A 70,183-nucleotide genomic window follows, 5' to 3' on the forward strand; every position below is an offset into this window, starting at 1 on the left:
AGTCCCCATTGTGGAGCTGTCTGTGGTCCCCATTGGGTCAGGGTGGGGTGGCAATAGGGCCTCCCGAATAAAAACACGTGCTGCAAACAGGAAGTGGGCCTGTGAGGATAAAACAAGACTGCGTGGCAGGGTGTTTATATTGTATTTATTTATATGGCTCATATTTCCTCAACTTTTCCCCATCAAATTGCTTTCTTTCTCTTACTCTGATTCATCTTGATAGAGTGATCCAGTTTGCTTGGGTTTTACTTTGGAACAAGGTCCACACATGTCCAACCAGCAAAAGAACGAGCCGTCCTGCAGATGTAATGTGCTGATTTACAAAATCGCATTCTCTTAAATCAAGTTCTAGACACTAGTATCTAGTGCCTGCCACTGTGATGAGATCATTTTAGTACTTTCCGAGGTAGTGACATGTTTCCAGAGAACAAGGGAAACTGCACGTGGAACAAGAGGATTTATCTCTAGCTTGCATTTTCAGCAGCTAAAAGGTTAAACACAATAAGAAAGAAAAGATTTTAAAGCAGGATGTTCAGGATAGAAGTCCACTATATCTGTTTACAGTATGTGTACACTTGCATGTGTGTTTACAGTAATACAGTATGCTGAAAGTGCATGAAAGGATGCTGAATGTGTGTGAGAACACACCGTGAACCCAGGTGCTCTGCTTTCAAGTATTCCCTTCCTGTTTGCCCCGCAGCTGTTTCATCCCAGCCAGTGCCCACTTCACAGCTCCGCTGTTTTCTTTCTGGGTGGACCTGTCAGCTGTGATCAAATCAGACTTTTGTTAAGAGTAAATTTCCTCTCCAGACATAGCTGATTACTCCACCCAATTCTACCAGAGTTGATATGCTTGAATTTAGTCATTAGCTCTTGGACACTTTTGTGTATTTTTGTTACAGGAATAGTGAAGCAGTTTCTCGGTTCCCATGAGGGGCAGTGTTTGTAAAGGATTAAGTCACAGAAAATCTAACAGCTTGAAAGGGTTATCTTTGGGCAGCCTAGTAATGTTAGTGGAACTTTTTAAAATAAATTCCTAGTATTCCACTGGCCTGTAAGTGTCTAAAAACCAAGAACCCAGAGTGCTTGCGTAACCAGTTCGGTCACATCAGGTCCTCCCACAAAATAACTCACGTATCAGAGCAGGTGGGAGGAAAATGCTACCTATAATACGGCATCTACTGTGTTATCGACGCAGAGGAAACATCAAATTTGAGCCACTTTCTCAGCAACAAATATTCTGCAGTGTCATGCATTAGCATCAAGAAGGAGGCAGGAAACGGAGGACAGCTTAGTATGTGATGAAGTTTTATTGATTCACAGTAATGATGAATGAATGGATTGTGATTTGCTCTTTCAACCGAAACTTGCCTCTGACTCAGCAAGTGTATCCACAGTTATCCTAACTTTCCTCAATGAAAAACCTAACAAAGCCTACCATCTTCATACCGTAAAATTTTACCAGCAAAATAAACGTGGGTACACATTTAAAAAAAAAAACATTTAAAAAGAAACCCAGCTCTTGATCAGTTGGTGTCATCGTGTATGCATCACATCTAAAGGCAACCTAAATCACATCACATGAAACATTATTTTTACTCTTTAGATGAGGTCAAAGTCCCTGAGAGCACAGCTTTCTGAGAATATAACTGTTGATAAGAACCACGTAGCGCACACTCTCAGTGTTTTTAAGACAAAATAAAGGTGTAACTGGCCATAGAGAACAATATCCCAGTGCTAAGCCCATAGCATGGGTGCAAATACAGTAATATGATGACAGTGGTGAATATGAACCAACTTAAGCTATGTAATGTCATATAATTTTAAATAACACATAGAATAGACCATGGTAATATGTCACAAGGAACTGTACACAAACACAAAACAAAAAAGTATATCAGCAAACACTCATTTTAGACTTCTAAACACTTCTATCAACAGTTTTTAGTAATAGGGCTGACTGTTTTTGGCCAGGTGTGCCTGATTATAAAAGATTATCCTAAAAAGATACAACTCAAAATCATGTTGATGAGTCAAATCATGAAGGCCATTGAGGAGAAAGACAATCTGTCTAGGAAATGAATTAAGTCTAAAAAGAGTCTTTATGAGTGACGTGTCCTGTCCACAATGTGTTCTGGAAAATGTCCCTTAGGCACCATCTGAACAGGTTTAACCGCGAAGACAATAAGCCGAACACATCAAACACGTTAATGATGTAAAACAACATGATCAACACAAGTTCCATGTTGTAAAGAAAATGGACCTGGATCATGGTTTGGTGTGGTGCTAAGAGGTTCCTTATCCCACAAAGAAAGTGTAGAGAGATACAGTTTAGCAGGCCAAGCTTTTAGTAAAAATAAGGCCACTGTTTACTGTGTTGAAGCGTGAATCGAGGAGTTTATTTTTTTCTCCCAGACAAACATGTTGTTCTCGTTTGGGGAGCTGAAAATGCCGGCTTGTGGTCGCTGTATGGATGCCTACAAAAAGGCAACTCTGGTAGTGAAAACGGTATGTCTGCATAAGTCTTTCTCCAAACTTCATCCCTTCCTACCTTTCTTTCTTACTTTCTCATTCTTTCTTTTAGTCACCATCTCCTTCACTAAATCTCTCAGAAACTCAGAATCTTTCTTGTAGTTTGTGTTAAAATGGAAATCCAGATTCTCACTTTCCATAATCCCATAAGTAACAATTCCAGTGTTTCTTTACAAAGCACGTGCTATAGCCCTAACCTTAACCGTAACCTTAAATCTAATCCAAACAGACGTAATTAAAAGGCTTTTTATATGCTCTCAAAACCCAGCCTGCCTGCCTACCACAATACTGTGGTTTTGTCAGCATGGTTTTCCCTCCCATCAGAGAAGGTGGAAGAGAAAGACTGTACCGTTAGTTTTTTTTAATAACTCAACTAAGCTAAAATAAAATAAATCTGTAATTACTCATCTTTGTGATGTTCACTTGGGAGTCTAAAACTGAGCATCATGGGAATGTTCTAATACTATGACCTGTAACTACTCTATGAAATCATTCTTTTTCCCCTAGTTAATTATGTCAAAAAAAATAATATTCAGTATTGTTAATGAAATGATAGCTAACAAACTCTTTACTGAGCATGCTGTGTAAGTGTGAGTTCCATGAATAAATAAAGGTACAACATAAATAGCACATTGAATATGAAAACTAAACACAAACCTTATATTTCACTTTCTGAAATGTAAAACAATAAAGTATTTTTTAGATAAACACCCAAAAAAGTCAATTTGGTGGCTAATTAAAAAAAGTGTGGGGGCAAAACTAGAATACTGATGTTTAAAAGATAAAGTGCTTTGTTCCATAAAAATCATTTGACCTCTTCTTACCTTTTCTAGATGAGAAGCAAAACTTTGTAGCACAACTACACTTTTATAAAACAATGATTTTGTTAAAACCAAAGCAATAATAAAATACCAAATTAACTGTAAAAGAGAGCTACTAAAAATGCATTGTACAACACTGTTCACCTGAAACGTAGTGAGGTTAATATAACAACATACAGTATTGTTAAAAAGCACCAATACTGAAGTAATGTAAAAGCGCAACAGTGAACAAATGATCCAATGAGTAAAGAATTTGGGTAAAATAATGCCCACTGAGCCAGTTATAGTATTTTTCTTGCTACAAGTGCACTAATTAGCCTTTTACAAATGATAGTATACAAACTCACAATATTATTAATTTTTCTCAGATTGTCCTATCATCTAGTGTGGGATCGAGATTTCCAAACAGTGCCGACTTCCCAATTGTGTTTGTGACATGTTAGTTGTAGTGACCGTAAGGTCTCTTCATGCGAATACAGTTTGAATTACTAACTTTAAGTTACTAGTAGTCTGCATTCACAAAAATCAGTATAGTATGAAACAATATCCAATATCTTCGTACATAACTAGAGTAAAAAACATGTTGAGCCATATGGCACCGGTTCCACTCTTGTTGTCAATGGCTGTTCGAGTTGAGAATGGAGTCTCTGCAGTGGTCGCTGCTGCGATATGATGCTCTTATGAATATTTAATCCACATCTGCCAGGGAGATGAACAGGAACCATTTTGCGTGTTCTCTGTTATTGCGGGTGCTAAGGTTCCAAGGGCCTAGGGCCATCTACCTCAGCCCACACCGAGTAGTCTCTGGGCCCCAATGGAAGGCCTTCGTACTGGGCCCTGGGATGGGCTACACAAAGTTGTTGGTGATTTGCCTCTGGTGCTCAAACAGGTCTTCAATCTCTGCACTGTATGCATCACCTATGAGGGGAAAAAAAGAGCATAACTGTCAATTACAAAGGAGGGGAGAAATTTAGACGGAGCGAGAAAGAGAGACAGGGTTTTCTATCCTCACCTGCATGACATCCATACATGTAAGCTCTGTGGCCATCATATTTGCACCGACATCTCATGACATTGTTCATAAAGTCAGACTCAGCCATGTCCATTGAGGGGTTGACTTCCACCTGCAAAACAACACAATCACACACAACCTCTGTTGACAATAAGCCTGATTCTGTATCACAACAGGAGATGTTTCTGACCTTATGACTTGCAGTTTTGTATTTTGTCACTGCGACAAAAATTTATTAGGGACGGGGAGAATCACTTTTTCATTTTTCACTTACATTTAATACTGTATCTCCTGCTGGCCAGGCTCATGGACAAACAAGGAATAAGTCTCCTCTCTCTACACACTGAGAAAACCATTTGAAATAAAGAGCGGCTGGATGTAAAATTGTTAGAGGGCCTGTTATTAAAAAGCGCTTATGGCTGGTACTGTGTTTATAGTCAATCCCTTTCTCATCTATAAAAAGCTGGATGATTTTTCCAAACAGTATTCCTAATTGTAAAAAGAAAATACATTATACAGTACTCTCTCAGGAACTTAACATTGGAATGGTGTTCACTTGCAAGTCTACAACTGAGCACATGGACTGAATAACATGTGGTGGTATAACATTTTTACCATGTGTTATGCAATGCATGGAAGATACTGGTAGATAGTTAAGGAAATCCCATTGTAAAATATTTTATACCTTGAATGAAAACATTTAACAAAGCCAGTTTTGCCCACAGAAAACATGATAACTGGCTGCGTAAGAAGTTATGCAACTTTACATGTGGGATTCACGGAATGTGGTTATACCACAGTGTAGCCTCCAGCTCCTGCAGAGAGGAAATCTGCTCTGCTCCTCACACCATCATAAGTATGCAATAATAAGGACTGAATTAGCCTGAAATTAAAGTGTGTTGCAATAGAGTAGTTATGCATAAGCATGTTTATATGTCTGAAATCGGTCTTATTTTGAGTGCTGCCATACACGGTACTAATAGTCTGTCATTTGAAGAGCAGCTCTATAACTGCTGATACAACCATTCTCTTAGTCTGGTCTGGTGATAATACTGAGAAGTAATTTACTCTAATAGCCGCTCTGTTAACTGCTACACCCACTTTAAGTACAGGTTTCAAACAGCTACAGGGAGAAAGGATGCAAACTAGATAAAAAAAAAAGGGAGGAAAACTTTTAAAAAAAAACTAAGTGAAAGCACAAAAACTGTCTCTTAATTTTTCAGGGTAAATTACAGTGTTGGACCAGAGTGTATGAGGCCTTTGCAGGGGGCTGGTTCAGTGGCAGAATGTGTTGCTCAGTGAGAAAGTGGCAATAAAAATAAAAACAGGGTAGGAGGAATTCCATGCTGGCAAATTAGCCGTTCCTAATGGAAGGGGGGGGGGGGGTTGCTTGACTAAAGAGAGGCAATAGTTAATTTGGGTAATTGGTGTTTTTCATTAGCAATGGGTGGTTCAAGGGTAGGCCTGCTGAATCTATGTGTAAAGCCCAGGATCAGAAATGTCCGGCATCATCTGCACTTTACCAGATAAATGAAAGAACACAGCAGAGAGAAGGAGAGCTGTCGCAAAAGATGTCTGGATTTTTCAAATTCTGCAGCCTAGGTAAATATCTAACTTACTTTGTGCTTTCTCTTTTCCTTTCTTGTTATCCTCTGGGAAATTTGGTAATGTCCCTTTATTGCAGGTCTCCTTAAAATGACCCTGACCTTTCCACCTTCAGCAGTTCTTCCAATTTCTTTCTCTCATTTATCTCAACTCCATTTCTGTCCTCCTCCTATCATTCATTCCGTCTTTCTGTCTCGACACTGTACTGTAGCAATGTACCACTTTGTAATTACACCCAGCTCAACATGCTTAAAATACATCCTGTCGGCACATGTGTTTATATATATGTGTGTGTGTGTCACGTCTATTATGAGTAAATTAAATAAATCCATCTTCAATACAGAGTAGAGAAGTGTAATTACACAGACTGAGTGTGACCTCTCAGACAAAGTGGGTAACAGCAGTAGTATCAGACAGTGAGTTATACTGTAACCACTCTTCCACAGCTGGGATGTAATTGGCAGCATGCTAAGATCTGAGGGCTGCTGCATACCATGGTGGGATCAGTAGTCTGAACTGGAAAGGGAGGATAATAGGAGATGGAGTCCTTGATGTGTTTAAGTCTAGTAGCCACAATGATTCGACTGATTGACCCAGGTCAAAGTAATAACAGAGAGAAGAATGGCTGAGGTGATGACTGGGATGAGGGAGGTCGGAAGGTTTTACTAAAATAGATGGAAACCCCAACCAGTCCCGAGGAAGTCCAATGTGAGAGCCTGTGAACCTGTTTCTTATTAACTAAACCTTTGGCCTTTAAAGGAATAGTTCAACATTTTGGAAAATATGCTATTTGATTTCTTTCTTGAGAGTTAGATGAGAAGATTGACACCATTCTCATTCCTGTACACTAAATATAAAGCTACAGCCAGCAGCCAGTTAGCTCAGCTTCGCAGAAACACTGGAAACAGGGGGAAACAGCTAGTCTGACTCTCTCCAAAGGTAACAAAAGGTAACAAAACCACCAGCTCCTCTCTTAAAATTTGATTTGCATACATATATGATTGCTTAACCTGTAAAAAAAAAAAAGTGTGTAAAACATCATGTTGTTGTAGTCAGGGGGGGGGTGTGTATGTCCTTTTTTTTTTACTGGCTGACTGGAGTGTTACCTTGAGGTTGTTACGCACTCAGTGGATACTCCAGAAGACAAGTCTCCAGGAAGTTACTGCACGCTGCCAAGCAGTTGTTTACAGTTTGTGCTAAGCTACGCTTACTGGCTTCTGTCAGTATTTTCATATATGCCGTTCAGGACATGAGAGTGCTAGGCATAGATTCTCTCATCTAACTCTTGGTAAGAAAGCAAAATAAGAAATAAAATTTCCTAAAATATGAAACTATTCCTTTAAGCCCACAGTTTACGGTATTTGGTTTTTGTGAAGCACGATAATGAAAAATGTACACAAACTGCAAAAGGGGAGAAGTGAGTGACATGTAATGACTTCTGACCTGAAAGATGTAGTCTCCTGGCCGCACATCTGTCACGTCAATCCACTGACAGTCGATATCGTGGCGATAGGTATCCCAGCAGCCCACAGAAATGCCCTGGTCACCCATGTTATAGCAAGAGAACCGCTTCTGGAGTCCTAACACACATACACACATAACAACATTATCAATCAAGCAATATCTAAGCTCATTTAATACTTGGTACTCCTCGTTATTTATAAGAGCTTCCTGAATTGTGTTAGACTACATGTGAACGCTGCTTCTTCATATGAGCTATTTCATCCATTATATAACAATAAATGTAGAGTGAACAAACAAGTACAGCAGCAATCTAACACATTAACCACAAAGTAAAAATCTTAATCGCTGTAGCTGAAATACTGATATTACTTTCCTGTCGCTAATGGGAAAGAGTATTTTACTGGCACTCCTGAATAGTGTAGAACATTACCCTCAGGGCAATACGTGTCCTCCAGACAGAAACTGGCCTTGTGTCCCTCGGCAATCCTCGTGCCATTCAGAGTCAGTAGGTCGTAATGTGTGAACACCTCGATGCTGTGGTAGTGCCTGGGATGACAGAGGGTAAAGTCCTGGTGAGAGTTTGTGGGTGTGTGTCTGTACGTCTATGGGTTTGTGCATTTACGTTAACTGAACACTGGCTCCCTATGGCTTGTAGCCTAATGACCTCACTGCTTGAACATGAGCGTGGGTGTCACCGTAACACCTCTCACAGAACCTTGTTTTAGCGTCAGCTTGGTTGCGCTGTGTACTCGTTCTGAGTGAATGGAGGGCTTTGAAACACACATCACTAGCTCTGATGTGTTGTTGTAACAAACTAAGGCACACCTGACTGTGCGTGGGCTACCCTGTCCTTTGTATTACACCCAACCTGCGGTAACTGGATTGGTTCAACCGTCATTTCCACAGACACGTGCTGCAGGGCGGCTAATGAATCTGGAGAGATGACAACACTGTTTCAGGCCACCCATAACTTAGTGAGCCACAGCTCACACAGCCAATACTGTGGGCTCCTTCTTCTCTCATGATGGCAGACCGAAAATGCTCTCGTCACCTGACAAGAAATTAACTTACTGAGGGGAGCAAACTGAGAGGTAGAGTGGAATGTGGAATAAGTGGAATAAGAGTAGACCTGGACAATATTTCATCTATTTACAACTAGTGGACAAAATGCCGCTGAGGCCCAAGTGACAGACAAAGGCTCTTATGTCTAATGCCCCTGTTGCATGCTACGTGTAGACCCCTCGTCAAATCATATGAGCGCTGGCACAGAGATCGCACTTCAGCATGTTTTCTTTCCTGGTAGCAATTGAATGCAATTAAAATAAATATAACTCAAATTACTCAACATGGAAGGAGCTATGTCATTAATGCAAGTACAAGCAATTTTGAACCAAGAACAGGTGTTTGTCAGAATATTTTTGACAGTCTCTAAAAACCACAGCTCACCTGTATCCAGGACGCTCTAAACCACAGTTTTCTCAAAAACACTTAGAATGACCATGAGGGCAACTGCACCATCCCACATATAGCAAGTATTTAAATAGTTATTTTCATTGCTGCAGCCTCCACACCCAAGCAACGAAACACCTCCATAAACTCCTCAGGGAGGCTATACCTGTGACACTGGTGCCATGTCCAGCTCTCTCTTGTAGCTTTGGGTCTGAAATCGGATCGACCCAAGTTCATGATGCGGGAGGAGAAGCGCAGCAGACGACGGTGGCCATAGGGCCAGTTCATCCTGGCAGCAGATGAGGACAGACAGTTCTCCTCGTTGGCACAAGTCAGCAGGTGGAGGGGTCGGTCTTCGAGGTAGGCTGTCTCCTGAACCAGGTGGGCATCCAGAACGAGGTCAGGTGCCGCTGAAGCAAGTCACACATGAGAGGTTATGCTAGGATTCAAACAGAACCAGAGAAGAGAGGATGGGGAGCTACAGGAAGATGGCTCAACTTACTGTCTGAACAGCTGACCCCGGCAGCCTTAGTTCCACCTCCGCGAGGACAATGGACATGGTTGTTGCGACGACATTGTTGAATTGACAGCTCTGTGCCCACACAGTGAGTTCCACTGAGAATAACCTCAGCTGCATTTGGGTCACCGGTCCAGTACCAGGTCTCCTGTCAAAGGAAGGGTGTGGGGTCACAAGACACAGTGAGCTTGCCAGGTTTTCTATCATTAACCAGTATCATAGCTCATTGTCCACCACAGTGAATACAGGGGCTGTGACTATGGATTGGCCTCCATGTGTTGATTTGTTTAAACATCTGTTTGTTTGTGCTTTCATCAATAACACAGACACTGCTGAAGGGATTTTAGCAAATCTTGGAGGATTGATGTATCTAACCACTCTAGTCTGACATTTTCAAAATTACAAGAATTGGTGTAGAGGTGGGAGTGCTCCATTGTTTCCTCATTCAGGACATCATGCCCGTCCTTTTAGACACTGATGATAAGACATTGCTAAAAATTGCTGTTGTGTGTAGTGGCATTTTCAAAATTACCCAGGTTAAAGGGTGGCACAACCATCAGAGATCAAAATGATATGCTTGCTGCAACATTGTCAGTTACGGATGTTGTGTTGGTCTGGGGGGGGTTGTTACCTGATGAGCACTGGCAGCAAAGCCCAGTCCGAGCTGTCTGCATACCACCATGGCCTCGTTGATTCCCCAGTTCTCACTACAGACAGAGCCCCAGCGCTTACGACCCCCAACCTCCATCAACACCTCCAAACGGCCTTCTGATGGGACTCTACCCCCAGTGAGCCGCACCTAGTAATTCATTATATTAAAGGGATTAAATAAGTGATGTGTTGTCAGTGAAACCTGATAAGTGTATGTCTGGTGATGGTGTAGCTTTCATACCATGTTCTCTGTGCCAGTTTTAGGGACATTACAGCGTACTGAGGCATCCTGGCTGTGTTTGAATGTCCATGGTTGGACTTCCTGGAAGTAGCAGTCTAGGATGGAGCGCTCTGACCCCATACACTGAACACTGTTCATATGGATCGGTCCTGTACCTGAAGGAGGAGGAGGAGATGTGGTAGATTTAAAGGCTATGTTGACAAAAATAAGATAGGAAAACCAGAGGAGCATGGGCATAACTTAAGGGCAACATTTTTGTGCACTGTTTGGGCCCACCCACTGTCAAAACAATGGCATTAGCAGACTTTATCACGCAAAGAATCACACACTCACATACAAGTGAGGCTCTGCATTCCCTTCACGTGAATGAGCTTTCTCTATGTTAGCGTCAATCCAACAATGAAAAGTTCCTATCTGTCATGACGAAATGGTCCTGCAAGCCAAGCAGCAGCACCACCACCAACATCTACTTTGGGCATCTGTCACACCTCATTACCACCATTCTATTGCTTTTGGCACAACAACAACAGCAACAACACTGTGTGTAGTCCACCACCCTGGGGGAGCAAATAAGGCTAAATCTGTGTCAACAAAACAAAAGACTTTCACTGGTAGTCATTTGTTGTTTCAAACCAGAACATCTCTAAACAACATAGGAGATGCTGGTAAAAAAGATTAAGATTTTCTGAAAGCAAACAGCTGCCGCCATAATGATGGCAGTATATGAAAACACAGAACAAACTATGGCCACAGTGTTTTCCTAAAACAAAAGGCACAAACAGCGAACTTGGAAATTGGGTAGTATTGAAATAAACACAACCAAAACCCCAAATACCGGAGGGAAAGACAGAAAAATCAAAAAAGAGGAATGACAAGGAAGATGACTGAAATGTTAGAGACCAAACTGCGGCCTAACCCAATCTGTCTCTTTGTTGGTTTTGGTTGCTTGTAGGCCTTCTCACATACTGGTCACCATGCGTGGGTTCATACATATAAAAAGGCACATCTAAACCACTTCCGCCTCTATCTGCATGCTAAAGGCCACAAACTAGACCCAAACTCCCAATGTTTAAGTTATCGAGGCAAACATTAAATCCATTTGAGGGATGCTCAAAATGAACAGTGACATGCTGTATTTAAACCTTAGTTTGGGTAATCCACGAAAGCCCAAGATAAATTCCAGGAAACTGGCCACACATACTTTACATGCACACAAACACAGAGTCACTCAGGGTGTTTTTGTCCCTTATGTATGTATACTGTACTATATGTATAATGTACTTCACAGGCAAAATTACACAGTTAAATAACAATGTTGGTCAAGAAAGGAAATAGAAACATTTCCCCTGTAATTTAACAGACTACTACTACTTGAATATTTTCTTCACTCTCATTCTTCCTGACATCGATTTCCCAAATGCTCAAGGCTTAAACGTCAGCATAAATGTCAGCAGTGAGACATCAGTGAGACAATAAATGAGGCATAATATAAATGTGGTATCTTAAATTTAGCATTTACAAGAAAAAGGTGGAGCTTGATTACCATATAATTTGAAATGGCAGATGCCACAGATCATTTTGACCGATTAGAAAATTCACTTTAGGGGATGGAAACAGCGTAACATTGGTCACATTCTTGTTGAGAATAGCACAAATAGTTGGTTAGTGGTTACAAGGGAATCCCTGTTCTTTTCCTCAGTGAAATTACACTCTGTTTTAGGCACATTAATGTAGTGTATGTTTAGTGTTTTTCTTTCCATGGAACGTCTCTTTCTATGCCTCTAACAAAAAAAGTTCTGTCATCAGATCTGCTTTTGAGCCAAGTGCTAAATCATGCAAGTTTGTAAATAGATGTGCCTGCCTGTGGATTTTAGATGGTAGAAGCCACAACGGGATTTCAAAGCTGTTTAGCAAGTTGTAAGCTGGCACAGGACAAGCGTTTATGTGCAACAAGTCCAATGATTGAGACCACATTCAAAGCCAGAATCTCTGACCGGCAGACTGTCTACCACCCTCTACAGCAAAACAGCCAGTCACCCAAAACCTTTATCACATTATCGCATTTGCTCATCCTAAATAATTCAGCGCTCTGCAGTGGGGTCCTGTTGCTAAAGACTGCTGGCTGAAAAATTTGACAGTTATCATGAGGAGTTTTTTTTTTTTATAGTGTACCTGAGTTCAATGCCTTCTGATGTGAGGACTGTATCACCATCTATCCATAAATATTGATGTGTTTTGAGATATAATGGTTTTAAAGAGAAATTAACTGTATGCACAAATTAAACATTTGTATAAAGCAACATTTTAAACAATTCACCCTTTCACCTCTTTCTCAGTGAGGGTTTGTTCCATCAAAGGGTCTAATTTAGGCCTTTTCCAGCGACATATAGGCCTGTGTTTATGTGGCCTTCGGGCACATGGAAAATTATATGTCCCAGTAAAATGTCGAACAGAGCCATGTTATAGAAAGTTGTGCGAGAACTTTGAAGTTTGATCATCCTGCAATGGCAGTGTATATGTAAGTGTGTTACAGATACAGTCAAAAAGGGAGAGTACTGTACTGTGGGTGTGCATGCACATGTGCGTGGGTGCGTACGTTTATGTATGGTTAGTGTGTTAGGGCCCTATTTTAATGGTGCAAGTGCAACAACAAACGCAAAGCGGTAGGTCTTGGGCACACAGACTGTGTGGGCGTCTCCAAGTGCACCTGCTATTTTGGTTCATGTATGTGCAGGAGCACAAAGTGCAAACAGGGTGGGTGAAGTTGGATAGTGATCAGACGGTGTGGTGATTAATACATATGCTCCCCACATTCATTAGTACAATGATGATAGAAGCAAATAATAAAATACTTCGGTGAAGCAGCGAATAGGATTGCAAAAATCCAAAGCTATTTCAGTTATAATTCTACTGTAAATGGTTATATCAAGTATCTTAAAATGTGACACAGCAGCATGTGCGTCGTAATGTATGTCAAGAATAGAACCTGAAAAGCCGATTTAAAAAAAAACAAAAAACAAAACACTGGCACCCCCCTACTGATGTGTACTCTCCCAAGTACCCTTCTCCCTCTACACCAACAACTGCATCTCACAAATCATGGGCAGAAAAAAAAAAAAAAAAAAAAAAAAATCTCTGTTGAACCCTCACATCCTGGATTCAGCCAAATCCTCCCCTCTGGTAGACGCTAAAGAACACTGTACTCCAATCATCATCATCATCATATATAAATCTAAGCAAGCTGTATAGACTGTATATAGACATGTATACATGCATAAACTGTACATAACCACCTACTTAATGTATATAAATAAACCTATTACATTACCCCTTCAATATTTATTTCAGCACTCTTCGCAATCTGCACCCTCGTACTATTGTATTCTTGTTTACGATTTACAAACAGTTTGACTTGTATATATACATTGTGTGTTGTTGTCCATTGTTGCATCTATTTAATCAACTCCTTGTATGTACATAATAGTTAAATGTTTGTGTTTACCTGTTTTCGTTCAGCTTTGTTTTCCTTGTTTTTAGCTTTATCTCTTTCTAATCATCCTCTGAAAATTGTTCTTGGAACAATGTGTGAGTACACTGAGAGCAACGAAAAACTGAAGTCAAATTCCTTCTATATGTACATATACTTGGCCGGTAAAGCAGTTTCTGAAAAAGGCTTGATAGAAAGCAGCGATGCGCATAATTAATAAACTCTGTTAAACCAACGTCTCTCACATAAACACACATAATAGTGAGTTACAGCCGACCAGTTTGATGTGTGTAGATATGTATGGACACTGCAATTCTCAAATCAGATGCTGCAGTTTATATGTTCTGCTGCCTTCAAATGGCTGCAGGGATTTGCTAAACTGAAGGACAAGCTTTTATTTGAGTATAAAGCAGCTGTGAATGTCAGATACTGTTAGAATCACTCATATAAAGATAAATGCAGACTGTTTTACTGACGTTCCTGCTTTAACCACTTTTTTTTAATGCCAATTTAAACACGCGCTGGTTGGAGAATGTTGCCCAAGTATTTAGTTTTTTGAAAGAATCAAAACTTAGCAGCTAAGTTATTTGCATATTCTGAGAGAGACATTTTTCTCCAAACTCGCTTCGTGCTGCCTCATTTGAAAGAACCTCCAACCTGCTCGTGCCTCTCCTCCCGCCTTTGCACCATGCGCTCTGTACTGAGGACCGAAAGTACCACACACACAAATGGAGCAAATTTCAAGGGCAGGAAAATACCAAATGTTCGGCGCTCTGTATGCACTCGTCATTGTGCCGCCACAAAAAAAAGGACCCTAAGTGTGTGAGTGAGTGAATCACCAACACAGGAAACATGGTATTGGAAACCAACATTTCCAGGAGTGAGACAGGAGTAATATGAGATAAAAGTGGAGGGTAAACCTGCCATTTGTCAAACCAAACTACAGCTGCAGAGCCACATCTTAATGTTATAATTCTAAGAATAATTTTATTACACACACAAAAGCATGCAAGACACAAATGTAGCTTTGTGGTTAAATCCCGCAAAACCTATTCTAGTTAGTAGATTGAAAGCTTTTCGTCTACAATTTATACACCTCTGACTCAGTATCCTGGGTTCTTGAAGAACCTGAACCCTGATCCAGCGACTAAGGGTGCTGATTGAAAGCAGACAACAAGGGGCGTGAAGCCAGGTGGAATATAAGTCCCCTTATAAGAAACAACTAAACTAGATTTTAGTTCTGTTAGACTCATCAAAAAGAAAGGTAGCATAAATGACATCATCTACAGAAAACCCAGTTTAAGAGGTTGAACGGTAGAAGGGACGGATCCAAGACACACAAAAATATCCTATGTATGATCGACTGAACAGCTAAACCAGCAGACTGTCCTCCCACGTTTCATCTCGATCAGCATGATTAGAGACTACACCCTAGCCTGTGAGGCATAGGGAAGTCGTTCTCACATCTCGTAAGGGTGGGGACACCACTGGTGCAGCTGGATACTGTCTGAACCTGCGCGCCACCAAAGCTGGAAATTTGAAATTGAAAGAAAAAGACCACAGCAGGGAATGAAAAGTTTGCCTGAAGCTGGCAGGATTATGTCTGTGGCTTTAGTTACCAAATACCAAACCACCATGTAAACCACCATGGCTTCTAGTATTCTGTGTGTATGTTTGGACATGTGCATAGTGTTTTTGCAGCAGGACTCACGTAATCATAGTGGGAGATACTGCAGTCAACACATTTGCAGCTTCACGAGGTAACATACACAGACAGACAGACAAGCACACGTGTCCATACATTATCTGATCAGTCAGGGCAGACGGGCGTGGCGTCTGAGATAAGCAAAAGACTGGAAAAGTTCCTCTGTTCTCTGGAATACCATGACTCACGATAAACACACTCAAAACATCCAGATTGTGGATTTTTCTCGAATTTTCAGCCTAAGTTGTGTCTCTGTCTCTCACCTTGACCCATAAAGGCTCCATGCAGGGCATCCTTGGCAGTACCAAAGCCCAGTTCTCTGCACACCACACTGGCTGCAGTTAGTTCCCACATATGGTCCACAATGGTCCCCCATTTACCTTCTCGGAGCACCTCCACACGACCCTCACCCAGCCTGGGGCCTGCCTTCAGACGCACAGGCTGTACAGGGCAGAAAAAGGAATATAACTTAGCTCATTCTTATGTGCAGTTTCTAAACACTGTATTGTGCTTGTGTATACCTAACTTTAACAATCTTACCACCACTGGATAAGGGGCCTGGGGTCTTCCTGAGGAGATGCGAGCAAACTGGGGTCCTGGTACACATTTGACTACTGCATGTCTCCCATTCTTACAGGGGGTGGGACTACGGGGGATTGACAGCTGAGCATGACACTCTGACAGGGTGTTCTCAGTGCCGAGACAGTGAACTTTTTCTACCCAGAATCCCTTCTTCTTTGCCATGGCACTCAATCTGGAAAGAAGAGAAAGTAAGTTTTTGGAACCATAAACGTAAAGCCCCTGACAACTTGGCCTTAGATCTTCAGTATTTCTCAATAACATTTAATAATAATTATCAATGAGCAACAATCGAAGTTAAATTTGAGAAAAAACACCTTAACTAGTGTTTGTTAAGAGTTTAACACTCAAAACCCAGCTAATCTGCTTCATCAGGACTGTATGGGTTTGGTGTGATCAAATTTGACTGACTGTAGTTGCAACACAAACAAAAAACAACACAGCTTTCATCGCATTTTGATTCAAATGTTGCTAAACTCTGAAAATGTTGTGTTCATGTAGGACCTCAACACTCTTAGTAAGAAGCTGAATGAGAAAATAGATTTTCAAGGCCTTTAAATGAAGTTTAACCTGTTACATTTGCCAGTATCTCACAGAGTTATAAAGTTGTTAAATATGGCTGATAAACATTTTATCACCTTGTTGAAGGATCTGTAACCTTGGTATCCCATATTTTCCTGTAAGAGAACAAAAGAACAGAGATGGATGTTAGTTCTATCTGGTCCTTGTACTTACTAAGGTACCAACGCACACACAAATCACCCTGTGAGGTGAACTGGGTGAACAATTTCTCATGCAAAGAGGTAGTGACTGTAAAATATACTGTAGATATACTGTAGTGGTTTGTTTTATTTGTAACCTGGCCACATTTCTGCCACAGCGAGTAGGAGATGACTTAAAATAGTTACAGTTCAGATGCTGACTTTATCAAACAATGAATCATGCAGCTCCAAATATAACCTCTGTATATAAAACCAGAATGAAATGTGCATCTGGCGTTATGGTGTCTGTAAAAGTTAGGTACATTCATTGATGGTTATGGTTATGGTGTAGCTGAAGGAAGAGTGCACTGTTGTTTTCTTTCAGCAACTTTCTGTCTCTCTTTTTCTGCTTTAGGTTCAGTAGCATATATTTCCATCAGGAATGTGGGCTGTGTTTTCTGTGTTTATGTTTAGAGTAAGGGGCCAGTTTTACATATGTTCCTGAGCTATAAGGCAACAGTACTTCCTGTACCCACCAACATAAGGGTAAGTGTTCACCAGGAACGTGCTGGGTAATTTTATCCAAATTACCCAACTTTACATTAGATAAACTAAAACAGACCCTTTGAATATAAGATAGTGCATTGCTTGTTGCAATATAACAGATTTATACAAAACTACAGGATGTAAGAAATATAAAAAGGATTAAAAAAAACAAAAACAAAAAAAAAACAAGATATTTTTAACTATGTTGTTAGCCTCCAAAGCCACTCAGTCCAAAAAAAATCATAACATTCAACATCAGTGATGTAAAACATTTCTGTAAAAGCAGGGTTTGATCAGGCAAAGTATACAAACAAAAACTCTGGCACAACGCTGTGCTGCACGTCTGACAAGTGCCAGAACCCAGTAGACATTTATGCACCAAGGAGTCTGGCTGACTCTAGGGAATGATGGAGAGGAAAGCCTTCTGTTCTCTTGGCAGACACGCAGAGTAGATGTGCCACACAGTCCATGCTGGGACATCCTCGAACCACTGCAAAGCACAAGCGCCATCGCCGACATTCGCACCAATTACATCAGAAATACTCAGAGAGATACACACGCGACAGCGTACATGCAAACACATCTTTCCAAGCTTGATTTCTACAGAGCTTTATATACGACATGGCGTCACAGGTGTGGGATGCGCAAATGTTTCTCAGGTATTTTTTGGCTACAGTGAAGCAATGTTCATGAAAAACATACTCCGCAGATGAAAGCACAGGCAGGTCAATATTTGTATTTCTGACATGAACGCTAGACGTTCCTGTGAAGTTAAGGCAGGAAACACTAAAAACAAACTGATCCTCAGTCTTGTAATCAAGAGGAGCATTGTTACTGACATGATGTTATGTTGATGGTCGTGTGAAGTCATGGGCTGCTGACTGCACACTTTCCAGAATCACATAACAACTTATTTCCTGAAGCTGTAAGTAGTCAATGAGCCAGAAGAGACCTCTCATCAAAAATATTAGTATTTGGCAAGGAAAAATACTTAAATAATGAGAAAATAAGCATACTGTCATTTCAGCAATCATTTAGCAGATAGAGTTGTTTGTAGAATTGCAGATGCTATTTTGGATTAACACTCCTTAAATGGACTTAAGGTCATTTCTCAGGCCCATTTGAAACACAAATACATCTCTGAGGAGCTCAATGAAGTGTGTAAATTATGAACATCTGTAAATGAAATCTCAGTGGCTTAAACTGCCTGGCCTGCTACCTTTCAAAGCTACAGTATATTAAACATCTGACTTAATGAGGCAGAAAAATCCCATAATTTTAAATCACATGCATGGCTCTAAAGCCGTATGCGATGTCACAAGACCTACTATAAAATGCGACTGACACATTGTACAGAATTTAGCTCTTAATCTTTGCAGTGTCTTGAATTACACTTGTAAATTATCTTAAATGTGTCTACCATGTGACCCTGCAATAACATGCCCTCAGGGATAGACACTGAGGAGCATGCACACACACATTTTCCCAAGCATGTCTCTGACTTGTTTGTGACCTCACCACAGACCAATAAGCTAACCATTTTCCCTCTCCAGAAACCAACGGGACTACTACAAAGGCCATAAATGATACCTTCAGGTCTTTCATTTGACTGAATTACAGCACTGTTTGTTAATGTGGAACTTCATTCAAGGACAATAAAATGCATAAATGTACATGTAAATGTACTTTTTAAATGTATAAAATCAATTGATTAAAAATGAGATCTCTCTCTTAGTTATGAAGTGAATAACTAAAACCATATCAGAGGATGTAATTGTAATATGAGCAACATGAGAGGCTGTCTATTCATGACGTCAGAATTAGTTTGTTTTCCAACTCCATAGCATTCATCAGCCCTGCTTAACTAAACAGTGTATCCAGCACTTGTTGTGGAGCCAAGAGAACAGAGACTAATGATAGGGGGTCCCACCCACCTGTTAGAAGACAAGAATTACACCATAGTTTGTTTTATCACATTCACACTACTCACTGGCTTTACCTGTAGGTCTTCTTGTTTTAATTTTAAAGACAAACGTATTACTTGAAAAATTCTCTTAAAAATCGTTCATACAAAAATCAGGGTGCAAATCAGATTTTAAATACTTTTATGAGTTTTTAAACGCTGATCACATCAGCATTTTATTTGCATTTTTTTCCTATTTTTACTACCAGAGGCATATTCTGAGTTCTGAGCTGCTCTTGCCACAAGGAGCCCTTATTTACTGTAAACAGCAGTAAATAGTATCTTTTAACAGCAGAAAAAACAACAACTTTTGGATGCTGGGAACATTTTTTTTTCAGCGTATAATCCTCAGTGTATATACCTATCTTTTAGTTTAATATAGTTCTTTTAAATATACCGCTATTTATTGCTATGAAAATTGGCAAAAACCTTTTATACCCTATACTAGGAGTACTAAATAAACATAATAATATAGAATAAAATATATTACCATTAAATCTTGTTTTTCTGGTGTTTTGCAGCACACATCAGAGGTTAAAAAAAATATATATTTTATTTAATTATTTATTTATTTTTTTCTATGAGTATCTATGATAACGATCTTGCATGTCAAATAGTTGCCAACTATTTGCACGCAGACCAGAGAGAACTGATTAAAATCACTATGCTCCAACTCAGTTTTTAAAACTGGCTTCCACAGTCTGTTCCAAACCACAAAAATAGCCACTGGCATACATACAGACATTAAAATACTGGAAAATAAATTGGAGCGAAGGTCGCTGAGGAAGATCACACAGACATCTGACAGGCAAACAAGAATTGGTCACACGAAACGTAACCCAAAAGCCTGGAAATGATACCCTCATCATCAAGAAAATTTCAGCTGAAACATAATTAAACATAAAATGAGGGTTAAGTCCCCAAATCACTATGGTGACAGAGGAAGACAGACAGCTGCTGACGCAGCGGGCTGAGTTGCAAACTGCAGCTGTAATTGGACATATTTCACACGAGCAAGCGAAAACTGGCTTGTCTGCTGCTCTTGTTCTTTCTCTCCATCTCCTCTTTCTCTACTCCCTCTCTTTCTCCTCATATGCTAACCCTGTCTTACTCTCTCTCACACACACACAGCTATAATTGGGGGTGTTTTTTCACTCTCAGCAGAAACCCCGGAGAGCCTTGGTCCTGACCAACCTGTAATTACAGCATCTTCAGAGTCTCATGCAAGAGACATAGGGAGCTGAGAGACACGGCCTGGTCTGGGATTTTTAAAAATGGACTGAGAGACTTGGAGCAAGGTGGAGAAACAGAGGGGAATGTCACTGGTTAAATATGGTCAAACCATGCAATACAATCCTGTGATGTTTTGGTCACTGGTAAAGTGGAAAATGTAACATGAAAACTCAACTGAATATTATATTGCCTCAAACCCAATTGTTTCTCTGAAATGAAATGCTGTAAAATAAATGGACAGCTAGGACGTTGAGGCACGTGTACACTTGGAACCAGTTTGAAGTCAAAAACACGTCGTGAGAGAGAACAAATATGCATCTGTGGAGATAGAAAACAGGAACAGATTTGGAAACAAACACATCATCGTTGGTCAGACCAGTATAGTGCCTGAGGCTTCAGCAAAACACCAGGTCATATCCAGGACAGGCAAACCAAGATTTATCAAGTCAGACTTCCACGTGAGAGCTCTATAATTTACACACGCAATTTAATGAAAAAAAAACAAAACAAAACCAAAAAAACGAGATAATGGCATATGTTCGCCCAAACTTTTCACTGTACATTTAGCAGCAGATATGTTGAATGAGTAGCATTATCCACTTTGCTAGGGCAAAGACTAAAAGAGAAGGAAGGGTGCTATTGTTTAAGTTTCTTATCCTTGACCTTAGAGGGAGATTTAAAAACATCCTGAAATAGCCAGTGAGTAGCTTCCCTACAGGCTTCACTCGAGGCCCTTCAAGCTACAGCAGCCCTGTCCTCCGTCATGTCTCTCTTCTTGGTGAGCAGCCAAATCTCTAATGTTGCAGCCATTCAAATCTACCCATCTAATTCCTCACTCAACTGCTACTTGTACATTAGATGTTGAATCTGTACTGCGATAGAAAATTGATGAGAGGCATGAAAAGGATCACACCTGCAATGCAAGGGAAACCTTGCCCTAATAAATGATCCTGTACAGACAGTGTACAGAGTCAGGCCAGGCTGTTCAATGACAGCTCATTCTGAGGACCTTTTATTGCTGAGGATATGATGCCTGATGATGTCCTCCTCCAACAATAGAATCCAGTTATAGCTTCACTGTGTTCCCAATAACACAGAGTTCAACAGAGATAGCTTAATTCAAGGGCAATGCAGAAATGCTTTTGGTGAGTGCGTCTTCTCCAATAGGGGCAGTTTGTAGAGTCAATAAAAAGTTAGAGAAGTCTATAAAACAAATAAGTTACCCCCTCAACAGTTACAGCCTTTCAGCAGCACAAGGAATCTAGCACCTAGAGTGCAGAGCAGATGTTGCGGTCTGTTGCCAGTTGAGTTACAATAACCCTGGCCAAGAGAAGGAAGGAATAGCTAAACTGTGAATCACCCAGAGCCGGCATCTCTCAATGAGCAAGATCCAACTGGGTCCCTGTTCCACTGAGGACAGCGAAGGGTTAGACACTGTTCATTCTTATAATAGCAATGCAGTAATTCTCTGCTAATGTGTGGTCCTTCTGTGGTTTAAGAGCAGAACCTTCCCAAAAACCACTGTCAGTGTTTTTTTTTTTTTGTTTGTTTTTTAGCAGGAGGAGAGGAACTGTTGATCAGTTTTAAAGGGGCAAAAGGAAACACCTAAATGCAATGTACATATACAGCATATGCTGGAGCACGGTATCGAACCTCAACACTTTTAAAAAGGATACATTTTGAAAAATACATTTATTTGGTGTCTTGTCAAGAGTTAGATGAAAAGAGTGACACCACATATCTGTTAAATATGTAGCTGGAACCCACAGCTGGTTAGTTTAGCTTAGCATAAAGACTGGAAACAGGGATAAGAGCTAGCCTGGCTCTTTCCAAAGGTAACGATCCACATACCCACACCTCTACAGCTCACTAAATAACATGTTACATCTCATCTGTGTACTCTGGACAAAAATCAAAGTGTAAAAACGTCAGTCTGTCCTTTTACCAGCTGTTTTGCTGGGCTATTTCTTGTTCGTCGAATTGACATTTTTACTTGAATTTGTTTTTTGAACAGATTAAACAAACGAGATACAACATGTTTATATGTGAGTTTTACGAGTGCCGGTAGGTGGATTTTGTTACCTTTTGGAAAGACTCGGGCTAGCTCTTTTTGCCTATTCCCAGTCTTTACGCTGAAATAAGCTTACCTAACCACTGCTGGCTCCAGCTACGTATTTACCATACAGATATCAGAGTGATATCCATCTTCTCGTCTAACATCTTGACAAGAAAGTAAACGTACTTCCAAAATGAATGCTTGGTCATTCTTGTTTACTTATACTTTGATAAGTTATTCCCTGATTTGAATCAAATCTTTCCAAACTTTAGAGAGTTAGAGTGTTTTACTCAGAAAGGTTCTTTAATCGTTACCTTGAATTAAGAAAAAATTAGTTGATGAATTTGAAAAGTGTGGCTCATCTTGTTAAGTTGGAAAACATTTCTATGTTCCCTAAACAAAGAGTTGAAAAAAGTATTGTTTTGGTACTGGTAACAAAACTCATGTACTGTATAAGCAACAGCCCAGTTAAAAAAAAAAAAAGTCAAATGATTTCAGCTCTAGTACACACACACACACACACACACACACACACACACACACACACAGGCAGTATGTCAGACACGCTGTTGGATTAAATGTGAAGAGATGCATGGCTGAGTGAAGTCTGCAGAGGCTGCCCTGAGAATAAGACCAGTCGCTTCACAGAGATCCTCATCCCACACTCCAATAGCTAACTCTGTCGCACACATGGTATCGATGAGACAGTTAAAGTACAATCAGCAGTGATATTACACCTTGGCATGGAAATCTAAAAGTTAAAGTGGGGTTGTTTGTCTGAGCCCTGCAAGCTGAAGATAGCATCAGAGAGACACAGGGAAAGAGAGTGAAAGAGAGCCAATGAGGTGAGCAGAGGTGATCTGTCTAGAGAGAGGTGTAGAGAAAGGGCAGTAGAGAGGGGACAGGGATCCCTTTATCATCATCCTGAGGCTGAAGAAGGGAGGGGGAATGAAGAGGGACACGGGGGAGAAGTAACTGGGGGAGGAAGATAAGGCCAACAAAAGGCCTTTATTCAAAGTGGCTCTAAACAGGTTGCCCCTGTTGTTGTTTCTTTATTCTTCAGGATGTGTTTTTATTCATTTAACAATGGGATGAATGGCATAGCATGTTTCCCTTCTGAACCACAGTCAACAGCCAATTGTTTTGCAATCTAATAACTTCAGTTCATAAAGGTAAATTGCGTTGCTCCCAGTGGAGCCAGCAGGAGAGATTCATACTCACTTGTAAGTTTTAACATTGTGTTGAGTGGCCTCTGGAAAGCCAAGCATCCCGCACACAACCCGGCTGCTGTTGAGACTCCAGCCCAGGTCACAAACCTGCCTCCATCGCCCAGCATGCTTCACTTCCACCACACCCTCTGTGATCAGGTTCTTCTTCTTGGTAGCCATGAGGATGGGACGAAGACGTACCTCCTCGATTTGCACCTTACTGTGACCCTTGGGGAAGACAAACGTCACATCTACTGTTATATGTTTTTCTAAGAATGACACAAAAATGTATCGGAAGTAAGCTGCCGTACCTGGTAGTGGTGGTGTCTTTGGAACCTGGGGATCTCATATGGATGTCCGTTTCCATAATAGCCGTATCCTGGGTGGCTGCGGGTGGCCACAATGCCCTGCCACTGAGGTGCGGGGCTACCATTAGGCCTGACTGCGGTGGTGGGGCCTCTAATGGATGCCTGATCCAGCCTGCGTTCAGGTGCGCACACCACCCCCAGGTCCTCAGAGTGTTTACAGTCATTCACCCCCCAACCATTGTGTTTGCAGTCCTTCAGGGACTTCTCTGAGCCATCACAGTGTACATTATCCATCCATATTGGGCCTTGTGAAAGGATAAACAATTCATTACTTAATTCATTGTGATTTCCATTGATGTTCAATAGACAGACTGGGCAATGCATCTACACAAGGGCCTGAATCAGTTCCTAAACACCTAACACTTGACTTTTACTGGCCCACTGATTTAGGGTTGCACCTTAGCGGCATGTTTAGCGGTAGATACACGGTATTTTACAAGGCAGGGTGCTGTAGATCCTGCTCCTTGAGTCCATTCAACCTTCTCTTTAATTTGGATTTAAAAGCAGCAGTAAAGAATGTCCATAAAACACAGCAAGTGTTGCACAACTCTGGCAAGTGAATGCTGTCATTATTCTAAAACAAATGTCCTTTTTCAGCCCATATATTTCCTCTACCAGCCTGCCAGGCGATCTAAACAAGATGTAGTATCCAATCCCACAAAAGGTTATCTTTGTCACTTTATGATGTTAGTTATTTTGGATGTCTTAATTGGTAGTCTTGTCATGAAGCCATACAGTTCATGAGTTGTGGGGCAAGCACACTGTAGCATGGAAGTTTTGGAGGACAGCGGCTGGGACAAAATGGTCCGGCATGGTCACTTGCCATAGAGTCTGAGACATCTTAAATCTATTAAATGACTATGTCAATCTGATGGGCCTTTTTTTTTTTTTTCAGAGCAGACATTTTTGTCCTGTCATAGTAGGAAGAGCACATGTGTAATTCATACAAGTACGATGGCTCTGTTCTAAACACGTCTGCCGGTAGGCCTCGTCAGAGAGCCAGCATGCACAGCGGCAGGACTCTGAAACTCATAAACTAGTAAGACTAAATGGACTGCAGCCCCTACCGACATCATTCATTACGCCATTGGGTTCCCTGACGTGTCAAAATGTCGAGGCCTATCATAGCTTGTTCAAATCAGCTCAGCTTTGGCCCTCTAACAGAAAGTGGCGTTTAACCATCCTTCAGTGAAATTTCTGATGACCGAGTTCCTATTTTGGCACAGGAAGTGCGCTCACCTTCTCCCTCTCCGTACTTGGCGCTGTGTGCCCACGTTATGCCAGCCTGGAAACCCAGCTCTCGGCACACCACGTTGGCCAGTTTGATGTTCACCTCGTCGTCGCAGACGGTCCCCCAGGTGTTGTTGTGCAGCACCTCCACGCGGCCCTCGTGCGGCTCGCGCGCGAAGTTGCCCGCCAGACGCACCTTGGCGGCTGGCGCGCGAGCCGGCCGGCGCTGAGAGGCCGTGGCCCGCCGAGGTTCGGCGCGAGCGGGAGAGCTGGGGGACAGCAGGAGGAGGAGGAGGCTGAGGCAGAGGGCGCGGGTCATCGTGACGGCGAGGACGGGGCCTGCAGGTAAAGGTTGAAACAGTTCGTCATTCGGTTTTTCCTGCTTTTGTTCAATTAGACGACGTTGCACCTTGTTTTATTCATTCACGTTAAACTGAGCGGCGGAGTCACGGAACTGGCCTTGTCAGTCAAGCAGTCCGTATAAAGCTTACAGGCCTAATTCCCCCTGTAATGAAACGCATCTCTCGTCAATTATAGATACACCCTGAGACTAAAACTACCGCGCGTGAAGACCGAGTAATTCCCCGCCGCGCGAGTCAAACGGCCAGCAGGGAGCCTGAGAGGCCCGGTCGTTAAACGGACCAACGGTGACATCCTCTGGACAAAAAAAAAAAAAAATCCCGGTAGTCTGCTCAGTGGCAGAGCACATCCACCGGCAGTGCTCTTCCCCGTCACCTGGAAACGAGCGGTTTTGCTGAGACCGTCGCCGCTGAAGTGAGAGCTCAGGCTGTCTGCCGAGAATCGGAGAGACACTTCACTTGTTCTGCAGTTCCACATTTGATTTTAGCAGCCCGCTGCAGCATAAATCTTGCAGTGATGCAGTGGGAGACCAAAACGCACACAATGAATGCTTTTCTCTCATGTCAAACATAGGCATATAATTAGCAATTCAAGTGAATAAACACCCCCCCACACACAAGGCTAACCAACCAGACATGAAGTGTCTGGTTGGTTAGTGTCACAGGCAAACAAGAGGGCAGCGGTGGAGATAGACACTGATACACGATATCACTGCAGGCCACAGATCAAAATACACAATCTCTTTTTCTACTGTGATGATGAAATTGTAAAGGAACAAACCAACAACAAGGAAATAGTCTTTGCAGAGTAAACCTCAGTTAAGTATACTGAGAGAAATGTAGCGCCTATTTCAAAAAGCCTTATACTTTATATCTATTGTTGCTGCTTAATTCAGTGTAAGAACAAAAATTTAGATGACAGATATTTCCTCTAAATGTTTGAACTTTGGCAGCATTAGAGCAAACTGATTTTTAAGATGAATCTAATCAAAGTCAAGAATCAAGAGAGCCTATCAAAAGCAGCCTATGCCTATATCTAAAACACGTTAAAAACACCTGTTACACTTTCACACAGATACATGTGTATAAAAAAAAAATAAAATAAATACATTTTAAAAATTCCAACAATCTTTTTCCAAGAAAAAATATAAAAGGAGAGGGTAAGGTGAAAGTTCACTCACCTGGCAGGCAGCAAAGGTTTGTCAGTGTTGGACGTCACCGCCTAGGGGAGAGTGACTGAGTGAAGGAGTGTGTCCACTAAATGCTCTCCTTAGTCAATCCTCCCTTCTTCCCTCCTTCTCCCTATATCCCTCCCTGCCTCCCTCCCTCACTCCTCCCGTGCTCTCTTTCCCTCTAGGTCTCTTACACTCATACAGAAGTATTTACGTAACTCACGTGCTAAAATGTAAAGCTGGTTTATTAGATAATGCCTCAACAATGTTCCTACAAAATCTAAAAATATCAAAGTGGCAGGTTCCCTCCACTGATGGGAGATTTGTCAGTTTGACTTATTCTGTTTCTTTCTTTCAACGCCGACATTTGTATAATTGTGGATGAATACTTTTAAGCATTGCTGAATGAGGTCGGGGATGAAACACGGGACAGTCGCTCCTCACAGATAAATGAGTGCAAGGGTGAATTTTTCGCATATTAGTCTTCAGCAAGCATGAGACTCATCAGTTTCAGGATGGAATTTCTAGTGCCTTAGCAGAAATACATAACGGAGCACATTTTGATTGTTCAGTCAAGTGTTTTACTCTGATTGGGCCTCTCGTCAGCTCTCTTGTCCAATGGGCTGAAGATGCTTTACACAACTGTACGTTCAGAGTGTTACAAAACCTGAGGGTGAACGTGTGTCAGTGTGACCAACAGGAAGGACTCTGGTTCCAGAATAGTTTCAAACATCAAGTTCCAAGTGTCTTAAAGAAGCACCCTATACCACAGGGTAGATATTTCCTTGTTGAGATGGCCACAAACCACCGAATCTAAAACGGGCCCAGTCTCACCGTAGCCATGGTGAACGTGACTGATGAGAATATGCCATACCATCCCTGCCCGGGAGTATGTTACTGTAGTCTAACCTATCATCATGGTGTAGAAAACACAAAGATATAACTCATCACTGTAGATTCAGATTTTTTTTAAAAAAAAAAAAAAAAAAACAATAGGGAAAAGTCCTGTTTCTGGCTTTTCTAGCTGGGGTCACTTCATGGCTCCGTCCTGGTCCAATTGAGGTTTCCTCCAGATTTCTGCTGAGACCTTTCTACATGCTTGAAACCTGTTTGTTTATTTTTGAGTCATTTCAGGAGGATTTGTGACAAATTTAGCTACATGGAAATTTTTGGCCTCAGGGTGTTGTGTTGATAAACTGTATTTCAGTTTAAGTAAACCTCGGTGGGCACCTTTTTAAGGCAGCAAGGTTTATTCATAGACACGAAAAATTACAATCGTGACAGGGGAGGCAGGACCTGAAACATCAACCACAACCATAAAAACACTTCGTATGCAGATTTCCAAAAGGGTGACAAAAATAATAATACGTTACATATGTGTTTATTTGTGTGCACACATTTAAACTTTGAAGCTGTAATTGAGATGTTTGTGTGTGCCAGTGAAGGTGCAACTGGGTGGCAGGATGGTAGTCCCTCCCTGACTGGTAAACCCGAACAGGAAGAGCAGACCCCGTATTAGCGGGGCCAAATCAGAGGGATCTCCAAGGCCGACAGGGAGAAGAAAGGGAAAGGTAAGAAAAAAAAAAAGCAAAAGGGGAGTGTTAAGGTTCAAACTAAAAATATCATTGCTATGTGTGATGTTCTTTTATAATAACTTGTGATGCACTGTTGCATATCAGACTAATCAAACTAGACTCGACAGGTGACCCTGCCTGTGTGCCAGTACTCGACAGCTCAGTGGGTATGTGTGCTACAGAGAGTGCATTACAGGGTTCTTGGAGGGCTCATAGGGCTAAGAGTATTTGAGCGAAGCAGCCCCCCCCCCACACCTCTCTAATTACGCCGACCGAGCCGGCTCTGCCCTTACCCACAATCTGTGGAGGCATGAAATAAATACACGCTCTCCAACAATAAACAAGTGCCTTTTCAAACGACAGCACCTCCTCATGCTCACCCCCACTGCCGTCTCTCCAGGCTTTCATAATGCTTTTACTTTCATACTGACTATTGCAGCATGTAAGCACATACAGTATAGAGGGTATGCTGTATAGGTTGTAGGGCTGAGGGTGCAGAGAACTGTTCATAGAGGTCGACCTCATTAGATCGCGCATCAAAGGCCATCCTTTCCTTAACCTCAAGGTGGGGTTAAATTTGACTTTAAGGTTAAAAAAAAAATTATATAAAATGGGGCTAAAATGTAGGGTGTTAGCAGCGTATACCTGCACACGCCCACTTGAATCTGATATATAATGACTGAAAATGAGCAGATATTCATACAGGCTAAAATCAGTAACTTTAAAGGATAAGCATGCAATTTTACACTGTACCTTAACATAGTCAGGTGAATTAAAAAAGAAGTCAATATCATAGCAGCAGAGGATGAGTCAAACTCCAAAAACACTGGATCCTACATTTCCCATAATGCAACTCTGTAGCACCTTTTCATTAAACCCTCCCTGCCTCCCTTGTAAATGCCCACTTTTCAAACCTCACACCTAGTTTGTAATGCAGGCTTCTTGTTGAAATGTTTAAATCTTCAGTCAGAGCTGAAATAACCCTAACGACATTGTCAGGGTTACTTTTTAAACTTTGGAAGACTTTATACAGTTTCTTTCACAGACTGAATAGTACTGATTTTGATGAGTAAACTAAACTTCACGTATAAATTTGGTCCATTTAATTTTGCGGCATCTTGCACTCTCACACTTGCACGGACTGCACATGCAGTCGCAGGTGGCATCAGGCCTCTGTCCCTCTCTACTCAAAATGTCACCTGTGGCACAATGGTTGATTTTCCCACACATCTTCCGTCGTGTTAGTCATGTCTCCATCTCCCACTGGTCTGGGTGGTTACAGATTCCCTATTGCATCTTTCATGCTGGCCACACAAGATTTCTTTTAATGAATAAAGGGTTACCATACCCCCCCCCCCACACACACACACACACACACACACACACACCAGCCTGGTCTGCTTTGATTTACTTCTTCAGGGTTTTGAGCATGAGGAATAATTTAGAGCAATGTCTTGGTTCCTAAAGATCAAAAAAGATGATACATGAATTAAGCTTGTTAGGTTTTCACTGACAATGTCACCAACTTATCAAGTGCAACACTGCCGCCTTGTGGAAGTCAGGAAAACCACATAACACTGCAAGAAATTAGTACCTGCATACATCAGACATTTTTTCCTCAGGTTGTGCCATTACACATGTATGGACTCAGAAGCAGGTGGTACAGGTGGTTCGTTTATTAAATATAAAATACTCTCTTTTGCAGTGCGACAATACAAAATATCTGGGGGATTAACAGAATTGCAGCGCTCTGGTTATCAATGTGTACATAATGATTAAAAATGCATTTTTCTGAAATAGTTTGAACGTGGGTAAAAGACTAAAGACACACCAAATAACTGATGTTAAACCCAGGGGAATCTTTCATCCAATCTGAAATATCCATAAAATGAAATTAGAATATCCCATGGTTATATCCAATGTATATCAAGTCTGCAAATTAAATGCACCGAGCAGCCATGGTTAACAACAACAATCAAATAAGAAACAAGTTAAATCAGCAAGTGCAGTGTAAAGGTTTGGTGTCCAATTCCTTTTTCACAAGTTTTAGCCACAAGACATAAAGTAATGAGAAAAGCAGAAGTGCAGCATGTGACAGTATTTGCACCAAATGTTTTTTAATAATGCCAGAAATAAGCAGAAAAGTGGACTTTTCATTCACCTACCATATAGTAAAAGACAAAAAAGGTCACTAATTTAAAAGCTGCATTCAGCTCCCAGGGTATGGTGTTAAAAAAAAAAAAAAAAACTTAGTATAAATAAGACAATAAATACTTTCACTATGCTGTGCATAGTTTACAAGCGAATGTAGTGTGGACTTCAACCAGGTGTTGCAGCCGTGACAGTTGTCTAGTGGATGATACAAACACATGACAGTAGGTTTTAATGCACTGTCTAGTGTTGAAACTCATGAAAGAATGAGGCGTTTTCAGTGCGGAGCCATCAGATGAGGCATTCTTTGGTTCACTGAAATACTGAAATGGAGGCCGTAAGGTCAAAAACACTGCTTTTCAAGGTTCAAAAGTTCTGTTAGTGGATCATGTAACACACATGGCCATGAATGTGTGTGTGCACATGACTAGGCATAGATTTTTGCAAGGCACTGTCCTATAGCATACTATCAGTGACATCGCCACGCCTGTCATAGACATGGATGTGTGTATGTCTGACACAGAACTAACAATCAAGTTGGCACTTTTCTTTTGCATAGACATACAACACTGTGATGTTTGCTATGAAAATGTACTAAGAAAGCATATTGCATATTCTAATGCTAAGATAAAATGAATGAATGAAGACAGTAATTTTTTGCATTGGGTACCCAGATCAGTGCCTCTACTAGCTTTCCTCTCTAGTCCACAAAACAGGGAGAAGGGAAGAACCTCACACCTGACGTTTTATACAATCCAATACAACATAACCGAAAACTGTGACCGCAAAATTGCCATAGGGTTAAAACAACACCTCTCTGACAGAGTCTCACCAAAGTGAAGTGAAAACTACAGCCTTCATAAAGGTAGTATTCATCTGCTGCATTGCACGATATTGTCAGGTGTTTCTATTGCTTTTTCTACACCCTACAAGTATTGTTATAAAGGACAATGAGTCCTCCATAACTTGTCACAACAACTTAACAGACATGAAGTCTGTGTATTCAATCTTTCAACGATAGGGCAGCCCGTAAGCAAATAAAGTGAGATATACACCTAATCCATGCATTAATACATACAATCCTGCAATCCCTCAAGTTCAGTTTGTGGGTGTTATGTCCAATTACCCAAGTATGATCATCTTAACTAAGGCTACATAACACAGTTTAGAGGCACCTCTCTGGGTCTCTGTAGCTTATTGGCAAAAAGAAGAACTCATCTGCATAGGGGAGGTACTGAAATTGTAAGTACGTCTGTTAGAAAGTCTTTGGTCTCTTGGAAAATGTGCTGATATTGGCACAGGAAAAAAAAAATAGGAAATGGAGCCCTTGTATGAACCACAGCCTGATGTGAGCAGTTGTGAACCATGGATAAACCTAAACTGTTAAAAATCAGGTTCACAAACTGCAAATTAGAGTAATGATCAAATTACTGTACTTTAAAAATAGGGAGGAACACTGCTTTGTGATGGAATTTCTAAAGAAGGAAGGTCAAGTGGATCAACACTGAAGAAGCTTGGCCTGAAAAATCCAATTCGAGTCCTTTCATTACTTCTTTACATGACAGAGCAATTTTTTTTTTTCAACAGTGAACCCAGGCACTTTGACTTCCCCATTCTGTTGTAGGCCTGTGAGGTTAGGTTGTATCCCTTAAAGCAGGAATAGGTCACCATGTACCATGTATGGCTACAAATATGAAGGTTTTCATCCAAAGCAAAGACTACGCCAGGTGATTTTGTCCCTCCTCCTGGTTAATGTTGTACTATTGAGCCATATCATCCATTATAGTCTTTGGTTGAAATAAAAACCTTCGTACTCCCAGTCCTTGGTGGCACATGTGTGACTATCCCAGCCTTAGAGCCCGAGTGTTGGCTCTCATCCTTTGACTATTCTGGTCCATTCTGCCAAAGTTAATATTTTTAGCCCAGAGAACCTGGTCCATGTGTACCGGCTCCTTTGGCTCAGTCTGTGTATCCCAGCTTCCTGCACACTACTGAGGCAGACAGTAGCCTGAGTTCAAGGCTGCCAGGGCTTTCTGTCCTTGCCTTTCTGATCAGGAATGTGTTTGTAGCGACATTTGTCCCCAAAATGGCAGCCAGTGGTTCTCCAGAAGTAACACTCATCTCCATTCACTGGGCCACGTCGTCGAGGTCTGGGCAGAGAGGAAGATGAAACAAGAGAAAGACACAGAGAGAGCACATTAAGTTTAAAAATAATGAAAACTTAAGCCTCACTGTGTAATTTCAGTGACCCGGAGAGTTTGTACAGGTAGGCTGAAGTGCTTCTTACCCAGCAGCTGCCCCTGCCTGCTGTGTGACAGGGAGAGAGGTCTTAAGGGGAATGGGAAGGACCCTCTGAGTGCGACGGTCAGGATAGCGCACCACTAAACGTGTGTTCTCAATACAATAACCCTGTAAAAGGAAGCATACATGCAACTGTAAATCTATAACCATGTCTTCAAACACAGGCACAGGATTGAGAGAGGGGAACCAAATAGGTACTCACATTTAGTTTCTCCATGGCACGAGCTGCCATGTTTGCATTCTTGAAGTTGACAAAGGCACAGAATCTCTCATGCAGCACACGGATACTTTCTATCTCACCATGCCTACAATGTAAAGCAAACAACTTAACAGACAAGTTAATAACCACCTTAGTTAAATATTAGATTTCCATGTTTCTGCTCAAAGAGGTAAAAACACCACTGTTTGCCGAAATGTCTATCAAGTTATTGAATTACTGGTCTGATTTCAACTCGGTATCAAATATTTGCTGGACTAGGGTCATACATTTTAAAAAGGTCCCATAGGTGTTTCTCAGTTAGCTCAGTCGTCACATTTCCTACCCACAGAGATGGGCAAGGGCTTCTAAAGAAAAAAGAAAGAGAATATGACTAAAAGCAATAGAACAGTCCAAGTCCAAATACACAAGTTGTTGCTAATTTTCAAATGAACACTTAAGGTGTGGCAGCCTTCGTTTACTGATGCGTAAACTAAGGTGAACATAATCCATTCTAGCCACAAGATAGGCTACTACCCCTTCTGACCCCTAGCTTTGATTGGACAAACAAATGGTCACCTACCCTGGTTGCGCAACTGATGGATCTTGGCTCCCAGCTGGAAAGCAAAAAGAGAAAAACAGCTGTATTTTTTTAGAATATAGCCTATTCTGTACATTACTGCTCTGCTGCGTCAAAAAGAGAGTGCAGCGCTTTTTTTAAAATAAAATATGTACATGGGATCTTACCCCTGGCAGCATCCAAACAAGCTGCCTGGACTGCCTGCACAGTTGAAAATTTCTCCAGCAGTTGGACGCTTTGCATTTCTTCAAAACCAAGCTCCTGAGGAAAGGACAGAGAAAAATTAATAATCGGTCAGAAAAATATAATCAAATGAACTAAGCTTTAAGTCAAGTTGACTAGTTTACTAACATAATGTTGCTTCTAAAGATGGAAAGTTTTGGGTATTTACATTCACAGCTACCAGTTTACAAGAAACACCCTTTGCCACTGTGTGGGTGCCTTTACCATCAACTGCAGCACTTTACAGTTGAAGAGGTCATGGACAGCCTCCTCACAGTCTTTGTCCAGTTTTAGCACCTGCTCCATAGCCTTCTCTGCCTCACTGTACCGCTACAACACAAACAAAAATTATTTAGTACAGGTTAATCTTACCACAAAGGCTTGAAATTGAAGCTATCCATCAGATATTTCTTTGATTACATGCTTTTACCCCCTGACCACAGCAGCCTGTACTCACCTTCATGCCCATGAGAGCACTGCCCTTGCGGAAATGTCCTTTGGACCAGTCTGGGGCCAGCTGAATGGAGCGTTCAGCATCTGCCAGGGCCTGAGGGTACTGCTCCAAGCAGTAATAGCAATAGGACCGATTCCCAAAGAACCTACGGAACGTAATTTTAAAAAATTGCTAAAGGATTATGTCACGTGTGTCTACAATGTATGTACTTCTTTAGTATTAAACGTCTCATGACCACAGATGATGTACCTGTTATCTTTTGGATCACATTTGATGGCTTCTGTAAACATAACGACTGCTTGTGCATACTGCCCCTCTTGCACCAGCTTTATCCCTTTTTCTACGAGAAAGGAAAAAAATAAAAAATGCTTGTAAATAATTCTCTGGTGAGCCGGTAGCCTGAGGGCTCAACTGAACGCAGTGCTACACACAGACTTGCTTCTACAAAGGGATGTGTAATCAATAATTTATTCCAACGCTTAAACGCTTAAAAAGGCTGGTTATCTACCCTGCTATTCAGAAATAATTCCTCACCTGTCAGTGATGTGCTTTTCTTGGTTATGCTGTCAGTTCCATTTGTCTGGAAGAAAAAGTTAATGTTCACAGCTGCGAAAATGTACTTGATCGTGAAGTTCTGAACATACTCAATAGGAAATGCTGTGATTTGGTTTTTCAAATGGATGCATAAATACATTTACTGCTGACAAATAATGCATATAGACATATAGAATTCTTTTAACTGCAGAAACAATAAAGACGTTTCTAGCAGCTGGTTGAGTCTTTTATTTTTATGCATCCACTTTGTTTTGTCATTGACAGATGCCAATTATTGCCAACTATTTTGTAGGCTTTCATGGTCCAAAATCCACTTTTCCACACATCAGACTTTGGAGCTACCAGAGGAACACACTGCTCCCACAAAAAAAAAATAGTGGGTAGTAATGAATGTGCTCTTGCTATTCCTACTCATCTTACATTATCCTTAGCATGTATTCACCTCTCTCCTGGCCTCGTTCTCCTTGTTTTCTTTGGACTTGCGACTTGATCCTTTGGGTTTGATATGGCTAGCAGCATTAGCAAAGAAGGCACTGCTCTCATCCCACTCAGGCTCCTGTGGGACACAGAAAGTCAGACATTGGTGTTCAGTCATGTGCCATTCAGGCCTGCAAGCATACAGGCCTTTCAATTCAAACAAATACCACAGCAACTGATTCGTTTACTTAAGCTGGAGATGTGATATATAATGTTGATATTTCCACTTGAATTTTTTTTGGCTGGAGTTAAAAACCTGCATTCTCTTAAGCACCAACGGCTAATGACTACAAATGATAGCAACAGAGGAGTCATACGTGCAAAACACTCCAGTATACTGCCCCTACCTCTTCAGTGGATCTGGCTTGGCATTTCTGATGACCTTTGATTCCTGTAGGGCCCATGACTGGAGTGGCACCGTATTTGTGTGAGGCTGATGATTTTGCCTCCTCCTTCTCCTCTTCAGCACCAACTTCTGCTTCTGACTCGCTTTCATCCAGTTCAGACTCTGCACCTCCATCCTCATCTTCATCATCCTAATGCATCAGAGCATATAAATGTCCAGCTATTCACAGTAAAGGCAAATATAGACTGCACTCTTAGGAGTAACGTGACTCTTACCTGTTCAGCACTCTCATTTTGCTTTACCTGCTCCTGCTTCTTACGTTTACGACGGCGCTGAAAAAGATGCAGTACTTCACACATCACCCATCATATGTAGTATTATGCACTTTAATTATGAAAAAGTGCAACAAATAGGGATCTTTATAGGGTGTAATGATTTGTGTGCTCACCTTCCTCTTGGCTTTGCGTCGCTCTGCCTTCCGTCTGACCTTCTCCTCCTCACTCAAATCCTCCTCCCCATTTAATGCATCCTTAACAAACGCACACACACACACACACACGCAGTCGAACATTGCATGTTGTACCTTCAGCCTTGCAGTCCTGACATTGCCCTGTCAGGCTGACACTATTTGTTTACCTGTGACAAAGCGGCATCATCACTTGGGTCAGTGGTTACAGCACCGCAGTCCATCTGCTCCTCCTGCTGCTGGACAGGGGGACCTGCTGGGAAATCCAAAGTACATCAGCTCTTTAGAACCCGATGACTCTGTCTTCTGCTGGCTTCATTTTTGTCAGTGTTTGGGAACCAGATATGTTGTTAGTTTAAACAGCTCTAACAAAGAAAATTTCATAATATGACTAATGTTCTTATAATGATAGTGTATAGGAAAAGCCTGTACAGCAAGGCCTTGTTTACACACATTATGTGCTACCAGATGGTAATGTGTAGCAAGGTAAGAACACAAGGCATCTGTTCTTCAGCTCTGCAACATAGCTTGACCAGCATATCTTCAATGAAATTTCTTTACTCTGCCCATGGAAGATTAAAAACTCCCAAACACGGTGAAAGTGCATAATGATTTGTGCCTGTGAGATACAAGATGAGATAGGCAGCATTATCGTTTGATCTGATGACACACTTCTCTTTCCGTCTACATCCAATGCAAATCTTTTACCTGCCATCAGCTATACAGACTAAAGGTAAGAGCAAGTATGCCTAACAAAGAAAACGGAGAAGGTACAAAACCTTTTGTTCGTAATTTGACTTAATAACAATGCTTTGCAATAATGTTGCCCTGTACAAGATGTAAGCGACTCCATATTAAAAAAAGTGCACATCTACAAGTATGCAGTTATGCAAGTGTATGGATGGCAAATAAACATGTTCCTCCTTCCTCGTTCGCACTCAAGTCAAATCACTATGACCTTTCATAATAAAAAGCTAAGATAGAAATTACATTCAGTGGAGACAGGAAAGGGGATGTAATGCTTTTCTTATAAAAAGAACCAGGTAGCCCAACAAAAGACAAATATGTACACAGAACAGAAAACTGCTTGGTGAGATTGATTCAAGTTGTTTCTCACACAGCTGCCTTGGGTACTGCTGTTTGAGGGCACCATGTCTTTTCAAAGAAACATGGTTGAAAAATAACATAGAAAACATCCACTGTCCTGGATGTAATATTTGTGTGTGTGTGTGTGTGTGTGTGTGTGTTAGAGGGGCATAGATAAGGACACACCAGAACCCTGTAGCTGATTTAGCCCCAATGGCAGCAGACAAATGGCAAGACAAAAGAAAACTTATCACTGGGACCACGAAGGAATCTACAGTATGTGGTGTCAGATTTCCATTTCTAAAGCAAAGATTTCCAGAGTAGTGACATACTCAGACTTGGTCTGTGACTCATGTTGTGACTCGTGAGGCTTTGATGGGAATGACTGCGACTCTCCTACTGCTCGGTGCGGTTTGGCTCTAGCAGTTCAAGCTCTGCGTATCATTTCTGGCTGGAAAAACAAGAACAGCAGCCACTGGACTTCCTCACTATCCATCGATATGTATATTTTCTAGAGTACAGGGATCTGGTCAGCATTTTAAAGACTGCTAATAAGTGCACTTAAAAATATGATTAGAGAAAGCAAAAAAAAAGTCACTGTCTAGCTTTGCTGGCCAAATCGACCATGAACATTCCAGTACATTTTTTCCCCATCTATCAAAACTAAGTCTCATCAGATGTGGTAGAGTCTACCATTGTACCATAGAGAGGAGTTAGTGTCTGCAAACATACATAGAGAGTGGAAGGAATTTCAGCTGTCTGCGTCTGGCTCACTACTCAGATGTCAAGAAACAACCACTGCAAAGGCACAGCTCCATCCCATTAGCTGAATCGGGCTATACTATAATGGAATGTCCTGCTAACAAATAAATGGTCTAAGATCCATGGACAAAAGAACACAAAAGAGTCTCTGTTACTCCACTTCAAGGAGACTGTGCCTGAATTAGTGTCGAGTTGAAAGGTAAGCTCTTTCCACAGGAATGCAAAATAACAGTGTATCACCATGGACTGGAACTTTAACCAGGAAATCAGCTTCATAGCTCTTTTCTCTCTCTCTCTCTCTTTTTTCTTTAGGTCTTCATTACAACTTTACGGAGAGAGAGAGAGACAGAGAGAGAGAGAGAGAGAACATAACCTTATCATTAATCAGTCACTAGTACCTCACATGTCAGTCGTTGTAAGTGATTTTTAAAACTGGAGAAGGACACAATTGTTTACACAACATTGAACATAGTCACAAACAGTCTTTCTACAGCAAAGGACATGGCTGCGAGGCACAGCTGCTGCGGACAGAGTTGATATAAAGTTAACATGGCATGGACCATTTGTGAAATATACAGCTCTTGGTCGCAAAGAAGCACAAAACAGAAGAAACACATTGGAGATGGGTCAGCCCGACGCCCATTGTGTCATAATCATTTACATTATGTGACATTAAAAGACGCCGCAGGTTCAGAAATGCGTTGCACGGGAAACGCGATCTCGTGGGAAACACCAGCTCCCTTACGAGAGGCGTTGAAAAGAGGGTTTTTTTTCTGGATACGCGGCTGCCTCCGGTGTGGTTTCTACGTTCGGCCAGTAGAGACCAGCCCGCTCCGCAGCCCCGTGTCACCGGGGAGCCAAGAGGAGGAACAGAGCGTGGGCACATGACGCCGGGCACCGAAGACGCATAGCTCGGTGCTCCTATAGCCCCGGACGTACCACGTAGCGTGTCCTGGGCCGCGGGGCTCCTGCCGCCTCTCTGAGGGACTTATCGCAGCAGCACGGCCAGGGGTAAGCGCCTCCAAATCTCCATTCGTCTCGGCCTTTCACGCACCTCTCCTGCCACACAAGGGTCAGTTACGCCCGGTCGTGTTACCGCTTGCTTCGCGGATGCATGTGTTTTAAGTACGTTATTACAACAAGTTTTCTGGCACCCGCCGCGCAAAGTTGGAAATGGTGCAAGTCAGGGTGTAACTGGCAAGGGGGGAACTTTCATTGTTTTACCAAGGACTCGAGTGGAGCTCAACGACGAAAAATAACGGCGAAATGCGGTCCCGCAGATAGCGCCCAATAAACCGATCGTTACATATTAGCCACAGCTCATTTGACACGCGTCTGATGATCATTTCAGGGATCAATTTAAGTTGAGGGTGAGTTTAGAAAGTTTTGAAAAGGGGGACGTTTCTTACCGCTCCCGAGTCCCAAGAGCCTGCATAAATCTCTGGTGAATTTCATGAGCGCAACCATCCAGCATTATCGTTTCAAGTAAAGATATTTAAACAAGGCTTTAGGTCAGTCTGGGCACGTTAGTTAACATCGGGACAATCGGTATCGAATCTGCGGGAATCTTTGGTGATTCAGTCCACTTCCTGAGCGTCAAAGAGTGACGCCGATCCACCCTGAGCAGTGTCTTAAAGGCACAGGGCACCCTTATCGCCCCATCGATTATTGAAAGGGTTCACTTCTTATCACAGTCACTGAGTTCCAACAAAAGAAGACCTGTGTCTGTGTCTGTGTGTGTGTATGCACAATATCTATCTATCTATCTATCTATCTAACTACATCTATATCTATATCTAATATATACATATATCTATATATCTATATCTATCTATCTATATCTATATCTATATCTATCTATATCTATATCTATCTATCTATATATCTATATATATATACATACATACATATATATACACATATACACACACACATACGTACATATATACATATACATACACATGTAAACGTGTAGTAAACACATTGACAAATTATTAACTCGAGATGCACTTACTATGTTTCTTCTAGAGCTTTCAGTCAGATCTCATGTTAAAGGCTCTGGAATAAATTTACAAAACTGACCTAGCGTTTAACATGTTTTGTCAAACTAGAAAATACAAGCTCAACAATGAAGCTTGAAGCTAATATTTAGGTTCTTTTTGGTTTGTAGTTGTCTTTACTGGCAATAATAAAATTAAGGGCTGGATTCCATTTAGCTGCTTCAGTTTCAGGTTCCTGGCACTTATTGGGACACTTTAACAAAGCAATCATTAATATTATAAGCAACTCCTGTGTTTTCCTACCACAGCAAGTCAACATGTCTGCTATGAAAAAGACCTATGCGATTTCTACCCTGATATCCTAAAATAACACATCAGTCCCAGTGGAATGAACACAACATAAAAACACAGCAATAATCACCATGCATAGTTTAAAGAAAATGAAACACATTTGCTTGAATTCATTTGAATTTATTCATACAAAGTTGTAAAAAGTTCCATTGTGCGTCATTCCCTTGATTACACTAACACTCTTAGTTCATTTCATTAAGAAATGTTAAGTTATTCTAAACTTGCATTTTTCTTCAGCATTAATGTTGTGTTGGTGCTGTTTCTGTGATTTTCTGCTGGCTCGGTTAAATGATTTCAAAAGTGGTGTCACACCAGGATTTTGTGAGGAAGTATTGCACAAATGTTTAATATCAGTATCCAATATAAAGAGCTTGAAAGCCTGTTTTATTTAGTCTCTCCCTGTCTCTTGCATCCCATGTCAGTTGTATTAGTAAACAAACCATTAATCCCCTTTTTGTCTTTTCAGATATACTTACAAACAGGTTGCACAACATAATATGGTGGAAAGACGCCTGATCAAATAGATAGTTGGAGTGAGTGTAGGACATGTATTGCTCGAACCAGTCAAATCCACACAAATCAGACAAAGGAGACATTGAACCTTGTTGAGCGGACCACACACTGAGGCTGTCAGATGTTTCAGTGACGTTTCAGGTCAGCCATGACTGTGAGCGCTGCGTTCCATCCGGGAGAACCCATCACACCACCGCCTAAAGAAACGTTAATCACACAAAATTTAACGGAATTAGTCAATGTGGTTCTGTGCAGGGAAATCAGAAACAGCTCTACTCAACCGCCTGACATCGCCAAGTGACTTAATTTCTTCGTCATCAGCAGTGAGGATAAGATTTCATCCAAAGGGTCAAAGATACATTAACTGTGTAACACCAGACAACATAACTTTAATGAGTGTATTTATACTACACTACACTATAAACAACAAACAGCCACATTTGCAATTCAGTACTGATCTGAGGGGTTGAACATTAAAAGCAAACCTGGATGACAGCCACTGCCACACAGATATAGCCCTTTAATTGGTGAACGGTAGTCTGAGAGAAAGGGCAAAGGTCGTGCGAGGTAGAGCTGGTCCAGTGACATTGAGCCATGAAAGATATTCTGTAAAAATGAGACCAAAATGTTTACTTTTCTTTTTGTTTCTTAATATGACCATGTTATTATGAGTAGGAGAACCTGCCACTTCCTACGTCCTACATAATAAACAGAAGCAAATACCATTCAGTGAGTTAGTGACACCTTTGACACAGTTGATATGAACACTGATTCCAACTCATAGATTCTGGTAAAACTGTCTGTAACAATCAACTGCTTATATACCACAGCTGTGCCTGAGTGGATAGTGAATCAACAGAACGCTGCAGAAGACGCAAATTACTTCCTCATCCGGTGCACAGTTGATTGTCATAAGCAAATAAGCTGTGTACAAACGTCCAAATTGCTGCTCAGTTCTACAATGCATACAGTGTACATACCCCTCCAGTGAGCCCAAAGATCCTCTCCAGGTCAGGTGGTGCCAGGATGTCCCTTCCCACGACGGACTTTTTAAACCCAGGGGCGTATTGCTCCACCCAGTCAAATGCTAAAGAGACACACAAACTCATGCTTTCTCATTGAAAACAGGTTAATCAGTATGCATTTAAGTGTCATCCTTTACACACCATTTGTTCATTTTGGAAAAAATACTTTGTAAATTTCACCATTCAACCTTTAAAAAGGAGAGAATATGGCCTTAAAATATGAAAGTTTGTACGTAAGTTCCTGTCTTTAAAAGGGGGTCTCATTTTCCCAACTTATTCTGCCACCGTATAATTAAAAAAAACATGTTCAGTTTAAGATCAGCTTTAAGCACAGCATGGTAGAACTTGTGTGCCTGAGTAATACATGCAGTAGCAATCCACACTTTCGTCACACCGGCAGCTATGAGAAGTCCTGGATGATTTTGTGTGTCTAACCAGTGTCTGCGAAGGCCTCTCGGTCCTGGTCAGTCCACTCCCTGCCGTCAATGTGGTAGGGGGTGAATTGGGTGAACAATGACACAACGTGGCAGCCGGGGGGAGCCAGAGTAGGATCCAACACGGAGGGGATGGTCATCTCCAGCATGGGTCTACAGGGGTAGAGGAGCATCATGAATCAAGATGGTGGTGAATGGAGGGTGGGTGAGTTGTTAATGATCATTTGGGATAAAAGAACATAAGAATATACGTTTTTTGTTTTTTTTTAAAGATACATTTTCAATGCCAAGAAACAAAGCTGTTGAATATTCAAGGTTGTATACAAGTGACGTCTGATGCCACATGGTCAGCAAGCAAACAAATTTCATCGAGAGGCCTATTCATTCAAAGCTAAGTGTTACCTACAAGATAAGGATATGTGAACATCCTAACCAAGTCTTTTTGCTGAGTTATGTTGACATAAATGTTGAGAAAATATCTACTGTAAGGCACATAATGTTATAGTTTTAAAACATTTACATCATAAACAAAGACATTTTAATGACCTTTAAGTTATGGCTTAAAGTTTAAGCGCTCAGAATTTTGTTTTACTTACTGCGATAGGCACTACTTTTTACAGCTGCAAGGTAAATTTCTAATCTACAGTAACAAGCACCTAACACTTTGTCCCATATTCTCTAAGGTAGGGAATGCATGACTAGCTCTAATGTATGACTTGGAAGAAAATCTGTGCTACAGCATTTATGGAAACTTGTTTGTCCAGAACATATGTTTACCTCCTGTAGAATCTCTTGCATGTATGGATGTTGAATCGTATATGAGGATTTACTAGCAGATTGTATGAGTTAAAGGGCTCACTTATGTAGGAGTGTGAAGATACATGTACCTTACTGAGGGACGTCCATTCATGGCCTCTTTGTATGCAGTCTCCAGGACCTCTACGCTTTCACAGTTGAGATGAATGGAGCACTGATGGTGGGGTCCAGGTTTATCATCTGGTGTGGGAGACGCTAGGAAGTTTGGTAGCTTGTCCACTGCCACTGTAAAAACAACAAAGAAAATGACACGGGATCAGTGTTTGCTCTAAAATTATGTATCACTACATAAATGTATATTTTGGTATAGCAAAGTGTGTGCTTAAGTTTAAGTTTATTTGAATTACAATTAGGGCCACTCGTGCATTATGTCGTGCTTAACACTGCTCAAGTCCTTCACCTTAAAGCTAAAGTAGTAAACTGTCATTAAGTTTAAGAAGCAATGCACTGTAAAAGATGAGTTAGGAGTAAATACTTCCTCGGTAATAAAACCCTACAGCTCAGGCTCTACTGTAATTAACAAGCCAGAGCTACAAATGGCACCACAGAGGAAGCCGAAGAGCTCTAAACATCTTAGTTTTGTGTGCTTCACAGAGTTTTATAATACCCCAAACTTGGGAACTAGTTTTTTCAGTACCGTAAAATACAGTACTAGATAGAGGAGGACTAAGAGCTGATCCCTCTTGATAAATTACATCTGTTTGAGCCTTATTGCCAAATCTCCATTGCCTTACACCTGTCCACTTCTTCGCAGCTTTCAAAGCGTGTAAGTGGTGGTTCAACACACACAAAAACAAACCAATAGTCTAAGAAGGACTATAGAATGCAGGATTTCACCTAAACGTGTTCAACATTTGGCTAGAGAAAAAAACGCTTGTGCAGAGAGAAGACCATGAGCCCCGCAGCTAATAGCCTCAAGTAGAAGCTTCTTTTAAATTCTGCTTCTTCTTTAGGCCTACGGTGACACTAAACATTATCATCCTCAAAGGCAGGAGTGGTAACATATTATTTTGACAGTCAGCACCTTTGGATACATAGATAATATCTTCCCTTATTATTAGCGGTCAAAAAACAACAATTACCAGCTAATGAAACTTTTTTTTTTTTTTTTCCCCAGGATTTGCCGTTATAGTGACAGAATCAGAACAGACTTACCATTGATCTTGGTAACAGGTGATGTGTAGTCTATCTGGTCTACGGCTTTGATGAACTCTGGAGAGAGAGCAGCCTAAAAAGAAAAAACATGAAGCCAGATCAAACCACACCGTCTGGAACCATGGCTACATGTGGTGTTTCTATTTCTATGTTACCTGTGGCGTGAGGTTCTTGAAGGTGACATATGTGGTAGCATTTGATAAAACAACTTTACTGGAGATCTCTGTGCCGTCCTTTAACACCACTCCCTTGGCAGCACCATCTGAACCAACCAGGATCTGTCCTACATCCTGCCAAGGTTACACGTTGTGTATGCATGAAGACCAAAATACAGGTGTTGGAATATCATTTTTATTAATCCACATAATAAACGGCAACAAACCCATATACCTAATCAAACCACAGTACCTTCTCAGTGAAAATGTCTACACCGAAGGATCGAGCAGCACTAGCAATAGCCTGAGACACGCCTCCCATGCCTCCCTCCACATAACCCCATGCTCCTTTTTCCTTCTCCAACTCTCCCATCACATGATGTAAGAGCACGTACCTTCAAGGCGAGACCATAAAATTAGCATTTTACGTTTTTGGAGGTCATCGATTAATTCTGTGCACTTATACCATTAGTTATGAGTGTTCGTGTGCTGCAGGGTGCCCCTAGAATGTGTCTCACCCACTACCAGGATTACTTGGACTGGTCATGGCTCCTATCACAGCATCAGTAGCCAGTGTCGCTCTCAGTGGCTCCGACTCAAACCACCGATTGAGAATCTACCACACAAAACAAGAGCTAAGTCGTGATGCAGCAAACAGAAAATGGCAACTAACACCAAACTTTGTGTAAGCTTTAACAAACCTTCATTATTGGAGCAGTTATAATCTCATAAAAGTCGGGAATGTTTCTGCCCAGTTTCAGACCTTTAAATTAAAAAATTAGTATGCGGTAAATAATTTGTTATTCTGACATCGACAATATAAAAGCTTTTTTTGCAAGCATGCATCCACCAACGCACCACATTTGACGAGGGGCATCAGTGTTTTGGCTGCACCCAGCCTCTTTCTCAGTGATCCAGCGGTGACACCTGGAATGTCAACCGGAGGAGCATCCAAGAGAGGGTGGATAGCTCCTGCTAGCTTCTCAAGGTGTGCAAAAAAAGCCGGAAAAGCCTGGGCACAAAGAATGGGTGAAGAGGAGGTCATGAGACAATGAAGAACTTTTAAACTTCATACTACTGTGACATGGGTTTAGACACATATGCACTCGAGTGTAAAATGCACTTGTGCACAATACAGTCAACCATTTGCTGTGGCTGCAATAGTTCTTCTATCACCTTAGCATCCTTCTGGGAAAATTTGCCGATCTCCATCTGGTTCATGGCCGGATCTGAGCCCAGGGTGAGAGACCTCGGTGGAGCACCTTTCACCCCCTCCTCCAACATAGGGGTGAAAGCATGGGGGTCTCTCATATACACCTTCAGCCCATGTTTCTGAATACAAATACACAAAGGATATGAATACAATGAAAATGAAACAGTGAACAGATGCAAACAAGACCTATCACATTAAGCCTTACTAAAAACAGCTAAATTAATAAATTTGATAAACTTGTACAACCTTGTTGCATGAGATATCTATATCTATATATGGATAGATTTTTTTTTTTTTTTGCAGACTAGAAATATCAGTATGTACCTTGAGCTCCAGGTCTGTGTATATGTGGGGTCGTAACAAACTGAGCAAATAGGAGCACCTGGAGAAGTGGAAACCTGCATACAAGAGTGTTGTTACTCTTACAAGAAATATAACTTATATGAAGTGTATGAACAACAGTGTAGGAAGCTATAAACTCGTGGAAGATTTTACATGACAAGAACAGTATTACCCACACCACACATTTGCTTGTCATGTATACAGAAAACCTATTCCACCATTAAAAGGGTCACTTCACCAAAATTACAGATTCGGGTGACCCTTCATGACCTTGGGTTGATTATTCTCCAGCCAGAGAGGCCGTCCTACCAGGGAAGATCTCCTCTGAAACAGCTGCTCCTCCCAGCACATGTCTACGCTCCAGCACCGCCGTCTTCAGTCCTCCCCTCTGAAGATAGGCGGCCTGTGCCCGCACGCACACACACACACACACATCACCTTTGCCCTGCTGCTGAACCATAGAGTGAATTACAGCATACTGTAGGTGTTGGAAAGCAGTTGCATGAACTCACCGCCACCAGTCCATTGTGTCCTGCAATGAAATATAAAATATGTCACACAGTTTTCCTAAAAATGTTAATTCCTCATAGAAATGACTTTAAATTCTGAAACGCAGCTTAATCGTGACAGTTGCTCTAATTTAAGTTGCAATAATATCTTTTACTGCGCGCCTTGTGCAAGCTGCTCGCCAGTAATTTTTACAGTCACTTTGAATGAGTCCAAAGTTGAACAGTTCAGATCAAACTGTGATCTTGCAAAACACTTCGGTACATAGTGAAAGACGGACACAGATCCCTTCTCGAAGAAGCACTAAGGAGTTTTAAGAAGTGAGAAAGAAATTCTTGCAAACTTAGTTGAAACTTCGTATCAGTGTTGCAAAGTTTGGCCTGGCACATGACGCAGCTCGTGTGTTTTCTGCACTTTTTTTTTCCCCCCCTCAACAGTCCACGGATCTCACCTCCTCCGACGACCAGCGCGTCATACTGGGACTTTAAAGCGGCGTGACTGGATCTGGACCTCGTCGCTGTCCCCACAACAGCCGCAGCCTTCCTCCCTCGGTCAGTCCACACCGCTGCAGCCATGGCAGGCGTCTGAGGTAGGATCCCCCCCCCCCTCAGTCCCTCCCTCTTTCCTCCTAGAGCCGCTTAGAGTAGATCCGGGTCTCCCGTTGGATCTCCTACTGCGATCCACGCCACTAAACTGATATGGACAAGGGAGCGGGAAACTGGTCTCAATCAGAGTCATAGTTTATATCAACTAAAACGAATGGGGAAAAACTGGTGAATAATCCGATCTCACCGTTGACCAGTAGATCAACGAATCAAGTTTGAATTGCATTTCCCATTTGTTTTAGCTTGCCCCCGCAGTGCTTGTCATTATACGGTGGTCCATATGGTGGCGCAGTTGCTCCATTAAAACCAGCTTCACAATCCCCGGTGTCCTGATTTTCTTCAAACAGCTCCTGCAACAACTTCATATTTGCATCACTAATGTGTCAGTAAGGCCGGTCAAAACTCATCGTTTCCATTCACAGCGTGTTTTGCACATTGTGCTGTAGTTCGAAATATTTCGGTAGCAACAAGCTTAAGAGATGGGAAACCAGGCAATGAATTAATACTTGAATATTTATTTCCAGACTCTTGCTAGATGTATAAATATGTAAATGCAAGAAAATGTTCACATATGAAAACATTTGCTCCACAGGGCACATACGACTTTTTTTTTGCGAAGGTGATTTCACACACGAAAAATATATGGACAAATATAATAATGCAAAAGTGCAGTTCAAGACATCCTCTCTGAGCTGGCTTGGCAGTGGACACCACTCATCTCACAGTAAGGGCCCACCTTAAGAGTTTTAAGATGAGCTCTTAACACAGATTGGTTTCTTAGTGCCGCTGTTGAAGATGTCATGTTGGCCTAGCGGTTCACTTACCATGCATTAATAAGATAAGAGGCCATAGATCGTGCTGTGGGCCCAAGCTGCAGTCCAGGGAGTAGACAGAGGAGATTGCCTGCTGGGATCTAAGGGAGGAAAGGGTGTTAATTGGTACAAAAACAGCCAAACACAGCACAACATAAGCAAGTTATCTTCTCATCTTGTCTAGATAATGTAGATTTTTGACTATTTTTTGCTTAGACAGTGTAAAATAATTCCTAAAGCCTATATAGATTGTGCACTCTCTTGGTAGAGGGAATGAAATGAGGTGTTATAGTGATCTAGAGTTTCCCGCTGACCTAACATGCCTCTCCCTTGGTGTATTAGAGTAGCATTAGTTTCAGGGAAGAGAAATGATCCTGATACGCTGTCTGCTTGGTTTTCCTTTAAGGAATGTCTGCAGACAACAGCCAATCAACCATAACTAGATCAGAAGCAGGAGATTTTGTACTTGTAAGCAGAAATTAACACTTCATTCCCCCTTTGTCGGCAGAAATTCAACACTACAGCCCTCACCCTACAGGCTCTCCCGGGCAATAAAGGAGAAAATTAAATTATGTTATAACAGTAACGCACCAAAACACAATTACCTAATTTTCTGGAAAAAATGCGATCCTTTGCCTTCAGACAGAGAGGTTCACTGGTGAACACGTTGGGCCTCTCAGCAATCGTAATTATTAAATCATAAACTACTGTCTCACAGCAGACCATAAAAGGTGTTATGGCGCAGGATGAACTTTCAGACCTTCTCGTTGCAACACACTGTGGATACTTTTAGTCTTTTTCCATCATGAGTAAAATACATTGTCGGTCAAGAAGAAGACTCATTTGGAGAATAAAGAAAAACTGATTTCTTATTCCTTCATCTTATTATAAGCAATACATTTTTTAGAATTAAATTGAAAGCATAATTCACAGATTAATAAGTATGAAAATAATTGTTTGTTGTAGCCCTTAACTGATCCAAACAAGGTTATAATATTCTATTGTGACACTATCACTCCGATTTGCAACATGATGTGCTATTCGTTTAGTAATTGTTCTGAAATATAAATGTTATTTCACTTAATTTGGCATATGTTACTCAGAAAGTTTGTTTTGATTTTGAAATTTGGTTTAAAAACGTAAATTAAACATTTTTGCACAATTCTACCAAGTTAATGGAATCTATAAAATTTCAGGAAATGAACAGTGATATTATCTTTTTGTATTAATGTAAATAAAGTACTTTGCTATAGAAGCTCAATAACTGGCATAGTTTATTTTCCTGTTACTGAACAAATTATTACAGTATATTTGTAAACATTTTTGGCAATTGTGCCTGTGCGCGTGGATTGAGTGACTTAATCGAGAGCCACCACCTGTCAAGCTGGCCAAGAACGATGGCGGCTAATGCTTATCAAATCGTTTTCCGTGGTCTCTTACATAACTTAACAGTAAGTTGAAAAGACCTTTCTTGTGGGGAGGAACACTGATTTCACATAGGGTGTGTTGGATTCCTTTATCTAGGCACAAAAATGCAAGTTTCAAAAATATGCAACCATGGGTAGAAGCACTACACTAGAAAGACTAAGACTGGAGACTATAAAAGCAACACTGATGAGTAATCCTAGAACACAACAAGACATCTAAATTGAAAACAAATGAAACTGAACCCATAAGCATGAAATAATGTTTATACTCTTTATGTCCCTCTCAGCCATTAAAAAGAGTCTTTCAGGCTGACCTACGGTGACCTACAAGTGTGTCTTTTGATATCTTTCACAGATGTGCCTGCCATGCTGCAATACCCCATGTCAAGTGCCACATGACAAGGTTTCAGGTCTTCACCAAAATACAATCACGAGTGGCGTGCGCACTGGCCAATAGCGTGGGAAGGACTTGGCTCTGCGAACCAATCAGTCATGATCCCCGCCGCGGCCTGCGGTGTGGCTCGGTGCGTAAGTGTCAGCCTCGGCCTGCCTTGCTTGGCTCTGGCTGGGAAGGACACAAGGCGGGGAGGGAATGGTGTAGGAGACGAGAAGCCGCGTAACCGAAGCCAGCCCCGAGGGAATGTAAAAGTTTAGGACCGAAAAATCATCCACAAGACGCCGTGTCTGCGTGCCTCGAGACTTAGCACGTCACCTGGTTTCTCATGGAAGCAGATGGATTTGTGAGGAGGCGTCGGATGACAGCGGAGACTACAGGCGGTGATCCCGGGGTTGCTGGTGCCTCTGCAGGCGCAGAAGTTCGATGGCTGGGGGGCAGATTCTGGGGAGTTTCGGAAAGTATCGTGGGAAGCCTGACACCCCGGATCGGAGGAGAGACAGAACTACAGACTGTTGATTTTATCCGTAGCGCACAAGATGCAGAAACAGAGGACTCTGAACCAGACTATGAGGGTTTGCCACAGGGAGCTTCCACTAGCACCCACATGTTGGCTGGAGCCGTGGCCGGGATCATGGAGCACTGCCTCATGTTCCCCATCGACTGTGTCAAGGTAGCATAGCTCAGTGGCTAACCAGCTGACCCGCAGCTTTTTAAGGGACGCTCGGTGCTTGCACAGCCCGGGTCTCTGTTGTGCTATCTGGATAGTATTCGTGTAGCCAACGTGTTTGGTAGCATAGCTTATTAGCTAAACACGCTGCAGACCTGGCGGCTGTAAGGACAAGGTCAGTCGGCTCAGCTAGCGTCTCACATCCATAGTGGCTAACTTGTTAGCATGCTATTATTAAGTTAGGCACGAATAACTTTGGCTAGGGACTAGTTATCACAACCTTTAGCAGGGTCTAACACAGGAGCCCGTTTGCTCACTCTGCGTAAAAACCACTAAACATCATCAAATCAATCTGCAGTCAAGCCCTCAGCTGATATCATGTTACATAACTAATATTACGTGTAAGAAAATTGAAACGAACCATTTAAGTAACTGGAGAAGCTAATAAGAGGACCTAGCTGCAACAACCGTGAAAAAAAGTTCACGGAGACCAAAGCTGTGCTCTCTGTTTACAGAAACCAGGGGCTGGTTGAGTGTTGTCGTTTCTGGTAACTTGCACCCCGTCTGCCACTATTATTACAAGACACATTGGCATGAATTACACTGCAGTTTCGGGACAATTTGACCCTTTCGGTCCACAGTGCGATATCGAGTGTCTACTTTCCCGGCGCACAGTGTGGTAGTTTACTTGAGGGAGCAGGCCTACCGATTCACACACCGTAACCAATGGTTTGCAAAGGTCCTGATCACATGTGAGTCATGCAACTTCGCTGGGTCAGTTCCCATAACGCGGGTTTCTTTGTTATGTATGAGTTATGTGAAGTTGTTGTGTTTTTACTGTCAACACAATCTATGGGGGCATGACCTAGTGTCCCAAGAGGTCAGCTAGCTGTAGCCATGCACTAGTTATCATTGTGTAACAGGTAAAGGACCAGAGAGACTGGGCAAGTGACAGTGAGCCTAGTAATAGTCAGCTGTCCATGTCAGGCTGAAAAGCTGTTCTTATTGCCGTGCTTCTTCCATGTCTCTTCCACCTGTAGTCAACCTATGTTGCGGCCCAGAACCAGGACAAGACCGGTGTGTTACAGACCCTTGTGCGCAGAGTGTCTGCTGCACTGCTAATGGAGCTCAGCATCTGGCCAAACAAGCCACATTTGTTTAGGAGATTTGGGGCATTGTGACTCAGCAAAATCAAGTCTACTGCACATAAACAGTGAGCCACATTTTTTTCAGAGAACAAGATATTGCAGGAATTTGAGAAATATTTGAGATGCTTCAAACTCATTCCTTTCTCTTTGCATACAGTAAATTAAAGTTCTCCTCCCAAACCAAATAAAGGCTTTTCCTCATGTACAATAAGCTTCTCACTTAAAGAGACTGTTGTGTAATTATAGTTTAGAATAGACTGTCATTCCCCCTTAATGTGTCCTAAATCCCAGTAATTGGTTGTGGATTTAAAAAAGCATGTTGCATTTGTAGGTCTGTCAGATGTGTACACTGCACAGCGCACATGAATGGAATTTCCAGTCATTGAAAGAAACCAAAAAGTCCTGTGTGTTTTCGCCAAACAGTGGTGAACATGGTATTTAGCACAAATGTCTTTGCCTTCTAGGTGTGTGGCCTTAGCAGACCTATAGCTGCTAAGGCCTCCATGCGTGTGTATGCTTGGAACAATCATGAATGAATGAGGAGCAGAATACTGACATTACGGCCTCTCCTCACTCTCATTCAGAGGGAGTGAATGAGTGTGCCGAGTTTGTGCGACAGACGTGAAGAAACTCAATGCATTCACTTGCACCACTGTGAGCTAGCCCTCTTCAGGCCTAGCATTCCACAGCTGTAGTATAGAGTGACATAAGGCCATGTGTATGCTTTCCCATTGCACTACATGCACACACACACACACACACACACACACACACACACACACACACACACACACACACACAGTTGGGTGTAAGTTTGTCCATTCAGCTGGAAGTTTGGTATTCAGGGATTATGCTGCTGCTGGTTCCTCAGAGACCGACACGCTCACCCAGTCCAGCCCCGTGCAAAGCTCTTGAACTACCAAATAGCAGGTGACTGAAACACTGATCCCTTGCACTTGTCCTTCAGACAGTGTTTATATAATTTATCTTTTATCTCAGTGTGCATGTGTGTGCGTGTGTCTTCGGGGGAAGAGAAGAGGTGTGCTTTAGGGTCAGTGGGAAAAGAGGCTTACAGGAAGTGATCTTATGTCCCCTTGTTATCCTGGAGCTTGTAACTCCAAACTTCCTTCTATTCAATTATACATATACACCAACACACACACCATACACAATGTTGAATACCTCATTTCCCTGATTTTTGACTTTCATTCACACTGCAATCTATTCAGGACTCTCTTCATTGCCGTGCTATTCTTTGTTGTGTTAGGCAGACATACATGTATTGTAAGACTTAAATTATGCATTACATTCTATTTTTTATTCAAATTCAGTGGACACATTACTATACTTAAAGCCTTGCCCTGGTGGGTGGAAAGGGAGCACAATGTTGACTTTGCACTTTGCTGCATTCCACGTTTCCCTCTTTTCCAGACACGAATGCAGAGCCTCCAGCCCGACCCCGCAGCCCGCTACAGGAACGTAATGGATGCTCTTCGCCGAATTGTAACCACAGAGGGAGTCTGGCGGCCAATGAGAGGGCTCAATGCGACAGCAGTCGGGGCAGGACCTGCCCATGCCCTCTATTTTGCCAGCTATGAGAAACTCAAAAAGACTCTAAGTGATGTCATTCACCCAGGGGCTAACAGTCATTTGGCTAATGGTATCACAAAACATACATATACACACATAAACATGTATGGCTATCTTAACACTTTACAATGAGTTGCTATGTAGGACTCGATCAACTCCAAGCCTAATGCCAAGCACCCTCAGTGTGATTTCTATGAAGCTGCTGACTCAGCCTTGCCAGTCCCGAAAAAACCCCTGGCATGCCATCCAAATCGGATAAAGCTTTTTCATAGCTCCGGTTGTACACTGCAAGGAAGTGCCAGGGTTAACTGTCGATTGGTTGCTGGCTTTTAGGAAAGTTAAACTGTTTGTCTTTTTTGGGTCAAGTTCAGTAAAGTTACCAAAGTAGAAAGAGATTCAGCCAAAGATTCATTTTGGAAACCTTGATCTGAATGTCAACCTTTTCCTTATTCCTTGTTCTCCCTACTTTCTCTCTTCCTTCTTTTCCAGTTTAGTGGGAGGCTGGGTAAGTCCTCTTTCTCCCATCTCACCTGCTCTCTCCTCTGTTGGTCCTGTCTCTTAAGGCTTATGGGTTTGGTTTAAATTCCTCAAAAGGAGCAATGAACTGCCTTGTCCACTAGGCGTCTCTCTTTGCTCAGGTTTGGCTACCTGGATTTGGTCAGGATTGAACTCTTTGTTTATACCTGTGCAGATTGCTGACTATGCACAAATTCTGCTCTGATGATATATTGTTTTGAGCATGACAGCCGCAGCTTTTATGAATAAGGTAGTGAAGGCTGTGACATGATGAAAGGGGTTCTTACTGTTGCAAATGAAAATGATTTTTCCTTTCCATTCTACACCGCTTTACTGCAGTCTCTTCTGTTTTTCTTGCTTATTCTTCATGACTATATTAATGTGTAGTAATTTCCGAGGTGTGTTTATTTCAGGAGCAGCTGGGTGTGTGGCCACACTGCTTCATGATGCAGCCATGAACCCAGCTGAAGGTAAAGGAAACACATTACTGTACAATGCCATTTGCCTTTGACCACAGATTTAGGATTGGTATTAAGACATGTTCTCTCTCTCTCTCTCTCTCAAAATAACAAAAACAAAAATTTCAGTAAAGAAACTTACAGGTACCACGCCTGGTCCAACCATCTTCTCATGTTGGCCTTAACCCTGCAGTCTCACATATTGACTTTCACAGCTGCCTCTAGTCCACCTGCTCAGACATGTCAGTAGAAGGACACTGGTCAGAGTCCTCATGTACAGTTGTTAGATTGGGTGCAGCTGCCTGAACAAACGCTATCAAAATGACACACTAGTGCTTTCTCTGTGTTTATTGACTACATGTACTTTATTGCAGATAATAGCTCACTAGTTTCTTTTTTCTTTTTCTATCTTCTCCACCTTTGTACTGTCCAACCCTGGTTACATTTGGTCTTCGCCTCCATCAATACATCTACCCGTGTGTCTCTAGTTGTGAAGCAGCGCATGCAGATGTATAATTCGCCCTACCGTGGCGTGTTGGACTGTGTACGCGCCATATGGCAGAAAGAGGGCCCTGCTGCATTCTATCGCAGCTACACCACCCAGCTCACCATGAACGTGCCCTTCCAGGCGCTCCACTTCATGACCTATGAGTACCTTCAGGAGTTGCTCAACCCCCGCAGACAGTACAATCCCTCGTCCCACATGTTGTCCGGAGCTTTGGCCGGAGCCATCGCAGCTGCAGCCACCACACCTCTAGACGTCTGCAAGACCCTGCTCAACACCCAGGAGTCCCTAACCCTCAGCTCCCTGTCTTCTGGCCAAGGCCCCGGCCAAGGCCAAGGAGCCCACAGACACATCACAGGCCTGGCCCATGCCTTCCGGACAGTTTACAGGCTGGGTGGCCTGCAGGGCTTCTTCAAGGGGGTCCAGGCAAGGGTCATCTACCAGATGCCCTCCACGGCCATCAGCTGGTCGGTGTACGAGTTCTTCAAGTATGGACTCACCAAGCACCAGCACAACAAGAGGAGAAAGCAGCACATGGAGGCTGAGATGTAGATATCTCCTTGATTTAGTCTCCTCTAATAATGCTGTGCCCTCCCTGTGAGGAGAAGATGAAGTCAATACGCACATAGAATCTGACTAAAATCCACCTCAGATGCCCCATCCCTTTCAGACATAGCAGATAAGACATCTTCAAAGACAGCTCGAGTAGTTATATTTCGGCTACACTTTTTCAAGACTAGGTATGGTTTGAGTTACGTTGTTTCTCTCTTCTAGGAAAAAGCATTTACAAAGTGTTATAGAACTAGTTTAATCTGGAGACCTTTTTTAAGCCATGCTGGTGGCCACTACATTTTCCAAGCTTAGGATAAATTTGAGGAACGCACAAGTTTTCAGTTGGAAAGGTAGTCAGCAGAGGGCAGTAGTGTTTCTTTGTTAATTCTTGTAGTTTCATAAGCTTTGCTGTCATAGGACCAGATTTTTATTTTCACCCATTCAAACTTTGAGTTTGCAAATAAAGATAATAACTGACTCTGGATCCAGAGCCCTCTCTAGATTTATTAGCAAACCTATAAATGTAACAGACAATTCTCTCAGTAGTCCTAGACAAGTTCATTTTGGTGTCTAGTTTGGGCTACACACAGGCATTGGGTTCTTTTATTAAAAATATCTTATTGATTTGATCCAAGTTAAAAAATTTTCAGCCATTTAGAATCAATAGAAAACTGACCCTAGCTGAGAACATTCTGTCGATAATCTAACACCTTAATTTCCTGATCAGGACCAATACCCGGATACCTTTTGTAGAAATTCCGTGGAACCCTTCCAACATGGCAACTCAAATCATTGAGAGCAAAACTTAAGACGTCTTTCATATCCTGATGCCTATAACTGTGTAATATGGACTATAGCCCAATAGAATTTAATAATTCTACAGACTAACAAAAAAGGCCATAGATCAGAATTGGGGTTACATTTTTGATTTGCTGCTGACAGAAAGGAATGAATATAATGAATCTAATTGTTTTTCCCTTTTTAGAAGGTCAGTGTTTAAGATTGTTCCCCATGATGTAACAAGACATAAAAATACCAAATTTCAGTAGCTCTAAGGTATCTGAAGTGTGCATTTAATTTATTTTTCATTACACTGACTCCTTAAATTGTATTTTATTTCCAGTAAATGTATTACTTTAAACGTTCCCTTTGTTTTCTCCATTCATCTGTTTAATCAACCCTTGGATCATCCAAATACTCACCAGTAATGCCTTGTGTACCTGTTTGGCAGAGCAGACCAGGGCAGTGTTAAGATGGCCATTTATGTGCATTAACTGCAGCTACGAGCCTGTTTTCAGCTTGTGAACCGCTGAGTTTCAATATCTGTGCTAGACAGCAAAGGTTGTGTACAATGTACTGTGCCCAAAAGAAGACTTTAACTCTCTATCTGCACCCCCATCGAGTAAACCTAAATGGAAGCTGTCATTCTTATTGAATGATGTCTGATTGTTTCCGACACTGAATTGCACTCGTTGAATAAAGACTGAGCAGCGGGGCTCTACTCACTGCTCATAAACGATGGGAGCCCTCATTTGATTTCTTTAAATGTTTCTGAATTCTTTGCTAGGTATGTGAAAATGTCTTAATACAAGATTCCTGCATATTTAATCGGGGTTTGTATAAAAGATTTTAAGTCTTTGTTTCCTTGGTGAACAGAAACCAAAGAAAGGGATGAATGAAACGGGGGCAGTGCCCTAAGCCACATCTGCACTGCCAGAAACACATGGAGAGTTTGTGTGTGTTTTCAGGTATTTATTTTTAGTTTGAGGCAGGTACAGTTGTTTAGTCTTGAACACAGGTGCAGATCTCAACTTTGACCCTCAAGACTGTAAACACAATTTGAACTTGTGGACACACAGCCTGCGTACAAACAGCGAGGAGAGAGAAGCTTTGGAATTCAGCAAATGATGCATAATATACTGAACTTTAATAACCGAAGAAAGCAAACTTAGTAGTCGGTGTGGAACTGAAAGGAAGATTGCATGTTGGAGAAACTACATCAGTGCTTAAAAAGATGGAACTATAGCAGGTAACAAGCCTAACAAAATGATCTCAGCACAAATGAAGACTGATGTTGATAGTGTCCCTTGGAAAATACAATTGAAAGACGAGTTTATATGTTACATAAGTTATTACCCTCCATTATCTGTCACTCTATTGAGCAACATGCTTTAATTCACCATATTTTTATTGAGGATGTGGGAGCAGTAAAAATCCAAAGTAAATCTTTCATCACACCTGTGACTGCTGGTGATATTTTGCCTGTTGATGTGTGTCAGTCAGTTTAAAACTGTCATCTTTACAATATAATCAAGTATGAATGGAAATTAAATCCCACAATGCCAGTGTTGCAGCAAATATCTTAAGACTATCTTTCTTGTGATTACTATTGTCAGTGTTAGTCTTTTAATGTCATTTCAATTGACATGTTCAGATCTTTGCTCTTTCTGGGAGATACATGAAGCAGCCTCTACACAAGCACCAAAGTCCTTTAGTTAGAGCCTGTGGACACCTAATACTGATCGTGGTGAAGAGTGACAGCTCCCCCACCCCAGCCTCGACATATACACGCACGCGCACACACACACACACACAGACTCACTCACACCCATGTAAGACACCTGTTCAAACAGGGAGCGTTAATGAAGCGTCTCTGTCGCTCTCTCTCTCCAACTATCTCTGCTTGCATGTATACAGTATGTGTGGCCTCATAGTTTATGCGGTCAGAATGGTGTACTTGTGTGTGCTCTGCTCTCTCTCCTCTACTGCTGCTCAGCCAGCTAGAGCTTGCCCACTGTGCCTTGATGTATCTACAAATGAATCTCATGAGAGACTGACAGGTGTTGTATGAGTAGGAAAGTCATGGGTAGAAATGTGACAAAAAGTTTGACAAAATAATCTCAACTCAAAGGTCCACTTATTAGCTTTGGAGCTGTGGAGTTTTCTGCCTAATCTCACTGTCTTCATCGGCAAAGAGGAGCTAGTTCAGGTGTCATAATTTTATCTAAGTGTGGAACTCTGGTACTGGAGCAGTTTGTTCAAAGTGTTGTCCGCGTACTGGTACCACATGTCAAGCGGGCTAGAAGCCATCGGGCAATGTGTTCAGAATGTTTCATGTACAGCCAAGGGTAGAGGAGTAACCAAGTGGCTGTTCCCTTGGGTTTATTGTTAAAAAAAAAAAAAAAATCCCCTCTAAACATAACATAAGTTTTGTCAAGGTTGTGTGTGTCTGTGTCTGTGTGTGTGGCTGTCCTTACCATCACCCACACAGTAGTACCTCCCCTTGGCAGATGATAGAGGTGTAGTTTCTGTGGATGCCAACACAGTTACCACTTGGCAGCTGTTTCATGTGCTTACCTTGGTAGCTTTGTAGTGCACAGACAAATCATTAAAAGCAAATATATATATATACAGAAATACACTCAGTCCCACACTTAAATGTGCAGATACCAGAACAATCACACAGTCAAGCAAAATATACCTAGAAAATAAGATAACTAAAAACTACTCTCTCTCTCTCCCTATATATATATATATATATAGAGAGAGAGAGAGAGAGATTTTTTTCAAAAAAGAAATAATGAGTAATGATGTTATCAGAACAATTCCACCCTTAAAAAAAAATACTCCTACAATTGACAGTTTTAAATAGATACACAGACATGAAAGAGAGTTATTGCTCTCAGAGTGGCACACTTTCTATTGTCAGTCATAATGACTCTGAGGTGTTTACCCAGTGGGTGTGTGTGTATAAAGCACGTGTGTGAGGGTGTAGATTAGTGGCTGCTGCCCTTATCCAAGCCCGAAGAAATTTCTCTTCTCAACTGAATATTAGTATTTCAAGGCCATCTTGTTTGCCTTTATTTGGGCAATAACACACACACACACACACACACACACACACACACACACAGTGCATGCATCTTTTTTGGTGGAGAGACCCCTACAAGTTGATGAAGGGCTGGCAGAGACACACATGCATACAATCCCATGTGTATTGGTGTAAGCCCATGTTTTGGAAACTGCAGTCTCCGGTCAAAGCCCCTTACAGCAAGCACCTGTGGAAGAGTGTATTTCACACACACACACACACACACACACACACACACACACACACACACACACACACACACACACACACACACACTCAAGGAATACTTAGGAATGCGAACGCCTGAAGGACTCAGGTCCTCTACAACAGTTGCTCACCTCTCTACATATTTATGGCTCTTTTGTTGCCTCTCGTCAGATCTCGCTCCATATTTTAAGCCAAATCATGACTGGACCACTCAGCATGAATTACAGAGTGATACAGGATTATGCCATAATGTCCACTTTATTCCATCCTTGCCAGCAGCTAATGGATGAGGTGTGATTACAGGCTCTTCGTCTAACTCACTGGGATACACACAGACACATACAGGTTGTGATCTCACGCTCCTTGGGGGTGCTGCTGGATAAAGGAGCTGTTGTTGTAATTCCTTTGGCTGCTGCAAACTCTCCCACTCTAGGCAGATAGAACATGTTTGAGAGGAGGAGAGGAGAGACAAGAGACTAAAGCAGAAAAGGCTTTATTGAGTGTACACCAAACCTGATTTTGGTGCATAAATTTAGCAAATAAAAGAACATAACTGTCTACTCATGCCCATGTTTTACATTTTCTCCCATAGGTCTGGCCGTACTGTTTGCAAATTTAGAATGAAGAGAAAAAAAACGGTCCCTGTCGAGATTTTATGATTTGTTTATTCATCGTCAACTCTAGCATGACTCCCACGTAGAACAAGGCAGCGTCAGGCTGAATTATGAAGCATAGCAAAATGTGAATTCCAGATCAGGGCCAATCAAACAATGTAATAGAAAGACTAATAACCTACTGTGCCAGTTGTGGCTTGAATCTCTCGCATGGTGCTGTGCTATGGAGAATTAGGATGCAGGGGAGATACGGCTCCTGTCATCACTTAAGAGAAAAGTATGGGAGGAGAAATTCTTCCAACTGCCACCACGGATACAAGATGATGGCTAACACACACACAAATCCATACACATGCTCACTCGTGCAGCAGAAAGCTGCAACGGAGGAGAAAACAGCTGTTTTGACTATTAGCATTTATATGTGATTTTAAGCCTGCAGAGGACGCAGGATAACATGGAGATGTTGTGTGTGGCTATGGTGTCTGTGTGAGTGTGAAACAGGATACTGCTCACTTCTTTTTCGATTTGCATTGAATAGAAAGCCCCTTGATAAATCCAAGTGCTTACATTGGCTAAAATGCCATTGCTAATAGGCCAGAATGGATATTTTCAATGAGCAGACAGAGCGTAAGTGTGGTGATGAAAAAAATAAAATAAAATCAATGGGAGCTTAAGAGAGTTAGAGAGGGTTTGTGTAAATGTTGTACTGTGTGTGTGTGTGTGTGTGTGTGTGTGTGTGTGTGTGTGTGTGTGTGTGTGTGTGTGTGTGTGTGTGTGTGTGTAAAAAAAGGAATATTTCAAGAGGGATCTCTCTCTCTCACACACACAAACACACACAATTATTATCCCTTGGGCCTTTGCGAGAAAAGCCTGGACAGGATCTGATGAGCTACAGCATTGTTACGGATGAACCCCCCCCTCCACACACACACACACACACACACACCCTTCTCAAATGATGTGACAAATTCCTTTAAAAAGGTAACCGAGGTCATAAAATCTTCTTACAAACACTTCAGAAAGCTGCAACTTAAGACACACACACTCTCTCAGTGCACATCCAACATGTGTGCAAGTGCAAAGACACACTCACAGTTCCCACACACACACACACACACACACACACACACACACACACACACACTGCCAGTTGTCTGTCAGTAGCGTGGAAGCGGTGTGGACAAGATTCCTTGTATGTGCATGTGTGTTGAAGCGACACAGGTGCAGTCAGGGACACTGCGGAAGAAACAGGCCTCCTGCCCTTTGAACTTGATCTTGAAAAGAAAGCTGTCTTCCCTTCCTGTCAAATAAGCTTAACTGCTATGCCTTGGAGCTCCAGTCAGCACAAACTGGTCTGGCGAAATCGTGAGCGGTTCGTTTATTCACCAAGAGCATTCATACCAATTCAAAAGTTTTCATTAAACACTTATCGAATAGCTTCAACGACAGGTACTGTCAGTAGTGATTTATATTGAAGCCCTTCTTTTTATTAATGTGGATAGTTTATTTTTTAAAATCTTTTATTTTAATCCATTTCATTTATTTTTTGCGAATTCATTGTGACTGTCCAGGTGACGACTGTAAATTTGTTATCAACACATCCAAAAATTAGTTTCTCTGGTGGACAGCGTCATGGAGGATCTGCCCAATTTACTTTCTATCCCTCAGTGTGTGTCTGGTGGGTTTGAGGCCTGTGTGTACATTATGTGTTTTTTGTGTGTGTCTGTAGACCTCCAGAGATACGGCTTTGGTTCAAGGTTAGGACATATTTTTTGCGTCTATGTCCTAACCCTGTAGCCCTATGAAATATTTTTCTCTCTCTCTTGCTTTTTAGTTAATGATGTGATCTAAAAAAACAAAAGTTGGTAGAAGAAAAAAATGTTGCACTAGAGATGTGTGAGAGAAAACAAAACAGCTCCAAGCAAGGGTTGATCTAAACTGCAAGTACAAAAGTGGCAAGCGGAAAGTGCAGCTTGAATTGGGGTTGTGGTGACAACTAAAGGATGACATCTGGCCTCACAGAACTTGGAGATACTTTGGATACTTTCTGTTTCATGCAGCAGGGATGAGCGTCTCCTTCACTGGAGGTGTAGACCAGGAAGAAGAGGAGGAGGAGGAGGGAAGTTTGAGAGGTCGTAAGTGGGGCTTGAGTAGTTCCTTTATCAACTCACTGATAGGAGACTGCTCAATGCTCTCCTTGTCTCTGCTTATCACTGCTAATTAAAACATTTGGATTCCTCCGGCTCGCTCTGGAGGAGTGAGCGTCTGTCTAAGCATGTGTGTGGGAGACATGAGAGCGGAGAGGAGTCAGAGGAAGGAAAAGTAGCAGCTTGGAAGTCTTCCTGTCCATCTATGGACAGAGGACCTCAACGAGTACTTACCCTCAACAACTAACAGACACACTGTTTCTACAAATGCATATACAGATGCAGAAAAATTCATACAGCCTTTCATGTTTCTAGGTTTGTTTCTCTGTTTTCTTTCCCTACACATATTTTTCATACAGTTAATTTAATATTCATTGCATATGTTATAGGAATAGTTTTCAAAACAGTGCAAAAATATTACAAACTAATATTCACTAACTAATATATAAACTAAGAGATGTTTTGAGAGGGGATGTGTGGTAGTATAGTGTCTGTTTTGTCTTACTATTCAATCCCTTAACTTTCTCTCATTCTGCCACCAAATACACTCCAACTCTCGGCCCTGAACATCCTGTATCTGCTCCTAATGGACATATACAACACGTAAACACACACACCATGAGGACTAGACCTGTGCTATTTCCCTAAAAACGAGCCTGTTCTTTATACGTTCCGGGTGGGCCCATCTCTCTATCCTTTCTAATCCTCGTCGTGACCCCAGCTCCAGCCTTTGACAAACACAGACCTGGGATGTCTGCATTTCTTTACATGCACATTACCATAACCACCGGGCCACAACAACTTCTGGGTGCTCTCTACTCTACTCAGCCTAAAACTAAAAAAACAAGATTTGTCAAGAGGTGTTTGAATTATAAAGCAGTTTTCATAAAATGATTTGACTTTTTGAGGCAGAACATTTAATGAAATCAACAGCAACTTTTTTACACAGCAGCAACGATCACACAACAGTGAACTTACCAACATGGCAAACAGAACAATGTGGGCTGATTATACGTAACGGTTCAAATTGTGCGCAAAGGTGTGATGTCTAATTTTTTTTTAAACCAGGGGGGCTTGTGAGTGCCGATGTGGTTGCAATGTGATGGATGTGTCTTCCCCCGGGGAAGTTGATGTCTTATAGCTTTACTGTAAATGTTTACATTCCTACATGCACTGATGCTATCTGCTAATAGTTTCTGGAACAAGCCTGAAGAGTCCTCTGGGTGGGATTATTTGCATTTTGTGTGTGTGTGTGTGTGTGTGTGTGTGTGTGTGTGTGTTTGTGTGTGTGTGTGTGTGTGTGTGTGTGTGTGTGTGTGTGTGTGTGTGTGTGTGTGTGTGTGTGTGTGTGTGTGTGTGTGTGTGTGTGAGAGAGAGAAAGAGAGCGAGAGAGAGAGAGAGACACGGGGTCAAAGGGAAGCAGATCTGTCTTTAAACAGAGGTATTATCCATGACCTCTCTCCTTCCTGAGTCCTGCCCTGTGTCTGCTGAGGGCCAACGCATTAACGACAGCAAAACACACACCACTTCTCCTTTTTCCCAAAGCAAAACATTTAGCGGTTGTCACAGTTGTTTCTGATATAACAATCAACTATTGGCCGGGTCTGTATCATTTGCGAGGGAAACCAATCCCAGTCTTGCTTTTAGGTGAGCTCTGAATCCATTAATTTTACCCAGAGGTCTCAGTGCCAGCAGCCATCAAGTGAATATGATGTTGTTTAAATCAACAAGGCCCTTGAGAAAATGATTCCTGTTACAATAGGCGCATGAGAAATACATGTGTAATTGCTGCTCGGGAGCCCTGTGAGAACTCTCCGTCAAGAGATCTGTATCTTAAAAGTGCAGCCAAACGTGGATTAAGTGAGGACTGTCATTCCTGTGTTGCTCACTTCAGCTCAGCCCCGCCCTCAAGCAGATCCCTCCCAGGTGAGACATCTGTAGCAACATAAAATAGGAAATTGCCTGTTTCCACTGGCATTAATATGTCCCATTTAAATCTGACATTTAATGCTTTGTTAAGTCGTGGAACCTGGTGCTGATGATTGTTCAAGAAGGCACATGAACACATTCTTCTGCACCACTGTCTGGCTCCTTTCATTCTCTCACACTCTCTGCTTTATGAGCCTATTCATGGGGAGGCACATAAATAAAGCACAATTCAAAAAGTTTACATACCTTAGCATCACATATTTATAGATACAGTAATGCTTGATGGCTCAGTGGCCTACTGGCCGGGACACATTCCCCGCCAGAAAGGCAGTTAAAGAATTGACATGGTTGTGAACTGAAAGTGATTTAGAGATAATTACGCAGTGGACAGAGGATACAGGTTTCATATTTTGGTATGTTATCCTTTGTGTCAGCAGTGTGTTTTAGTCCTGCTGAGATTGTCTTAGCAATAACTGGAGAAAGGCGACTTACCCAGTTCCACAGTTGCTGAACTGAAAGGAGCAAGACTAAGGCTCGGTCTGAAATCACTCCATGGTTCACTCGCTCACCACTTCTTTTCCAGTGGAAACTCAGGTATTTCATCATAAAACAAAGAATTGGACAAGATATAATTTTGACATGATGGTGGTAGTTGTGGTGGTGGTAGTGTATTGGGGGGGGGGGGGTATACCAGATTATATTGCAATATATTCAATCATCGTTGAGGAAATCTCACTAAAAACTAAAAATGTCGAACTTGCGGAGGCACTAGAAGAAAAGTCAGGGGATCATCTAAGTCAAATCCATCAAATAGTCTTTGAGATATTTTCGTCTAGAGCAAAGCGGTGGACTGACAGACCGACAGGCCAATCTGGTTCATTACAACTGGGGTCTTATTTTCATGGTTTGTGGTCATCATTCCTGTCTTTAATGATAAAATTGTACACACAGTTGCCGAGATCTGGGAATATGACAAAGGCGTCAGACAAGGCAAGAAGCATTAGTCAAACAACCAGTGGCATTCCACAAAACAAATCTATTGTTGAACCTCATTTATAGATGAGGTCCATGCCATCAAGATCATCCTGGGTTGTATTACAGTCACCTTTCCTTTTCAGCGTCTTTCTTTGTTCTCTGTGGAAATTTACATCTATGTGACATCACACACTGGGTGCAGGAAAAGAAAAAATCTTATCTAGTCACGGTCGACAGCAATGACAAGAGCGACCATGCACCAGCACAATGTGAATAATCAGAGCTCATAGAAAGTGGCATACTTTGGAGCCGCAGTGCAATACCCTGACCTTTTATGTTTCAGAATCTTAGTTATCTAAATTTTGAATAGCAAATACACCCTGTGCAAATAAAAAATAATTAGACTTAATGGTGCCCTGCTAACTTACAATCAGACAGTCAAGAGGAGACGTGTTATTTCTTCCACCCAGAAACCTGTTGTCCAGAATGCCAGCCACTTAGGATAACTTGAAGTGGTGTTTTGATATAGGAGATAAACGAGGTTTGGGTTGGTGCCAGCGAATGGCACAGGGTGAACCTTCGGGCCAATGTAGCTTGTTGTGGGAAACAGGAAGTACCTATTTTAGATCACATTTCTTTGATGTCACAGCCTTTAATGTTGGGACATTGTAGTAATAGTATTTGCCGGGCTTATACAGACATACCTGTCTCGGTGTAGGCGAATACCTGCTAGCATTTTGTACGTGATGACATTGGGGCGTGAAAGTGATATCACCGAACATGTTGCACAAGTACTGTATAGCTATTTTTTCAGATTCCTAGCCACATGAAACTTCTTTTATCTGTTTATCGGTGGTGCATCAGTCAGGGCAGACTGTGTGTTCTGCAGGCTCCATTTGTGCCACACAATTCTGGCAGTTAATGCCAAGTGGCTGGTAAAGTACAATCAGTTAAGAACTCTACCAAAAGCACCAGTCACCTCGTTTGAGAATAATGTTTTTTTTATCCCATCAAGTGTGGCTATTGTGTATATTACGTTGGGATGAGGGTGTAGTCTTTTCAGTAAAACATGATTAATGTGTGCTGTCTTGTTCAGCCCGACTGGATGGTGCAACATCCCCACGGTCTATTGGCCCTCTATGACTCATGCAGCACAGAGTAGAGAGTAGATCTGCTCGGGACTCTTTACACACATAGAAAACACAACTTTAAAAAAAAACAAAACAAAAAACAAAACAGTTCATGTACACCTTCTAAATATCTATCTAATTATCTAAATTGGCTGAGTCGGTAAAAATTTGGAGTAGTTTTGTGTAATACTAAAATCAGTAGGCTTCAGATCAGTTTGTCATTGTCTGCAGTTCTTTGTCTGGAACTAGAAGGGTATCACATGTCCCCTACCACACACACACACACACACACACACACACACACACACACACACACAGTTTTTAAAGGGCAAACAGTGAATTTTATTTTCATGCTGTCTGTGCACAGCTCAACTGCTTTTTAATCAGATTTTTAGTGCTGTGTGAAAAAGAAAACAACCCCAATACACAAAGGGACATATTCTCCAAACGGTTACTAAAGGTCCGTCAACCTCATGTAAAGAATGTGTTCTTGCAGCTTTTACATTGAGTTTCTTGATCAATAAAGATAAATAAAATAAATACCTACGGAATATGTCAGAGTGTCGGTCATACTTCTCACACGTTGAGAAAAGCTACTTTCTCTTGTTGGGTTTGTATAAATTCAGGATTCCTTTCTACTCTGCCTGGTCGCTTAAAATGGACTGTTCCTGGCAGTCGTTTGGGGGGGGGAGCAACATATAGATCATCTTATGGGCTCTTGAGGCACCCAATCTGGAGCTGTTTCTGTGAATTAAAAGGGACCTGATTCATTATATTAACATTAATATATTTTCTAGATAGTTTGTAGATAATTAATGACATACAGCTACATCCTCTCAGACCCACTGCAATTATTTCAAGTACATGTATAAATTGACCAATTGAATTTAATTGTGCTAATGAATACAAATCACATAATATAGAATAGCTAAATACATTTAGCTGTAGGATATGATGTAGATTACCCATTCAATTCCACTTTTAACCATTTTTTCTTTTCTTCATAGTATATATATATATATATATATATATAGGAATGTACAGAAAAGACTGTGAAAAGGGGATTCAATATTAAATTTTTGCAACTGAAACAGCATTTTTTAAAATTATTATTATTAATCCCACAAGGGAATGCTAAAATATTAGTCTGAGGTGATTAAAAAAAAACTCAGCTGTGTCAAGCTACCCTCCACTTAGCAAAAAGAAGAAATATGTACCCGTCCTCTTTTTCTGACACCCTGAAATATAGATATTCCATAATTACATAGAGCAAATATTAGATGAAGTAGATGGGTAAGGTTATGAGAACACTACCCAGGTGATCAGAGAAAAAAGTTTGAACTTTTTAAATTATTTCTTTCCCCTTGTAAATCATTACAAAAATAATGACCACACTCAAATCTCGGTCTTAACTGCTGAAGATTTCTTCACACAGAAATAATCTAAACAATTGACAGTCTCAAAAGAGCTGCACAATATACCCAAACTAATGTTCACTGCAAGGTAACGTTTAAAATGTCTGACTATATCTTATATAGGCTAAATATGTTTTTTCTAAATGTACCTTGATTATAACAATTCACAGAATAGGCCTATCCCTACATTTAACTGGTCATGGTGAGAAATGTATGCATTGTATAAACTCTGAATAGCGGGTCAGTTTCAGATGTTGTTTTGCTTTAAAAGGGAACTAAAAAAAGGCCAGACTGACTTCTGGTTACAAGACAAACAGTAGCCATAACTGAAAATCAGCTATATTTTCTGAAAGAAAAAAAAAAACAAAAGCCAACTGTCCAATCTCAATCCGTCTGACAGCATTCAGAAAGGTGTGACGAAAGGACTCTGCGCACATAAACGCACCATCCACTGCCTGAACGGAAAGCCGCCAACGGCTAGGACACATTCAGGCACCTTGTATTAGGAGCGACACTTGTTGCAGTCATGGATTCACCAGAGACAGCTTCAGAGCATCCCGCTGCGCGCCATGCTGTTCGTGCTCCAGGGCTGGCAGTAGTACTGCAGGTAGGGGTAGCACTGGTAGGCCTGGCACAGTGGCACAGTCATGGGGACGAGTACTCCATTCGCGTGCTGGCACTGCTTCGGATTGTCCCTCACCAGCACTCTGACCGCTACCTTCTTTGGCGGGCTGCACGCCGCCAGCTCGGCCGCCATCTGGCGCCGTTTGGTTTTGTATCTCCGGTTCTGGAACCAGATTTTAACCTGGGTGTCCGTGAGTTTCAGGGCCACGGCCAGGTCGGCCCGCTCGGGACCCGAAAGATACCGCTGCGCGCTGAAGCGGCGCTCCAGCTCGTGGACCTGCGCGTGAGAGAAGGCCGCCCTGGAGCGCCTCTTGGTACCGGGCCTGGACTGCCGCTCCTCGGGTGAACAGCCGACCTTCTCCCCGCCGTCGTGGTATCCCTCCTCCTCTGCCTCCGCCTCGCCTTTCTGCCGTTCATCTAGACCCACGCGGTGTGTTTGCCGGTCTGCGGCGCCAAGGAAAGACAATAGAAATGCGTGACGACAATGAGCGTGTTTTCTCTCAGCCAAGGTCAGCTGCCCACCGAGGGGTCACTTCAACAACATGGTGCTGACGTTGAGCAACCTGAGGTTTCCTCTTCTGCCTCTTTCACACTGCCACAAACTCAGAGGATATTATGAAACAAACAATGAGGCTCGGGCGCACGTTTTTTGCAAGCGCAACCCTCGGGTTCTGCAACACAACCTTTTGCTTTTATGGTTTTGTTTTCCCATAGCCCTGACTATCTTTGTCTAAACAACAAAATATAACGATGCAAAAAAAAAAAAAAAGTAGAAAAAAAGTAGAAAAAAAAGTATATGGTCATACTGGCCCCTCAGTCTTCTCTCTCTGATCCAAATATGCCCATCAGAGTTAGTTTTTAATTTCGTAAAAATGCATTCATTTAATCCCTGTAAATACTGCTGAATCACATAATGTGTCTGTTATGCACTGAAACCATATTTTATCTCAAAAAGATGAGACAAAAATGCCAGTGAGGTGAGACGAATTGCTCCTGTTTCCAGAGCACATTTTTATCGGGTTTTACAAGTAATTTTTCTTAAATTATGTGACTTTATCTATCTTATTTCAAGATACCAGTTTGTGCAAACTCGATCTAAATGCAAAAAAAAAAAAGTCCTCTTATTGTTATATTCGTTGAGGCGTAAAATCGCAGAATCTTTACAAATTCATTCAGCCGAATAGAATGAAACTTCTCACCCGCTTTGCGCTCAGTTTCCTCTCCCGTGGCCTCCTCGCCGTAGGTATCGCATCGGAGGTTTCCAAAAGGCAGCCCGAGACCGGGGGGAAGTCTCTCCGGCTGCATGCGGTTCCCCTCCGCGTCGTGGTGAGACGCGCCGGGGACTCTGGCGCCGTCATGCGCGCTGCAGATGCCGCCCTCTGTTGCGCAGGGCTCCTCTCTGCTCCTGGTGGCGGGCCTCCCCCCGGCATCACGTCCGGTGAGGATACTTTTGATGGAGAAGGACGAAAAACTTAACGTCATGACTAAAACAAGGGCCCGGAGAGTTCCTCGCGCTCGCACGCGATTTATGCGGAGGCATCAAGAGATTGGCCACTCGGAAGCAGGCGTCCTGACTGATTCGACCTTTTTCCTTTGATTGTTCTAATTTAATTGTGGTGAGCAAACTTCGGTCTGCTAATGAACAGCCCTGCATCAGGAGCTGTCAGGTCTAGTACAACATGCTCAGCGGCGGCTCCAGTGAACGCGTGATAGGCTGTTTTCGCTGCCCGGTCACTCCTTCGCACCGCCCAGCTTCATCCTGGTGTCTGGGCTCTGCGCTCTCACCGGGGACGAGGTACGCTGAGTGCGCAGAGGAGGTGGTTCACCTCGGTGAGGTGATTTTTTTTTTTTTTTTTTTTTTTATTAGCACACGTTACGAACGACACGATTTGTTTTAAGACGGTTTCATAGCTCCATATAGCTACATTTGTCAGAGCCTGTTTAAATAGGCCATGTGGAGGTGGGGAGAGTAATTAGACCCCGCTGAGCAAATCTTACTTAATATTACCAAATA

The 70,183-nt window shown here is 41.9% G+C and overlaps 5 protein-coding genes and 1 long non-coding RNA gene across 12 annotated transcripts; 2 read left to right on the top strand and 4 right to left on the bottom strand.

Annotated features, from left to right (window-relative positions):
* Nucleotides 1-1,351: 1,351 nt before the first annotated feature.
* loxl4 (lysyl oxidase-like 4) lies at nt 1,352-25,760 on the bottom strand. The gene is made up of 14 exons (XM_040139102.1): nt 25,378-25,760; nt 24,082-24,383; nt 23,784-23,998; nt 16,702-16,740; nt 16,025-16,238; nt 15,748-15,925; nt 10,293-10,447; nt 10,032-10,199; nt 9,386-9,548; nt 9,050-9,293; nt 7,865-7,980; nt 7,414-7,550; nt 4,366-4,477; nt 1,352-4,271 (listed from the first exon to the last, which is right to left on the bottom strand). Exons 1-14 carry the CDS (start codon nt 25,685-25,687, stop codon nt 4,201-4,203), a joined length of 2,424 nt encoding a protein of 807 aa, XP_039995036.1. The 5' UTR covers nt 25,688-25,760; the 3' UTR covers nt 1,352-4,200.
* Nucleotides 25,231-34,477, top strand: LOC120796359. 2 transcript variants are annotated; one of them, XR_005708374.1, is made up of 3 exons: nt 25,231-25,713; nt 28,340-28,470; nt 34,367-34,477. It is a non-coding gene; the product is annotated as an uncharacterized LOC120796359 (long non-coding RNA). The 2 variants fall into 2 exon arrangements; XR_005708375.1 differs by having other exon boundaries at nt 28,345-28,470.
* On the bottom strand, nt 29,878-39,681 carry zgc:123010 (uncharacterized protein LOC641500 homolog). Of its 4 annotated transcripts, XM_040139106.1 has the most exons (17): nt 38,310-38,631; nt 37,640-37,758; nt 36,392-36,477; nt 36,204-36,284; nt 36,031-36,087; nt 35,757-35,945; nt 35,375-35,488; nt 34,912-34,957; nt 34,627-34,717; nt 34,381-34,522; nt 34,149-34,253; nt 33,869-33,962; nt 33,705-33,738; nt 33,412-33,489; nt 33,128-33,230; nt 32,912-33,033; nt 29,878-32,774 (listed from the first exon to the last, which is right to left on the bottom strand). In XM_040139106.1, exons 2-17 carry the CDS (start codon nt 37,659-37,661, stop codon nt 32,639-32,641), a joined length of 1,500 nt encoding a protein of 499 aa, XP_039995040.1. In that variant the 5' UTR covers nt 37,662-37,758; nt 38,310-38,631; the 3' UTR covers nt 29,878-32,638. The 4 variants fall into 4 exon arrangements, with proteins under 4 accessions (XP_039995040.1, XP_039995039.1, XP_039995037.1 ...); XM_040139105.1 differs by lacking the exons at nt 37,640-37,758; nt 38,310-38,631 and adding an exon at nt 39,479-39,681 and having other exon boundaries at nt 36,392-36,474; XM_040139103.1 differs by lacking the exons at nt 37,640-37,758; nt 38,310-38,631 and adding an exon at nt 39,479-39,681.
* Nucleotides 39,682-40,530: 849 nt separating this feature from the next.
* Nucleotides 40,531-48,084, bottom strand: pyroxd2 (pyridine nucleotide-disulphide oxidoreductase domain 2). Of its 3 annotated transcripts, XM_040138690.1 has the most exons (18): nt 48,010-48,079; nt 47,373-47,544; nt 47,032-47,273; nt 46,586-46,605; nt 46,383-46,476; nt 46,056-46,129; nt 45,695-45,850; nt 45,377-45,530; nt 45,220-45,281; nt 45,037-45,134; nt 44,772-44,913; nt 44,519-44,653; nt 44,364-44,436; nt 43,280-43,433; nt 42,394-42,545; nt 41,914-42,020; nt 41,419-41,539; nt 40,531-41,130 (listed from the first exon to the last, which is right to left on the bottom strand). In XM_040138690.1, exons 3-18 carry the CDS (start codon nt 47,153-47,155, stop codon nt 41,060-41,062), a joined length of 1,737 nt encoding a protein of 578 aa, XP_039994624.1. In that variant the 5' UTR covers nt 47,156-47,273; nt 47,373-47,544; nt 48,010-48,079; the 3' UTR covers nt 40,531-41,059. The 3 variants fall into 3 exon arrangements, with proteins under 3 accessions (XP_039994624.1, XP_039994626.1, XP_039994625.1); XM_040138692.1 differs by lacking the exon at nt 41,419-41,539 and having other exon boundaries at nt 48,010-48,084; XM_040138691.1 differs by lacking the exons at nt 46,056-46,129; nt 46,383-46,476 and having other exon boundaries at nt 48,010-48,080.
* slc25a28 (solute carrier family 25 member 28) lies at nt 47,059-55,705 on the top strand. The gene is made up of 5 exons (XM_040138693.1): nt 47,059-47,169; nt 49,780-50,491; nt 53,068-53,296; nt 54,156-54,212; nt 54,689-55,705. The coding sequence occupies exons 2-5, from the start codon at nt 50,147-50,149 to the stop codon at nt 55,255-55,257; spliced, it is 1,200 nt and encodes a 399-aa protein (XP_039994627.1). The 5' UTR covers nt 47,059-47,169; nt 49,780-50,146; the 3' UTR covers nt 55,258-55,705.
* A 10,816-nt stretch (nt 55,706-66,521) lies between these two features.
* On the bottom strand, nt 66,522-69,484 carry nkx3.3 (NK3 homeobox 3). The gene is made up of 2 exons (XM_040139608.1): nt 69,369-69,484; nt 66,522-68,613 (listed from the first exon to the last, which is right to left on the bottom strand). The coding sequence occupies exons 1-2, from the start codon at nt 69,472-69,474 to the stop codon at nt 68,093-68,095; spliced, it is 627 nt and encodes a 208-aa protein (XP_039995542.1). The 5' UTR covers nt 69,475-69,484; the 3' UTR covers nt 66,522-68,092.
* Between the last annotated feature and the right edge of the window lie 699 nt (nt 69,485-70,183).

This window comes from Xiphias gladius, chromosome 11, assembly GCF_016859285.1.
Source record: "Xiphias gladius isolate SHS-SW01 ecotype Sanya breed wild chromosome 11, ASM1685928v1, whole genome shotgun sequence".
In the NCBI taxonomy this organism is placed as follows: Eukaryota; Metazoa; Chordata; class Actinopteri; order Istiophoriformes; family Xiphiidae; genus Xiphias; species Xiphias gladius.

Bases quoted from the DNA above. Each gene is read 5' to 3' on its own strand.
- loxl4 (XM_040139102.1), bottom strand. From the start codon at position 25,687: ATGACCCGCGCCCTCTGCCTCAGCCTCCTCCTCCTCCTGCTGTCCCCC. The intron at 10,448-15,747 runs GTGAGAGACAGA...CTCCTCCTTCAG, and splicing joins TGGAGCCTTTATGGGTCAAG to GTACAGGACCGATCCATATG. The intron at 4,272-4,365 runs GTGAGGATAGAA...TTCCCCTCATAG, and splicing joins CATGTATGGATGTCATGCAG to GTGATGCATACAGTGCAGAG.
- zgc:123010 (XM_040139103.1), bottom strand. From the start codon at position 39,536: ATGGTTGCGCTCATGAAATTCACCAGAGATTTATGCAGGCTCTTGGGA. The intron at 33,490-33,704 runs GTAGGTGACCAT...TTTTTTCTTTAG, and splicing joins CCATCAGTTGCGCAACCAGG to AAGCCCTTGCCCATCTCTGT. The intron at 33,231-33,411 runs GTATGACCCTAG...TTTACATTGTAG, and splicing joins CTATGGGACCTTTTTAAAAT to GCATGGTGAGATAGAAAGTA.
- pyroxd2 (XM_040138690.1), bottom strand. From the start codon at position 47,155: ATGGCTGCAGCGGTGTGGACTGACCGAGGGAGGAAGGCTGCGGCTGTT. The intron at 46,606-47,031 runs GTGAGATCCGTG...ATTTCATTGCAG, and splicing joins CGCGCTGGTCGTCGGAGGAG to GACACAATGGACTGGTGGCG. The intron at 41,540-41,913 runs GTATGTACACTG...TCATTTTTACAG, and splicing joins TCTTTGGGCTCACTGGAGGG to AATATCTTTCATGGCTCAAT.
- slc25a28 (XM_040138693.1), top strand. From the start codon at position 50,147: ATGGAAGCAGATGGATTTGTGAGGAGGCGTCGGATGACAGCGGAGACT. The intron at 53,297-54,155 runs GTATCACAAAAC...TGTTTATTTCAG, and splicing joins TAACAGTCATTTGGCTAATG to GAGCAGCTGGGTGTGTGGCC. The intron at 54,213-54,688 runs GTAAAGGAAACA...GTGTGTCTCTAG, and splicing joins AGCCATGAACCCAGCTGAAG to TTGTGAAGCAGCGCATGCAG.
- nkx3.3 (XM_040139608.1), bottom strand. From the start codon at position 69,474: ATGCAGCCGGAGAGACTTCCCCCCGGTCTCGGGCTGCCTTTTGGAAAC. The intron at 68,614-69,368 runs GTGAGAAGTTTC...TTGGCGCCGCAG, and splicing joins GGAAACTGAGCGCAAAGCGG to ACCGGCAAACACACCGCGTG.